The following is a 72089-nucleotide window of genomic DNA, read 5'->3' as shown; positions in this document are numbered from 1 at the left end:
GTTCGAAAACTTTAGTTCAAGGAATACATGGTTACGTAATCTGAACTCTCATTTCAATAATTGAGACATTCTCATAGGACGCTATGTAGCCGTTATTCACAGACCGATTCACGTCAGAGCAATTCTCAAAGTGATTGAAACTTTTCATGACTTTCGTCACTAAGTGAAGATAAACTTGATCAAAGAGAAATGCTTTACCAACACACGATTTCGAGATAAAAGATAAGCAATGAATGCTCAACTCGAAATGTCAAGTGTGTATGATCTAGTCTATATAGCATACGCCTTTTGTCTCATAAGAAGTAGGAGATAGAATAGATATACTTTTGAGTGATAGATAAGTTCAAGTCTCCACATACCTTTTTGTTGATTAAGTTCCACGGTTCCTTGTGTAAATCTTCGTCGTTGTCGTTGAATCACCACGAAGTTCTTGAGCTCAGCTACACTTTTCCTATCCTAGTCCGAGACTTATCTATGTAGGATAGAAATCAAGAGTCGTAGTTTTGATCACTAACATTGACAAACATGCTTGAGACAGCAACGCATGCGAGGTTGACCGAGCTATGCTCTAACAGTCTCCCCCTTTATCAATTTTAGTGACAAAACTATTAATACATATGGAATACAAAAAAGATAAACTTTAGTGGCTTCTATTCCATAGTCTAATCTTCAACGTTTCATGAAATCTTCGTCCTTCCAAGTAATCCAATGATCCCAAAGGTTTTAATTTTAGCATCACTTTTGTTGAAGATCCGTAGCTATAACAATGAGAGAAATCGAGATTCTCGATCATTATTATACAGTGTCATAGTATTATTATGAAACATCAAAGTCCAATTGTATCACGACTTTAACAATTATACTACGATGATATATATCACTCCCCCTTAGTCAATACTCCATCTCGATCATGGAAACCACTCCCCCTTACACATTGATCCGAGAACCATATGTATTTGTAGTGTGAACTACAATATTTCTCCCCCTTTTTGTCAATAAAATTGGCAAAGGTACAAGAACGGGATCATAATGAAATTTCCAAAAGAGACATTTCAAGACTAAAAGAATCATACATACCAAATTAATTTAGATGCAATCATAAAGCCGAAGTTAAATGCATTCGTCAAGGAGTTTTAAGATACAAGATAACCCCTATAAAAATCCACAACCGCACTTTTCCGCAAGATATTACCATTAAGCACAAGTTCAAAAGAACTCTCCCACATTTGATGTCATTCCCGAGAGAACAACAAAAGCGACCTTAATTTCGAAAGAAAAGAAGGATTTTTACTTTGGACACCAAAAACCATAAGAATGATTTTCTATATCCAAAACTCAACCAAATTAATCACAAGTAAACCCATGATTAATTAAATTGGAATACATGATGAGTGCCAAATATTGTATATATTTATCCCTTTTGTTGGCATTTTAACTCATCTTTTATGCATTAATTCTACATTTTATCCCATATTCTGTATTTTCATTGTTTTCAAGAATAAATATTTTTATTAATTAATTTTGCATTTTTAGGTAATAAATAAAGTTCGGATGAGTCGCGGAGCGAAAAGAGCAGAAAAGTAGTGAAAAGCCGGAAGAAATTACGCAAGGAAGCCGCGAAGAATGGTGCGCACAACCTCATTTTCTACACACAAAAGCGCCTCCGTTCTCAGCCATCAGATCATTTCTCAGAAGCATCCGACGGTCGCTCCTTCATAGAGCATCAAAATCTGAAGTCTCTGCCGAGCACCACAGCGCTGAAATTCCAAGCCTTCAGATTAGATGGTAGTTGAATCCAACGGTCGCTCCCTTGCTGTGCATCAAAGTTTGATATCTCCCCCTAACACTACAGTACCTAACTCCATCAAGTACCGTTCATTTTGTTGTATCATATAATCCAACGGTCGCTCATCGCTTACCTTCGCATCACCGTCCGATCTACCTACCAGCTTCGCATCTCGCAGCTCAGAGTCACAGAACATCATGACTCGATGCATTCGCCTTACACCCTAGTACCCGAGCCCATCCACCTAACCCAAACACACCCCCTACCCCAAACACAGTCGAGCCATACCCTCTCCACCATCTTCTCCACAGAACCGCCGTACACCACCACCTTCTCCACCTGCTCTGACTCCATCACCAACTCCTCTACCAACACCACACCTCCACCATCATCACCCCTACCTTCCTACAACTATTACCCATCTTTATAGCCCCCTAATTCGTCAATTTCTCCCCTGCCGAAACCCTAGGTGAATGGTTAACGAATTAGTGAAGCTAGAAAGAGAAATTGAAGGCATGGAGTGATACAGGGGAGTCAGAGAAGGGATGGGTCGGCATCAATTGGACTTTTAGGTGAGCTAATTTTAACTGTTGTAATTTGGGGAAGAACAAACCCTAATTTTGGGGGAATTAGGTAATTTAGGGAATTTGGGTCTGTGACTATAAATAGCACCATGGGTTGTGTGTGTAATTTTCATGTTGGGACTAGCCCACATCCAGAACTGCCAAGTCTTCTTGTTAATTGTTAAATTTTAAGTTTCTTGTTCAAATTCAGTTCATCTGTATGCTTATGTTCTCTCATGTTAATTGTTTATTATCTGTTGATGTTTTGTTATTATTTCACTGTTTTTAATATCATGTGTTAGTTTTAATTGCTAGGGCCTGTTGTTAGTTAAGTTCATTGTTGTTATCATGTTAGTTCATTGTTTTGTTGTCAAGTTAGTTAACTGTGTTGCTCACTGTTAGTATAAAAGCTCATTGTCATGTTTTAAATTTTCTGTCAGTTACATGATGATGGATACTAGGCTAGATAGATATCTTAAAAGCTTTGTGCTAATTGTGCAATGGCAAGAAATCAGTGCTCATAGCAAGCTGATTTTCTTGCCTTGTTGTATGCTTAGGTTGCACTTTGATTGAGTATTGGGAGAAGCTAGTGCTTATAGCAAGCTAGCTTTCAACCCATTCTATAGGAATGCCTTATTCTTGCCTTAGTATTCTATTCATGTCAGTTTCACCTCATCTTTGCCCTTGGCCTCAGGCCTTGGTTCAATTTGTGTGTTGCCTTTGTGTCATTTCATTTTGCTTTCATTTTGTTTTGTTGCTGTTTTTGCTTTGTTCCATTGTTCTGGTTCTGTATTGATTTTGTTTTGTTTTTGCCTTGCTGTTTCTTCCCTGCCCTGCAACTCTGTTGCTTCTCCTGTTGCATTGTCTTTACTGCTTCAGCAGCTGCAGCTGTTACTGCAACTCTGTTGCTGCTGCACTACTGTGCATTTTCCATTGCTTGCCCCTGCAGCACTTGTGCTGTATTGCTGCTTGTGCACTGCTTGTGCTTCATGCTGTTTCCCCTGCTGCAGCTCTGTTGCACTGCATTGCTGTGCATTTTCTGTGCTGCTGCCACTTCTCCTGGTGTGCTGCTACTGGTGCCTGCTGCACTGCTACTTGCCTCTCTGCAGCTGCTGCTGCAATCATCTTTCTCTGAGCTCTTGCACTTCTGCTGCTGTGCATGCCTCCCTTCCACTGCTGCTGCCTTCCATGGCCAAGCCAAAGACTGCTGCTTCAACTGAGCCCAAAAGCTCAGTTCACTCTCAATCCTTTGAATTCCATAGTAAGCCCAAAGCCTAACTCAGTAACCAAGCCCAGAGCATAACTTGGGCTCATCAGCAGACCAAAATCAAAGCCCAGTTGTTTAAGACCAAAGCCCAAACTCATTAAGGCCCAATCCAACTTAACTGTGGGCTTAATCAAAAGCCTAAGTTTAAGGCCAAAGCCCATTTGCACTTCAAAGACAACTGAGCCCATGCTCAGTTCATTTTAACAAGCCCATTAGCACTTTAAGCCCACACTTCCAAAGGGCTTCTAAGCCCAAAGCAAATTTAGGAACCCAATTAGCTAAGACACATTTCCGAAACACACCCGATCTCTGTGGATCGACCCGTACTTGCACGAGCTACAACTGACGACCGTGCACTTGCGGTTATAATTTGTAGGACCTTTTAGATGCCTACCAAGTTTTTGGCGCGTTGCCGGGGATTGGTGCTGTGTTTTATCTGTGTTTTATTAGCTATTTTGTATTTCACTGCATAGCATTTGCATCTGCATCTGCTTCATTTCATTTGCTGTTGGACCTGCTGATTCTGAACCTGTTTTTCCTCTGCTGGGACGCCACCAAGGAAAGAACCAAAACCCAACTGGGTTTTTGCAACAATATCAGAGCAGCTGGGCTGTGCAAAGGTAAGCCTAAACCCATTCATTGAGAGAACCCAACCTGTGGGCTTCCAATTTTTAATTGTGGGCTTGTAATAATTAACCCAATTTTTTTTGGCTTTTTATTTTTCTATTTTGGGTTTGTAATAATATTTGTGGGCTTGTATTTTTTTTGTGGGCTTGTTTAAATTCTTTCATTGGACTTGTATTTTGAACTCTGGGTTTAAACCCAGCTGAGCTTGTAAGCATCATTGGACTTGTATTCCACTCGAAAGTGGACCTCGAAACCAAAGTTTTAAAACAAACGTCGGGCCTTAACCAACTGGGCCAAATTAAACTTTCAAAATTAAAACTTAGTGTTTCGTGGGCCGCAGCCTTCCATCCATTTCATTAGAGGCTTGCACAGTGGGCTTGCTCCCATACAAAAACCAATTTATTTTATTTATTTAAAAAAAAAAAAAAAAAAAAAAAAAACCTTTTGTTCCTTTTGTATATATTTTGCTAATCCAATTTGATCTCGGCTAAAATAGTTGGATTTTTGCCTTGAATAACGAGTGAGTTTAATTCTGCTTTCGCCGAAATCGGGTATTCTCTCTCCTTTTACTCTACTCAGCATGTCCCTTTCCATATGTTGCATTTTAATTCTTTCCATATTTTGAAACATTGAGGACAATGTTTAGTTTAGGTTTGGGGGTATAGAGAGTAGATACCATGATAATTTGCCATAATTGAAAACGAACTCCTTCTTTTTGAAAAAAATTGAAAAATTCCAAAAAAATTGAAAAATCAAAATTCTAAAAAATTAAAAAATTGAAAAAAAATCATAAAAATGGAGCTCATTTACCTTGAAATGTTGACTCTTGTGCAAATATGTATTTTATTAGGAGTCTTAGTCAGATTTTAGGCACCCTGATTCTAGCACAATTCACATAGTGATAAGAAATTTGCACGCGCACGATCTACCAATACATGTATGGCCTCGATCTTCAAGGTGTTGGATAGGAAGTTACGATTGCCAATCACTTTAGAATACTGAACGAAACTTGACTAGCTTGTTCTTTGGTTGGTTGGGATAGAAGGTGGAGGTTACATTAAGAAAGACAACCATCGAATTTAACTGGGTGCATCAAAAAGGGCTACCTCTTGCAAAGTGTCATGTAATCTTTTGTTTCTTTTTGTTATGTACCAAAAGTGTTTCCTTGTAAAAAAAAAAAAAAAAAAAAAAAAAAAAAAAAAAAAAAAAAAAAAAAATCGATGTATATATTCAGAAAAAAAAAAAAAAAAAAAAAATATCAGAAAAAATACAAAAAAAATCAAGTATTTATCAATTCCATCCTCTCTTGTTCCAAAAATAAAAGAGAGTAGTCAATGTAATAAGAGTCATGTAAATAGTCATCTTTTGTTGTTTCGTTGTAATAAGCAAGGAGGGTGTATGCCATTGATGTACAACGCGAGAAATTGTGAAATACCTCCAACTCATTCACAATTCTCGTAAAGTCCGGACAGCTAGCTAGATTTCGACCTCAGTTCTTAGCCTGAGAAACTATCTCTTGGTGATTAGTAGTCATGACTTCAGATCTTTCTTTACACATGTGTAGATACACTTTACACTCTTATCACATGTCTTTTTTTGTTATCAGTGCTAGGATTGTGCCTTCGATAGCTAGATTGACATCTCCATTTTGCTGTGAGCTTAACTTGTTTGCACATGTCACGTTTGATGGAATCTGAGCTTATATTTGTCCTTAGGTTTTGTAGGCACACCTCTGGTAAACCTTCACGAGACTTCAACTCGTCCACTAGGGACACTTAGTGGTTTAAAAGGCTTAGTGCATACGCTAAATGCATTCGAGAGACCAGCGACAGTGGTTAGTTAGGATTTCCTTAGTTTTTGTTTTACTTGAGGACAAGTAAAATTCAGGTTTGGGGGTATTTGATGAGTGCCAAATATTGTATATATTTATCCCTTTTGTTGGCATTTTAACTCATCTTTTATGCATTAATTCTACATTTTATCCCATATTCTGTATTTTCATTGTTTTCAAGAATAAATATTTTATTAATTAATTTTGCATTTTTAGGTAATAAATAAAGTTCGGATGAGTCGCGGAGCGAAAAGAGCAGAAAAGTAGTGAAAAGCCGGAAGAAATTACGCAAGGAAGCCGCGAAGAATGGTGCGCACAACCTCATTTTCTACACACAAAGCGCCTCCGTTCTCAGCCATCAGATCATTTCTCAGAAGCATCCGACGGTCGCTCCTTCATAGAGCATCAAAATCTGAAGTCTGCCGAGCACCACAGCGCTGAAATTCCAAGCCTTCAGATTAGATGGTAGTTGAATCCAACGGTCGCTCCCTTGCTGTGCATCAAAGTTTGATATCTCCCCCTAACACTACAGTACCTAACTCCATCAAGTACCGTTCATTTTGTTGTATCATATAATCCAACGGTCGCTCATCGCTTACCTTCGCATCACCGTCCGATCTACCTACCAGCTTCGCATCTCGCAGCTCAGAGTCACAGAACATCATGACTCGATGCATTCGCCTTACACCCTAGTACCCGAGCCCATCCACCTAACCCAAACACACCCCCTACCCCAAACACAGTCGAGCCATACCCTCTCCACCATCTTCTCCACAGAACCGCCGTACACCACCACCTTCTCCACCTGCTCTGACTCCATCACCAACTCCTCTACCAACACCACACCTCCACCATCATCACCCCTACCTTCCTACAACTATTACCCATCTTTATAGCCCCCTAATTCGTCAATTTCTCCCCTGCCGAAACCCTAGGTGAATGGTTAACGAATTAGTGAAGCTAGAAAGAGAAATTGAAGGCATGGAGTGATACAGGGGAGTCAGAGAAGGGATGGGTCGGCATCAATTGGACTTTTAGGTGAGCTAATTTTAACTGTTGTAATTTGGGGAAGAACAAACCCTAATTTTGGGGGAATTAGGTAATTTAGGGAATTTGGGTCTGTGACTATAAATAGCACCATGGGTTGTGTGTAATTTTCATGTTGGGACTAGCCCACATCCAGAACTGCCAAGTTCTGTTAATTGTTAAATTTTCAGTTTCTTGTTCAAATTCAGTTCATCTGTATGCTTATGTTTCTCTCATGTTAATTGTTTATTATCTGTTGATGTTTGTTATTATTCACTGTTAATATCATGTGTTAGTTTTAATTGCTAGGGCCTGTTGTTAGTTAAGTTCATTGTTGTTATCATGTTAGTTCATTGTTTTGTTGTCAAGTTAGTTAACTGTGTTGCTCACTGTTAGTATAAAAGCTCATTGTCATGTTTTAAATTTTCTGTCAGTTACATGATGGAATACTAGGCTAGATATCTTAAAAGCTTTGTGCTAATTGTGCAATGGCAAGAAATCAGTGCTCATAGCAAGCTGATTTTCTTGCCATTCTTGTTGTATGCTTAGGTTGCACTTTGATTGAGTATTGGGAGAAGCTAGTGCTTATAGCAAGCTAGCTTTCAACCCATTCTATAGGAATGCCTGTATTCTTGCCTTAGTATTCTATTCATGTCAGTTTCACCTCATCTTTGCCCTTGGCCTCAGGCCTTGGTTCAATTTTGTGTTGCCTTTGTGTCATTTCATTTTGCTTTCATTTTGTTTTGTTGCTGTTTTGCTTTGTTCCATTGTTCTGGTTCTGTATTGATTTTGTTTTGTTTTTGCCTTGCTGTTTCTTCCCTGCCCTGCAACTCTGTTGCTTCTCCTGTTTGCATTGTCTTTACTGCTTCAGCAGCTGCAGCTGTTACTGCAACTCTGTTGCTGCTGCACTACTGTGCATTTTCCATTGCTTGCCCCTGCAGCACTTGTGCTGTATTGCTCTTGTGCACTGCTTGTGCTTCACTGCTGTTTCCCCTGCTGCAGCTCTGTTGCACTGCATTGCTGTGCATTTTCTGTGCTGCTGCCACTTCTCCTGGTGTGCTGCTACTGGTGCCTGCTGCACTGCTACTTGCCTCTCTGCAGCTGCTGCTGCCAATCATCTTTCTCTGAGCTCTTGCACTTCTGCTGCTGTGCATTGCCTCCCTTCCACTGCTGCTGCCTTCCATGGCCAAGCCAAAGACTGCTGCTTCAACTGAGCCCAAAAGCTCAGTTCACTCTCAATCCTTTGAATTCCATAGTAAGCCCAAAGCCTAACTCAGTAACCAAGCCCAGAGCATAACTTGGGCTCATCAGCAGACCAAAATCAAAGCCCAGTTGTTTAAGACCAAAGCCCAAACTCATTAAGGCCCAATCCAACTTAACTGTGGGCTTAATCAAAAGCCTAAGTTTAAGGCCAAAGCCCATTTGCACTTCAAAGACAAACTGAGCCCATGCTCAGTTCATTTTAACAAGCCCATTAGCACTTTAAGCCCAACACTTCCAAAGGGCTTCTAAGCCCAAAGCAAATTTAGGAACCCAATTAGCTAAGACACATTTCCGAAACACACCCGATCTCTGTGGATCGACCCGTACTTGCACGAGCTACAACTGACGACCGTGCACTTGCGGTTATAATTTGTAGGACCTTTTAGATGCCTACCAATACACAACTAAATCAAACCACAAAAGTGATCAATTTAATTGAAGGTTCTCAACATAAGTAAACTTACGGATATACGACTAAGGTAATCATACGGATATACGACTAACTTAATCGTTCACATACTCAACATAAGGAGAACCTTACGGAATATACGAATATATTAACCAATAGAACATGATTAGTGTAGCCGTTCATATACTCAACACAAGAATTTGTGGAATATATGAAAACTCAACTAGATTAATTACAAGAGAACCTATGATTAATCCAATTGGAATACAAATAACCAAACTAATCATCGAAGTAATCAATTTAATTATTTTGGGCTCAACATAAGAGAACTTATGGAACCTCGACTAATTTCATCATAGAGTATGACAACCTTAACCGTACATGTACTCGACATAAGAAAGAAAACTTATGGAGTACAAACTAAATAACCAAACTAGTTGATTAATTTAGTTTCTAATGCTCGACATATAGCATCTCATGGAACAACTAACCAAATCAATAAAATTGACTTAGTCGTATCGTGCTCAATATAAGACACACAATGGAGCCTTCACGGTAAAACATAAGAAATGGATCAATGAAGATCAATACCGTGGATAACATACAAGGATCTATTCTATTTTCCATCATAACGACATAATAGACTTTATCCTTGTCAAACAAAAGATTTTATCCTATTTTCCATCAAATACATGACTGCATAGGCATAACTTTTGTATATGTCAAAAGTCCATTCGTCCTTTCATCAATACGAATACCAATTCATGAACGACTTTACTTTTGAACGCAATATGGGACCTTCAAGTTCACGGATGCAAACAATACATATCCCATAAAAATATTGCAATATCACAAAATCAAAAGATCAATACTGCAATAACATCATCCTCCAAATATTTTTAGAATTTAATGCTAATAAACATAAGAAGATGAAAACAAAAATAGCTATGTGTAGTCACAATCATCGCTATTCAAAGCACTAGTTATTCTTCCAACTAATCCAAAAAGAAGACATCCTAGGCGACAATGCCTTTGAGAAATTCAGCATCATTCCCGACCTCCTTGTTGTCAACAGCCATTGGAACATACGGTTTGCGAAGATAGGAGTTTATATCAACGAACTGTCTTGGCTGATTTTCGTACCAGGGCACTCTGAATTTCTAAGGACTTTGGCACAAAAGCCTTTATTTCACGAATCTTCTTTCTTACTTCCTTCAAATCATCAAGAACATCGGAAAACTTCTGAGAGTTAGAAGGTACAACCCTTGGTTTTCTTGTCCTTTTTCTTTTCAAGGACTTAGAACCAGTAGATTTCTCTTTTTCCTTGATTGATGGCTTAACAATAATATTGACATCTTTTCTCTCCATAGACACAATGCTTAGAGAACAGTTATACCAACTGATTTTTGTGGATGGAATTCACAACCTCATAAGTAGTCTTGAGATATAAAGGATATCAAGGAGGAAAAAGGAATGTAGGGTTCGAAACCTATAAACAGGGTCGTGGTCGTTTAACTCCAAACCCTATGAAGAGCAGAATTGTCGATAATAACCCTTTCTTTGAAAGATAAAAAACAATAAACCTAAGAAAACACCTCTTTCCTAAATCCTGTACGTTCATGATCTAGTCTCTTTTGAACAGGTACATGAGACAAGATTTTCTAAACAACACAATTAGTTTGTGCTGTGGTGAACAACAATTTGTCCACCATTTTCCGCAAGGGAGGAATCTTCAGACTTCTGTCTCTCAAAGCGATTCGACCATACTTTCTTTTCAAATGGTATTTCTCTATCCCTGAAAACCAACTTCTTAGACGAAGATAAGATCCTACATACCTCAGCGGTCTTCTGAGAAAGTTTCAGCTTTCTTGCTAATCGATCTGCTCTTCATTGGAGTTTGCTGGCGTGCCTTGTTTGGTGCTTGTATTTGTAACACCTTGATAGTTCGTGTCCCTTCATCGAACAAAACGAGCATGTTGAACTTGGATAGTATTCAGGCATCTGAGATGTGCAAGCAGCTAGACATACAGTAGATCCTGAAACATTACTGATAGGGTTTCCAGTTAGAGAATCTTCCAGTTTGATTGGGTTTCCTTATTCGTCGAACCCATTGAGGTTGATATATGTATTGCTACAAGTATCAAAATCGATGTTTTCACCAAGGATCCCTACACTTGGTTTCCTATCTTCATCGGAATCATAGGTTTCAGACATTTCATCAAGTGTTACAGCTAGACCTTTGTTCCCAGCGTATTTTATACGATTTGGGCATTCGTTAGCAAAATGGCCAAAACCTTTACACTTAAAGCACTGAGGCATGTCCTCGTCATCATCCCCGTCAGCATCCCTGGTTTTAGGAGGTACGCGACCGTGTGGTTTGTCTGATGACCTAGGTTTGTCTCTTGAAAACCTTTTACTTCTCTTCAACAGAAGATCCCTAAACTGTCTTGTGATCAAGGAGACCAACTTGTCAAGGTCTTCATCTGAAAAATCATTCTCAGACTGATCATCCTCAGAGACATGAACACTTTTACCTTTGGGAAGTAATTTAGTGCTCTTATGTGCTTTAAAGGCAACATCCTTACCGACTTTGGATGTATGCTCATGATCAAAGATCTTTAGCTTCCCAACCAAGGTGTTCCTGGAAATATTGTTAAGGTTATTTCCTTCAACGATGGCATGCTTCTTAGACTCGTATCTAGATGGCAGCGATCTGAGAATTTTTATCACAATGTAATTTTCAAGAATAGTCTTACCCAATGCAAAAGATGCATTAACAATTTCATACACTCTGTGATTGAACTCATCAAATGTTTCTTCATCTGCCATTCGAAGGTTCTCCCAATCGGAATTAAGGTTTTGAAGCCTAGCTTCCTTTTCACTGGAGTTTCCTTCAAATACGGTTTCTAAGATATCCCAAGCATCTTTAGACCTAGTGCAATTAGACACATGGTGTTGACGAGTTGGGGCAATGGCATGTATGATAGCATTTAACCCTTCAGAATTTTGCTTTGCAGCAAGAATCTCGGCAGCATTATATTCACCAATATTCTTGGGAACAGTTCCGTTTCCAGCTGCAACAACGGGCACATCATAACCATTCAACACATATAACCATGATTGAAAATCACGCGGTTGAAGAAAAGCTCGCATAGCAATTTTCCACCACAAGTAATTGGAGCCATCGAAGACTGGTGGTACGTTAATAGAGATAGCACCACTGTCCATAGAGTCAGATCGCTACAAACACAGACTTTTTAGGTCTTAAACGTGTTTGCCAGCTCTGATACCAATTGAAAAAGCGGGGGTCTAACAACACCACCCAATATTTCGCTAAGCAATCTGTATGGACTAACTCCGAAATACTTTGCTAGAGAATCAACTAGACAGTCAGACTCAATCTAGATAAAAGTATCTCAAGGAGTTAATATCTCTCTCTCTTGTTTTTGATATTACTCGAGCTAATGGAAATCAACGAGTCCTAATCAAAACACAAGGAATACTTGGACGGTACCAAAGACCAATGTCCAAGGATCAATCAATATCAATCAACAACCAAAGGTTGGGTTTCCAATTGATGATCACGAATGCACAACCTGTAATATTTCAATTGTATAAAATATAATGCGGAAAAGAAATAACACAGATACCAGAAATTTTGTTAACGAGGAAACCGCAAATGCAGAAAAACCCCGGGACCTAGTGCAGATTGAATACACACTGTATTAAGCCGCTACATACACTAGCCTACTGCAAACTAACTTCGGACTGGACTATAGTTGAACCCTTATCAATCTCCCACTGATAGAAGGTACAGTTGTAATCCTACGCCTCTGATCCCAGCAGGATACTGCGCACTTGATTCCCTTAGATGATCTCACCCACAACCAAGCGTTGCTGTAACCCAAAATCACAGACTTGATAATAAACAGATCTGTCTCACACAGAAAAGTCTATCAAAGGATAAATCTGTCTCCCACAGATAAACCCTAGGTTTTGTTCCGTCTTAATATATAAAATCAAGGTGAACAGGAACCAATTGATAATCCGGTCTTATATTCCCGAAGAACAACCTAGATTAATCAATCACCTCTCTACAATCCTTCCTGACTACACAAGCGGATTGTCGAGGAATCACAAACAGTGAGACAGAGATGTTTGTGACTTCTTTTTTTCCTACCTATCGGAGAACTCTCACGATCTCAAGCCAATCAATCGATTGTACTCATACGATAGAAGATGCAAGATCAGATCACATAACTACGATAAAGTAATATCGATCTGGCTTCACAATCCCAATGAAGTCTTTAAGTCGTTAACCTGATTTTAGAGAAGAAAATCAAAGGTTAATGGATATCGACTCTAGCGAGCACATTAGTAGCACACAAACTTGTGGGGATTAGGTTTGCACAATGCTAGATGTCTCCTTTATATAGCCTTCAAATCAGGGTTTTGCCTTAGTTACAAAGCAATCCATATTCACTGTTATATGAAAACCTGATTTAGATTCAAGTTAATATTTCTCAACCGTTAGATCGAAAACTTAGCTTGTCACACACACTCGGGTATATGTTTACTGGGTTCTTGAAAACCATGCCCAAACGTGTACGTTCATGTTGGTTCAACATAGTAACCCAAACGGTTAACCATATGAGCATTTCATATTAACCTTGTTCTTATTCACCATAACTAGTTCAATTGACTCAAATGAACTAGTTAAAGAGTTTTCAATTTCTATGAGATCTTATGTAACTACACAAGACACAATTGAAACAAAGATGATTTGATTCGATTCAATCGGCTCATGAACATTATAGCCACGGTTTGCATAAAGCATTCCTTAGTAATTTAATGTTTCTTGTTCATAACACATATTTAGATCATAACCTCTTAAGTTCACAAACAAATTCGCGGACTTAAGTTAATTGGTTGAGTTTTCCAAACTCAGTAGAAATTCTCGGAAAGAGAACTTTCGCCAGTTCGCGGACTGAGTTCGCGGACTTAACACACAAACGAGTTTTCAAAAATCTAGTAGAAATTCTCGGTCGAGAATTTCCGACATTTAATGGGTTCGCGGACTTGGCAAGCCAATTCCACAATCCTCCCGATTTCTCTTGATCAACAAAGTTCGAAAACTTCGGTTCAAGGAATACATGGTTATGTAATCTATACTCTCATTTCAATCATTGAGACATTCTCAGAGGACGCTATGTAGCCATTATTCACAGACCGATTCACGTCAGAGCAAATCTCAAAGTGATTAAAACTTTTCATGACTTTCGTCACTAAATGAAGATAAACTTGATCAAAGCGAAACGCTTTACCAACACATGATTTCGAGATAAAAGATAAGCAATGAATGCTCAGCTCGAAATGTCAAGTGTGTATGATCTAGTCTATATAGCATACGACTTTTGTCTCATAAGAAGTAGGAGATAGAATAGATAGACTTTTGAGTGATAGATAAGTTCAAGTCTCCACATACCTTTTTGTTGATGAAGTTCCACGGTTCCTTGTGTAGATCTTCGTCGTTGTCGTTGAATCGCCATGAAGTTCTTGAGCTCAGCTACACTTTTCCTATCCTAGTCCGAGACTTAGCTATGTAGGCTAGAAATCAAGACTCGTAGTTTTGATCACTAACATTGACAAACATGCTTGAGATAGCAACGCATGCGAGGTTGACCGAGTTATGCTCTAACAATTTCACATAGCCGAAACTAGTGTATTCATCAAGGAGTTTATAAAGACACAAGAAAACTCCTATAATATTCCACAACAGCACTCCCCACAAAGATTTGGCAATCAAGCACAAGTTCAAATAAGAGCTTTCCCCTATAAAATGTCATTCCCGAAAGAACAACAAGAGCGACCTTTCTTTCACAAGAAAAGAAGGATTTCTTCGGATATTTGTACATGAAACTTGAATTTGTATCCAAAATACTCAATTAAATTAACCACAAGAGTACCCATGATTAATTTAATCGGAAATGCTCACATAAGAGAACTTATGGAGCCGCACAGTACTTACACAAAGATGTGGATCAGGGAAAGACCAATACTGCAGAATATTCAAAGATTCAATTTTCATCAATATTTGCATAAAGACGTATAATAGACTTAATATTTGTAGACAAAAGTTCATCTTATCTTCATCAATATTTGCATAATGACATAATAGGCTTAACTTTTGTTGTCAAAAGTTCATTCTATCTTTTATCAAGAAAGTCATTGGTACCTCAGATTTTTACATTGTTTGTTTGATGTGAACAAGTCTACATCCATTTTATAACTGTGGCAGGGTATGTGAAATGGTTTACCGTTAAGATCAGTTGTGACAACACCTGAAATAGCAAGTGTAATGGCTCAAGAAATTCAGTTCAACATGTTTGGTGCAAACCTGTATGTTCAAATGGTGGGCTTTGGCGTTCTCAGAGTCCTCAGTATGGAAAAGTGTGAAGCACATTGTGCTGATGACTGGGTGTCTGGAATCTCTGCATCAGAGATATGAAAGTAAACCTTTGGTAACCTAAGATTGCTTGATTAATCTGTTAAACTCGATTATCACATCATCTATCACTCTCATAGTTCTGATTTATTACCATTTCTTTCTTCTGTATAATTCAAATTGCTCATCCTTTCTTCTTGGTGCAACCTTATGTTTCAAATGGTGGGGTTGCGTTTCTCGATAGTCCTTGGTATGGAAAAGCGTACAGCACATTGTGTTGATGACTGCGCGTTTGGAATCTCTGCAGCAGAATATGAAGTAAGCATCTGGTACCTGAGATTGCTTGATTTCTGTTAAACTCATTACTTCATCTATCACTCTCACAGTTCTAATTTTATTCCATTTCCTTTCTTCTGCAATAATTACAAATTGCTCATCCCTTGATTTACAAAATGGTAATTTCATATGAAAAATTATAGTGTCTGCTGTAATATGAGAGTGACAACGATATGCAAGTGAGCGGTAATTTTTGTGGTCGGTAATGCAGAATAGCTTCAGTGTTTATCAAACGTTAGGGTTATGATTCTCTGAAAGGTGTATTGATCTCTGGGTTTCCGAAACTTGCCACAAGTGATAGTTGCAAAATTGAGATAATCGTACGTGAAGGAGATAAAAGTTGTTTAACCTGGAGAAACCCAGCTCTGCAGATTGATGAAGTTGCTTATACACTGAAGAAGACTAGGTGATCTCCAAACTATCAAGTTGCTTCTATGTGCATTTGTCTGCCAATAAACTTTGTTTTTCTTTCAACAAAATTTTGATCCTCCATAGGTGTCAGGTGTGTAATCATTTTTTTTTTTCGGTCTGCGAGTTATAACCCCTAAGGTGTCACTCTATCCATCCACAAAAAACCCATGAAAACAAAAGTAACACAAAAACCCCAAAAAAAACAAAAGTACACAAAAACCAAAATAAAATTTGATGAAACCAATATTAAAATTTGGGGTTTTTGTATCAGTTTTTTTAAAATTGGGTTTTTGTTCTCAATTTATTTACGATGGAGTTTTAATGGATCCCAACATTTGAGTGGGGTTTTTATAGCACAAGTTTGGTCACCTTGGGTTTTTAAGATTAATTTTGTTTTTTTTATAGAATTGTCTGATGAAATTTGTAGAATCGACCCAGGGGGTTTGTTCAATAATTAATACCATCAAATAATTGTAATGCTTCCAAAAAAAAATAAAGGACAGCAGCCACAGTGAACGGACAGCAGCGAACAGGGGCCAGCAATCAACAATTCCCATCTTATCCAATGTGCAGCAGAGGCCCCGCCACAGCAAACTGAGCCCCACTGAACTGGGTGTGCCAGAAATCAAAGAGTTCCCCGGTCCCAGCATGCAGCAGCGTCCCGCCACAGCGACCGGACCAGGAGGGCAGAAGAGCCCGAACCTTGTTTCGATGAGAGGCTCTTGGTTACAATTGCATTATCCTTTCGAAATTTTCTTCCTCACGATCAGGCGGTACTGGAAACCTGACAAACTCCTTTGTGTCTCGGTTGCAATAATAAAAACAATTCGAGTTTTCCGGTTGCACGAAGATTAAATTTGTTCCTCTAAGAACTTGAATGGATGCATCTCCTTTGTAGTTCCACGTCGCTTCATGAGGTATATCGAACTTCTCTTCAACCCACTCGACACTACCATCTGTATCTTCAATAAGTACCCATAGGGAAATGTCACCTTCCGTTTCATCATGTTCTACTACACAGCCAGACATCCATCCACTTCTGTCAATTGAATAGGTTGTCTGAATTTAGTTTTCTCAACGACAGCTTCCGGGATTCGATTAACTCTGAACAATGCAATTTCGAATTCAAGACGGTATCTGATTTCTTCAACTACAGCTTTGGGGATAGGAATAACTCTGAATTTTTCAGTCTCAAAATCGAAACCCATGACTACTTCACCTCCGTTTTTAGCATACCGGAATCGCCAATACATAGAACCATTTACATAACAAGGCCTTTCCACATCCTCACCACTATCACTTCCTACGCAATAGGGTGGGACTGCATCAATTCTTCTCCATGTATTTTCACCAACCGTCAAGATTTCGACAATTTGGTCTTCTGCTCCAACTTGCTGATCCTTTTCATTCCGGTACTCAGGTGCATCAAATTTTTTATATATACCACTTGATATGCAGATGACTTTATGTTGATGGCTTTTTGGACAAAATCCGAGCTCATGGAGTCGACCACGCGTCTATTCTTCTTTTTATTTTTTTTTTTCGCCAACCACAGTAGTTTCAATCCAGGCAGACCTTTCTCTAGTGATAGGATTATAAATAAGAAATGTGTTCGGGTGCTAATACATACCAAGCCATTCACGGTTTGCCACGGTAATGTATAGTGAATAGTACCACCTGGGTAATCTTATGTTGTTGATACTTGTTAATCCTGTTTCAGGTGAAGCAATTTTGAATTCCACACCGCGACGTGTATACTGCATAGATAGTAATTGTGGATGATTGCGAGTGTCCATTCCTACAACATTTAGTAAATCTCGCAGATATGTCCATCTTGCTTCTAAGTCTCTGCGCTGCTCTTTTTTCATTCTTTTCCAACCATTGATCCAACTCAGATTCGACCAAATCGGTCCACGCCGATAACGGAGTAGCAGCAGCTGTTTTCCAGAACTCGAAGCTCCACCGATCCCTGCACACCATATCTATGTCCGCATACCTCCACTCCATCTCCGGATTCATTGTCCCCCAAAGTTTTCCCTCTTTCAATTTTACCACCATCTTCTCTTGGTTGTTATTACTTTTGACATCTGATTCTAACCCATCACCAAGGTGACAAGGAGGAGGAATCCTTCGTAGAAATCCTCCTTCAATGAAGCGAATTTTAGGAGAGATGATGTTCTTCCAAATTGCTCTCATTCCCCGATCTCTCGTCTCACACACCTAAAAGAGCCCTAACCCTATGTCTGATGTCACCCCGTATATATATAACTAGGATATGAGTATGACCCGTAACTTTCCCGGTATACGGTTTAGGGATTCCAAACCCGTAAATATGGGTTATACCCTACCGTTACGTAGAGGATATCAACATCATGTTGGGCTAATTTGAGAGGTGAAATCTTCTACTTTCGTATTAGTGTTAGTGTTTTTGATGTCCCTAAGCAGAAATGAAATGGAGCGGAGAATGCAAACACAAGAAGTTAATCTACAGACTCAGATAACGAATTCGTTTGTCATTTTCTGTGTTGATGAAAAATCTCAAACAAATAGTAATGCAGACTTTGTATTGACATACCTTAATATCTAGTACTAGTAATAAAGAAGAAAGAAAAACTTTCACTGTGTTGTTTGATAGGAATTTGTGTGTTTCTTTTGCAGATTAAAACCGCCAGTCAATCTTCATAAGCTTGGGAACTGATGCCTACCGCTCAAGGAGCTTCGACCAAAACCGCAACAAGTTTTGTAAGGTATGTTTTCAATTCCAATTCCGAATTTCCTAATTTGAATTGGAAATAAGAAAAATCCATGCAATGAATTAAGCTTTCTATTTGAAAGAGTGATCGATCCGAATTCACTGGTAATTAATCGCCTAAGTGTATGGCATAGGTTACAATCTTATACTTGACATAGTCATGCATACTTGTGAGCGAGTTATCTATGAGTACTCATGTGAGTTAGTATGTTAGTCCAAATCTTTCCTCTATTTCAGGATCACAGAAGCCCCTGTAGTAGTTTTGTTCTTAGTCATGTCACAGCACATACGTCTTCTTTGAAGATGAAAAGGATATTGTGTTTGAAAGGCAGTCGGCCAGACCGTATATCGAAGTTATACGGATAAAACCTTGTGTATCCCAGGAACACAAAGCAGATGCGCACAGTGCGTTGTCAATTGCCTTGCCTTTTACTGGTTAGATATTCCTTAATCTCGTGGAGAATGAAATAAGTCCAATCAGTTCTACGTGCCTCTTGGTTGCTTATTAAGGTCAAGAGCTAGTGTAGAAGGTGATATAAGAAGGTGAAATTTCAATTCAAGAAGCTGGATCTAAAGACTACTTTTGGAATCCAGCATTCTGAACTGAAATTATAACTTTCTCATACCCATCTAATTACCTTATACGTTAGCTCGACCATGATTTGGTTGTTCTCCATTCTCAGTGCTTTGTTCTATTTTCATTTGGAAATGCCATATTTGTTTAAACGATACAAATTTGTGCACATGATTTTGAACACACCTACTAGATGAATTAGAAGCTTCTCCTATTCTCATTTTCGATCTGATTTCATAATACCCTGGGTTCGTGTGGTGTGTTTTCAAGTAATGTCAGTTTAGCAGCTCTATTGGGTTTATAATGAAAGCAAACCTTCCTATTTTGTTGAATGATTTAGAGGGGTTATGTGGTGACCATCATACTCTGAGCCACAATCTAGATTAGTCCGTGCATTTCCTGGAGAAGTTGCATTTGGCATATCCCAAGTGCGACTGGGCCACAGGGGGAGGGGTTTGACAGCTTTAGTAAAAGCTGCCGCTTACACAGACTTCCCATATCTGGGATTTACACAAATGGAAGCACCCGCAGACCAGTAAAATGATCTCTTTCGAGATGATTAATAAATTTTTTGATACTTATTAATTAGTTGTGTGGACTGTTACTTCAGTTAGCTAGGTAGCTAGGAAATTTCGATTAACCCCAGTTAGATAAGAGTGAATAACATCTAGTCATGTGAAAATACATGATTTCAAATGGTTGTTGTTGTCGTCTTCTTCGAATGTCAGTTGCAGTTATGAAATATAACAAACATCTGACTAGTTTAGATGTTTGGACGAATTATTGAAGGAGTGATATTATATTTGCATTTTAGCTATTTTTTGTTTGATCATGTCCTGTGCCAAGCCTTGAACCCATGATTAGAAGTGAAATTCTGTACCACCAAGACCAACGAGGCTATATTCATTGATTGACAAATTGGCTGATGGAATTTGGTGGAGGATTGCACATTAGATACTAAGTCAATCAGTGAGATTTAGAATGTGAAGTTTTTGAAATTTTATCAGATAATGTTGCATTGTGGGAGTTTACCTGAAAGGTTTTGTTCGACCTGAAAGGTGCATATCTGGGAAAGATATTGGACTTTCAAATTATGTAGAATATAAGCAGCATGAACTATTCATATATTTAATACGCCAGGATGCTTACAGCCTTTCAGATTTAGAAATCAGATTAGACCTAGATAAAGCGGCCATTCCTAACAACTGGTCATAGTATATAACCTTGTTAGTTATTAGTTCCATGATTCATCCCTTAGTTACCGGAGGCAAAGAATGCTTCTGGAGGGCCAAACTTATCGTTGAGAGTTTTCCCTGTATAAAGATCCAAATGTGTACGGCTGGTCTGCGTGATAAGAGCGAACCATTCTTGTTTCAGTTAGAAGTTTTGCTCCATGTTTTTCAGTCTCGAGGAAAGACTGAGGAGTTGAAAATGAAACAGAGATGCCCTAAGCCAGAAGTTTGCTCCAAGATTGTTTGAATTGCCATATGGTGAACTGAATACAGATTTAGTGGTAAATACAACAACACCGGGAATTAAGCAGTGGATATCTTGACATTGCATCAAATGAAGTCAACCGGTGGCAATATGATAATGCGGCAAAAGAGGAGATTCTTTTAAATCTCTTTTGTTGCATGGTCGCCACCAAATATTGCTAGTTTAGGACCTTAGGTGCAGCCAGCAGAAAACTAACGCGTTAGAAATCAAATTTGAAAATTTCGGTAGGTGCATAATGTAATACTTCATCATTAAGCGAGGTGCTAAATTTTCGTTTTATCAGGGCTCCAGCTTATGCTGTGTGATGGACGAAGCATATAATGCATCATGTTACGCTTTGTAACACCTCAACGACATTACACCATTTTTTCCAAGTTTGAGCATCTTCATTTCCAAAACTCAGTTACAAACTTTGACGCACCACCCTACCACCAATTTTAAGAACCTTAAGTTTCTTTTTTCTTTCTTCTTCATGAATTACTGTGGTGATTATTTCAAAATTCGCTGAATTTCACATTATTTGATGCCAAGTAGAAAACCCAAAACATCAAAAGCTGATCTTGACTTTTATTTTTGAGTCTATTTTTGGAATTTTAGGTGTTTGGGGGATTTAGGGTTTGACCCCATTCACTAGACATTTTGCTGAACAAATTACTATGAACTTCTTCTCAGGTTCCCGGTGGTAATGACGCATTCTGGTTTTGGTGGACTTTTTCCTAATGAAGTGAGTAATACTCTTCACAATGAATTGGAACTTCTTTATTTCACTTTTGCAGTTGATTCTTTATCTTTTTTAAGATGGTCAGAACCCTCATAAGGATGCTGCTATGAGTAGTTTTATGTATGACACTGATACACTGATGCAACCACATTATTGAGAAGTTTCAGATTTGATACTGATCACTAGTAGTAAATTCAGGTTTCTAATTCAACTATGGTTTCTTGTTCTGTTTCAAATAGATATAATATGAGTGCGCTTCAACCATTGGTTTGAAGAGGGGGTGTAAAATTAATTAAGGATGCCAGTGTTTGTAATCATGTCATGCCAGAAGCATTAAAGATTGCTACTACTTACCAGTCTCACAATGAAAGATACAGCTGCAAGGTATCAACTCTGACAATGAAAGATCAACTTATTTCGAGCTTAAGAGAAGACTAGGCACACGACCACCTTAACTGGAGACGTGAAGTTCTCTTTCTCCATCTAATCTTGATTTGATGTAAACAGACGATAGTCTCAATTGGCTTATTCGATGCGAACTCTCTTCATTTTTGAGTTAACCCGATCAGAGGAAGGCTCAATCAGTTGGTTTGGTAGCTGTACGAGTGAAACTGCGCATTGTTCGGACACCGAACTTCTGCACTATTAACTGGTTCGTGCGAATTACTAATTAGGCTATGAGTCAAAAGCATATATAGATTTTTAACAATTAGTTATTTTCCAACATATTTGATCCTCTTTTGAATTTTCATATATATCACCAGGGAATATTAGGATATACTATCTTTGTTATGTTCAAACACTACACATTAATATGTTCTTCATAGTTGTCTCAACCTCACTCGGGACTCAGGAGCCTAGGATACTTGATTTTGATTTTTATCATGTTAAAGTATTTAAAACCAATTTTTATTTTCTTTTGAAAAATTGCCAATAATATGCATTGTTAATCGTTCTTTTTTGGGAAAACCATCACACCACTTGATAGTTCTCATGCTCCCTTCCAACTGCGAAGGTCGGGATTCGCTAAAAAGTAGTCTAGTGGCCACTGTAATAAGCTATTAAAGGGAAAAAAAATGTTCATTGTGGTAGAATAAAGGGAAAAAATCCTTCTTTGCGGCATTAAAAGTACTTGTTTGTGCAACTTAAGCACGTCTTTCTGACAACTATGGAGAAGAACATAGATGTTTCAATGATTAACTAAAGATTATGTGACCCAGAGATCAACAAGAAAGAAAAAAACGCGACCAGCCATCACCGAAGATTTCTACTGACGTATGAGACGTTTCATCTCGTTATTGGTTGGCATTTGGCAAGAAACAAAGAGACAAAGATGCTCGAAGACCATATTATAAATAAATGACGATTTACAATTATATGTTTGGAGACGTGAGACTGAGTCCAATATATTTTTTAAATTTTTTCTACTGATTAGAAGTTTCGTATTTTATGTTAGAGGGAAAAACATAGAGAAAATCAATGATACGAGAAACGGTAACAGAGATTCTATTGATAGGCAGCAACCATATTACATAGCAGAGTATGCTTTATATACAACCAAGGGAAAACCCTAACTACCTAGTTGGGTCGCACATCAATGGGCCATAGGCCCTACAACACTCCCCTTGTGCGGTCCATTGGAATTTCATACGTAGTGCTTCATATATAGTGTTTCAAATGTAATTCTTCAAATGTCGTCCTCTCCTTAATGACTTGTGCCGAAATCAATTGCCTCATTAAAACTTTGACAAGGAAAAAACCTAGTGGGATAAAACCTTGGTACAACTCTTCACATGTAGTACTTCACATGTTGTCTCTTACTTTACATGTAGTTCATCACATGCAATACCATCTTCACATATCGATGAGTCTAAGTTAATTGCCTCGTTAAAACTTCGTCAGGGAAACCCAGAGGGACAAAACCTGAACTAAAGAAAAAGAGTACAATATTAAGCAAACTTAGAATGTAGTTGGACTCGAATATGTTGCTTCATTAAAACCTTGACAAGGAAAACCCAGTGGGATAAAATCTTGACGAAGGGATAAGAGTACAACGTAACAGATGCAAGTAAAGGTGATCAGTTGCAGATGATCACTTTGCTCTGTTGGAGTTGACTAGTTTCTTCACAACTCCTAAGGAAGAAAATCCTTGGAAAAGACGTACAATAGCCTTAGTTGGGAAATTATATTCCCGGTGTTCGTTGTTGTCTCATTAAAAACCTTGCCGAGTAACAAAACCATGTAGGAAAAAGTAACCTCGGTGAAGGAAAAGAGTTCAACACACCATTAGATGCTCCCCCTGATGTCAGACAATCTTCATTAGTCTAATGCAGTCAAACGGAGTTTATCACACTTTACTTTAGTGACTTGGATGTTTATGGAACCATGTTGTTGATTCTGGAAGTTACGTTGCATAACGGACTATCGTGTTTCATTTCTTTGATTCAGATATTTCAATAATATCAACGCGATCTTTATGTCTTCAACGTTTAACATACCTGATGCTTTTAGTATTGTCTCGCTAAAAACCTTGTCGAGTAACAAAACCCATTGGGAAAAAATATTCTCGATCGAAGGAAAAAAGAGTACAACACAGCTTCAATTTCGAAGTAAATTATGTCGACATCATATCCTTGGATCCTCCCCCTAATGTCGGCATCTCCCCATAATTACTTTCAGAGTTGTTCCAGACAGTCCCTTTAGTCATGTATTTTTCGAAACTGAATATCGGTAATGACTTAGAAAATAGTCTACCATATCTCCCCCTGATTGCTTTCGTTGGAGAAGATATTATTGTTCCTTCATAATCAACAATCTTTGGATTGCAGTTCCTTTAACATTCCTTTTTTTTATATCTTTGCAGGGATAAAGCAAACTCATGTCAATGGTTACTATTAAGTATATGATTACATTAACTATACCATTCCAATGACCTTGCGTTCGCGCTAAGATATATCTAGCTAACAAGTTCATTGAGGATGTAACATTTGGTCGAGTATATTATGCTAAGTACAATAATGCGTCTATTATACTTAGATAAGGAAATTTCATCTCCCGACCCAACTTCGTCATCTTCCTTTAGACGAATTAGTCATTTATGTACATTTGAAACTCGACTAATCATGGGGAGTGCTAGAAGCATGCACGACCTTGTTAAATTGCCTGACAGCTTTAGACTAATGCAAACTGGTGGAATAGTATACCACAAGCTCAGTATTCGTTCGAGCTTTTCCTAGACTTTTCATCTCAAATTCGGATATCAAATAGATTTTAAGGTCCCTTATTACATCAAGAGTACCCATCATGTTTGTACCATCGACATAAATAACTACAATTCCAAATCAATAACTTTCTTGTGAATACACAATGAAAATAACTTACTTGTCTATCCCCTCCAAATCAAATAGTCACTTAGACGGGTATACCACATCCGCATGATTGCTTGAATCTATAAGTGAGCGTTCTATCTAACTGTAAACTCTGTGGTTTAGAGTCATTTGATTTGGGAAACAAAAGTATATCAAGTACTTTTGTAAATATCTTCTATCTCTTGATTCTTTCAGAGATACGTAACAGCCACATACATATGGTGCATTTAAAGTCCTTTTGAAATTACCAAGCTAACTAAGTAGCGGAACTCTATAACGTTCATTACAAGAGAACAATTCCAGGGCTTTGCAGAAACCTCGCGCCACAAGGCGAGTCTTTGTACTTTAAGACTACTTTAGTCTCACTATGCTTTATGACAAATTAATTATGTATGTCCAATAGGCTTTACACTTGGTTGGTTAGCATTACCACACCAAATACCTGTATATTTGTCAAAGAAACAAGTTCTACCTGGATTGTATAGGTCAAATATGCTATTTATTTGAAATTAATCAAAATAAAGCATGGTTCGATCTCATTGTGCTCTACTTCTGGAACAACTATTTATGGATTATATCATCACCGTGCACGCATGATCCTTCCATTGACTCATGTGCATTCTCATAATCCGTCAGGATTTCATTGTTCTCTAGAATCATTTAAAACTTCGGAGCGTCTTCCAGTATTGATTCATGGACATTGTCAGAGACAATCAAATGAGATGATTTTATTAATGATATAAATTAGGTTGTGCCTTACTCATTTACTTCCTTTCTAGGTGAGCATTGATTGAACCTGGTGGTCTCTCCATATTCCTTTATGGAACCACGGCCTCAACTACACTTCCACTAAGTGTAGTTGCAACACCTTAGTCTATGATGTACCCCATACTAAGGATTTATAACCTTGCAGGAATATTTGCAACTGGTATGTGTGATCTTGTCACTTTAGCGACATCAGTGTACATTCTGAATATTGATTATTCTTTGTCACTTCACATTTACATTTGTGGAGTACAATAATCAATATGAGACACAGTGGGAACACACCACGAAAATTCATGTCGTTCCCTTAGGAAATACTTTTTCTTATCTTCCCCTAACGACGGGAAGACTGTCTCATTAAAGTGATAACCTGCAAATCTAGCAGTAAAAGACCCCCTGCCAAAGGTTTTAAAATGCGGATAATTGTTGAGAGTGAATATCCAACAAAATTACTTAATCATTTTCGTGACCCATCATAGTACGATGTGGACTCGTAATGGCACATATATAGTGCAACCAAAAATGCGTAAGAACACAAATGTCAGGCTTAAATTCAGTTACCAACTGGTACGCAGAAAAGGTTGACTAATATTGGGTTCCAAAACGAATTAAGTAAAAATGCGCGTAATATTGCATATCCCCAAAGCAATAAAAGGTAGGTTGGTAGGCATAACCTATTCCTTAGACACCATCTGTAACCTTTGATGGTAGCCTCTGCGAGACCATTGGGTATAAGATGCTCTATATTGATCCTATTAAACATGCAATATTCATCAAGTCCTTTTGATGTAAATTCTCTAGCATTAACAAGGGTGGTTAGCCTTTGCATTTTGCATTGTGTAATATGTGCTAGAAGTTTTCAAACGCAAATTTCTTGGGAACTATAACTAGTCCAAAAGGTCAAAACATTCACCAGATCCATCAGTCACTTTAATGGTCCGCATTCTGCATGAATATTTTTCTAAATTTCACCTTGTTTTCTTTGTAATATGGAAATTTTACCATTTACATCTTAGGATGGTCTCGATCCTGTTTTACTGAAGACTTTGTAAAAATGAGTGATATGCTTTCTTACCTAAAAGCATAATGGGAAAGGGGGTTGTGCATTTAGTAATTTAGAAAACACTTATTGAGAGATATGCCGTCACTTTGCATTCTGTCAATCTTTTTCCCATTTTTTTCCACTCAAATAAAGTGATATTTGTACGAGTTCTTTCAAAACAATCATCATGTCATGACCAATGTTTCTTCATGGTTATGCCCAAAGCCTGTATGATTCAGTATCCAACATTCCATCGTCGGAGTCAATATGGATTCAATAATACAAATATTATAGTGAATTACATTGCACTAGATTGACTCATTAGTTTCTCTAAAATATATTTCCTTCCAAATATATTAGAGACTATAAAAGATGCAATCAGTTACATTCTCATCATTTTGATGTTCCACATGATATCCATTTGCACGGTTTACTTGGAAATCTAACAAGGTGTGATTATCTCTTGGTACATCTAGAGATTTTGCGACGTCTTTGTTCTATCTTGAAAAAATAAATGAGCAGGGTCGCGCTCGATAAGATAGGGAATTGGCCAGGAAAATTTCTTGTTGCCATTAAAGTTGATGTGAAAATTGGTTGTTACTATGATACACATACACATTACATTGTATATACCAACACGTATGACCAGGTGCATTTCCAACTCTTTTATTATGATGGGAGCTAGAATTTCATTTTAGATGATCCCATGTTCAATTGATACCTATACTTTGGTTTCATTACTCCTGGGAAAAAAAATATTTCTGTCTCATAAATATTATGTCCCATTTCACATGCTTTATATGAGTCGGTACGTCTAACCCTCATTACTTTGGGGTTCTTTCCATTTTCAGTTTTGCCACATTTATCTTAATTTGAGAAATTTCTTTATATCAATAGGCCAAGAGAATCTCACTACACATGTCAACCACTTACTTTAGATTGAATATATTATTAAAGATAATTCTCTTGTTGTCATACTTCAACATATACCGGTTCGTTAGTATTATGGATGAAGTAGAGAAATGAAAATTTTATGACTCATATCATCTTTTGTGAGTTCTTCCACAAAAATTGGAATACATGTGATTTTATTTGAACGTATGTTTTGAAACTACTGAAAGATTATTAGTCGAGCAAGTGGATACATTCCACGGAACATTCAATTTTTTTTTGGGAAAATATCAAGTATCCAATAGTGGTGCTCAAGTCCTTCTAAGCCCCAAATGAATACATTGGAATTGAGTTGGTGCAACCAATTGAACAAAAAATAAACATCACTCAACTATAGCCAACATCATATTCAAGAGAACAAACAACATTAAGGCCGAAATTCTTAATGATTGAGATCAATAAAAATAATTTAAATTGATTTTTTATATGCTGATAACTTATTTTAAGACAAAAATAAACAAAACTAGGCATATTCTAAAAACAAATAAATAAGCCTAGTGAGTAAATACGCCTAGCATATAAAAACTGGCGTTATAGTTACATACCTCAAAATTTGGTTCCCACAGTATATACACAAATCCATAACGGGCTTAGTCGCGCACATCCAAAAACCAGAACAGGAAAAGGGAACACAGCTGAAACGGTCCGGAATAAGATAGGACAGGTTGGTCCGAAACAGAATAGGACAGGTCGGTCCGGAACAGGACAGATTGGACCGGGTTGAGCCGGGACGGGTCGGGTTAGGCTGGGACAGACCGGGTAGGGATGGATCGGACCATCTTTGGTTGGGTCAGACCTGGTTAGCCTGGACCGAACCGAGTTCGCCTGAGCTGGATCGGGTTGGCTTTTCCTTCTCCTGTTTCGCCCGATCGGGACTTTTCCTTCACCTCTTTTCAGAGGATTACAACGCCGGAAATAACCAACCGACGGACAACACAAAATTGAAATTGTGATCAGAATCCAATAAGTTTCACGCCCAACCAAACATATGAATATATTATTTTAATCTTATGATACGAATAAGAATAAATTATAAACTAAAATATAATCCCTCCATCAATCATGACATATAACAGATTGCAATGAATTTCATTTCATAATGTGATAATCGGAAAAATTAACATATCAATCATCAATTAAATATGAATGATAAAAAATTTACATCATTTACCAAAAGTAGGTTAATCCTCATGGCACATTGGTTGACGAGAGAAAAACAAAGGACAGAAGAGATCATCATCATCAACACATATATACAAACATTACATGTGCAATAAATATAGCATATAGCATTATAAGGCGTGCAATCAGACAAATTATATCGTGAATCAATGGAGAGTAAAGATTTGGAATTTAGAGTATCATACATTTTCAACGTCTTTGGAAGATAAAAAAATGAAATAAAATAAAGAAGAGAAATACCGACTAAGATCCCAAAAACGTGTTCTGATAGCTTGATGTCTGATCGATTAAGAAAAATAATTAAAGAATTGAACGTAGTAAGATCCAGACTTCCGAGATGGCACCATGAACGGATGATTGAAGAAAAAAAATCAACAAGGTAGAGCTCTTGACTGATAACGTGTTCGAGGGAAAAATTGAGAGAAAATCAAGGATATGAGAAACTGCAAGAGAGATTCTATTGATGGGAGGAAACCATATTACATAGCATAGTATGCTTTATATACAACCAAGGTAAAACCCTAACTACCTAGTTGGGCCCCACATCTATGGGCCATAGGCCCTACAACATTTTAACCTTTTTACTGAACAAAAGTTTCATTTTACTGAACAAAATTCTCACTGATCGAAGAAACGGAAAAATGGGGTCTGGCGGTTTGTCACCCAATGGTCATTGGGGTTAGCCCCACTCTAAACCCATCCCTACCAAACCACCGGGTTGGAAAGGGGGATCATCCCAACATCTCTTGCGGAACACACCGCAGGAACCAATATACAACCCGAAATACATCCTGTTAAAGAGAAAATGACCGTAGATTTCCCTTCAAGAGATATTGTAAAATGGATTTGTAACTATAACATTTTTTTTTGAGAAAGGGCAAAGTTTTATTAAGGGCATAGCTTCATCAAAGTGATGAAGATACCAAAACCGAAGAGATAGCTAAAGCTACCTGTTAATTACAACATTCCAATTACAAATTAAGGTACTCAAAGAGAAACCATGAAACAAATCTGAATTTAAAGACCAACTAAACAAAGAACATTTTGAAGAAACAATCATCTAGTCTAGATTCCTTCTCTGTTTTCTGTAACTTCTTCCATTCCGTTCATTCCAAATTGTCTACTAGATTGCAAATGGCAGTAAACTCCAAAGTTGTCACCTAAAAGTTCTGTTTTTGTATCTTTTCCATTCCCACACATTGCCTTTGACAGTATCGGAAAAGACCCAACTTACCTGAAAGCTATCCAAGTAATAATGCCACAGCTTCCTAGTTTCCACACAATGCAAGAATAAATGCTCCTGAGTTTCCGGCTCTGCTCCACAAAGAACAGAAAGATTAGACTGCACTCTCTCAGCCCTGTAAAGCATATTAAGAGTTGGTACACCCTCATGACACAGAGTCCACACTAAGAAAGAGACCTTTAGAGATACTTTAGGATTCCAAACTTGCTTATGAGGGAAAAACAGTAAACCATCTACATCAAGAGCTGCATAGCAATTTGCGACAGTAAAATCACCACCAAAACCCTATTTTCTTCCATCCTTATCATTAGCATTGGGTACAAAATCTCCTAAAATCTGTAACATATCCGCTACTTGCCATATTTCCTGATCATTCAGACTTCTCTTGAAATTAAAATTCCAAGCTCCATCGTCAGTCATCATATCCTTTACAGTTGCAGCTTTTGTAGATGAAATTTTGAATAGAAATTGAAATCTTTCTTTCAATGTTAACTGACCTACCCAAGTATCACACCATAAACTAATTCACTTACCATTTTTGAGTACAATATTGGTGTTATCTTTGACAAACTGTCTGCATCTTAGAATTCCAGACCAGAGACTCATACCCATGCACTTTTTAGAAACATTTGGATCAAAGGAAGAATAATTACCACCATATTTTTCCAGCACTATTTGCCTCAAGAGAGCCTCCTTTTCTTCACCATACCTCCATATCCATTTACAATGTAAAGCCTTGTTTACAAGTTTTAATTTCTTTATACCAATACCACCTCTCGCTTTTGGCACCATTGCTTTTGACCATGCAACCCAGCTCCTTTTTCTGTTAGTTGACGAAGATTCCCAAAAAATTACGCATAAGCTTTTCCAACGCTTTCACAACTCCAGCAGGTATCTCAAACAATTTCATGTAATAAATTGGCAAACTAGCTATTACACTGTTTATGAGTATCAATCTCTTCCCTTTTGTCAAATAACTCCTTCTCCAAGTGCTCAGCTTTTGTTGACATATCTGAATAATGATCTCCCAAAATTACCTTATTCTTGAACTTACTGCCTAACGGAATGCCTAGATATATCAGTGGAAATGTATCTAATTGACAGCCAAAAGCTATAGCACATTCTGCACCATTATGTTCATCTCCCACTCCCACCACTGCACTTTTTCTATAGTTAACCTTCAACCCTGCAATTACTTCAAAAGCAAACAAAATATTTTTTTAAGTTGTTTACTTGCTCCACCGAGTCATCTAGAAAAACCACAAAATCATCTGCAAATTGTAAATGTGTATGGAAGTGCCATTTTCAGTAACTCTAAAATCTGAAATCAACCACAAAGACTTAGCCTTTTTAATCATATGTGACAATATTTCCACCACCATAATGAACAAGAATGGGGATATAGGATCCCCCTGTCTGACTCCCTTTTGACTTCTAAACATTTTTGTGGCTTCACCATTTATAATAATAGAGAATCTGACACTTGAAACACACCATCTAATCCACTTCCTCCAATTTAAACCAAAGCCAAATCTCTCAATTATTATATCCAAGCAACTCTAGTTTATGTTATCAAAAGCCTTCTCAAAGTCTACCTTGCAAACAATCCCAGATTTATTTGCTCTTAGTCTAGAATCAATGACTTCAGCTGCAATTAAAATCCCATCATTTATTTGTCTACATGTATAAAAGCACCTTGATAATTAACAATGATAGAGGGAAGGACAGTCTTCAACCTATCTGCTGCAAGCTTTGATAATATCTTGTACATACCACTGATTAGGCTTATTGGCCTGAAATTATGAAGGCTCACAACACCATTGACCTTATGGATCAACTTCAAAGAAGTGCAATTTAATCCCCAGTCTAAAAAAATATTGTTTTCAAATTCTTTAATCGCATTCATCAAGTCATCTTTGATAGTTTCCCAAGCTGCTTTGAAGAATTCCATTGTGAATCCGTCTGGCCCTGGTGCTTTGTTTGAACCAAAGTGCCAAATAACATTTTTAACTTCATCTGATGTAAAGGGTTTCTCCAGAGAAATACTGTCAGAAACAGAGATTGTTGGCAATTCCAAATCATCAAAACCTGGTCTTGTCACATGCTCTTCAGAAAAAATAGAAGTATAAAAACTCACAGCTTCCTCAGCAAATTTTGATTTATCATAGGAAATATCCCCATCAATAACCAAACAATTGATATTATTGCAAATGAACTTATAATAGGCTATTTGGTGAAGATATCTTGAATTCTTCTCAGCTTCCTTAGCCCAATTTTCTTTAGCCCTCTGTTCCCACTTCCTAGCTAAATTAAGAGAGATTGCATCATACTTAGACTTTGCATCTTCTCTAGCAACCACATCTGGAATAGATAAAACATTGTTATCTTCTTCCTGCATATCCCAAGAATCTATCATCTCTTCAAGCTGATCCAATTGAGTGTGCAAGTTTCCCAAAGATCTCTTCCAAATCTTTATAAGCTGTTTTAGACCTTGTAATTTTTTTTGCAAAAATATAACTAGGCCTACCATTAAAAACTAAATTCTTCCACCACATCTGCAGGTTTGGTAGAAAGTCTGGATGTAATAAAAGGTAATTGTCTATCCTGAAAGGTGCTTTAAACTGAAGACCAGAATTACAATTTGGCATAATTGGAGTGTGATCCGACACCGGCCTTTTTAGTCTTACTTGCAAAATAGAAGGACATTTTATTTGCCAATCTGTAGTCATTAAGAATCTGTCTAGACTAACTAACAATGAAGGGTATTGAGAGTTAGTCCAAGTGAACTTACCTCTTGTCATAGGCAAATCAACTAGCTCATGCTTATTGACAAACTTCTTGAAAAATCTTCTATTGCTTATGTTACCTCCAGGAAGGTTTCTTTCAGCTTGTGCTAAAATAGCATTCAAATCCCCTCCCAAAAGCCATGGTTCCTCAAAAAGAATTCTAATGTCTGACAACTATTGCCAACATTGCCCATAATCACCTGCATCTGAAGCTGCATATACAGCTGTGAACAACCAAGAAAAATTATCAGAAGAATTTCTAAACTTAATTGACAGAGAAAAAGCACCCATAAGATGATCTTCCATATGCAGAACACCCTCCTTCCACATAATAATAATGCCTCCAGAAGCACCAAATGAAGGTTGATATAGATAGTTACATCTGACATTTCCCCAAAGATCTCTTATCAGATTACCATCAACATTTTCCTTTTTTGATTCTAAAATTGAGAAAAGAGTGATGTTATTCTTCCATATGGCATTCCTGATTGTTGTTATTTTATTCTCCTGCCCTAGCCCTCTAATATTCCAATACATAATTTTATGATCCATGAGAACACACAAAAACCCTAGAACTTCCAATTGGATTAAACCCATCCAAATTTAAAGAATCAGTCTCCCCCAAATCATTCACATCTCCAATTATTTGATTTTCATCAATTTCCTCCGCTGGAACATCATCATCAGTGTCGAACGATCCCAATCCATCTTCATCAGCAACCGACGGAATTTCTAGATTGTTGTCGACTGTATCCCTTTTGACAATTATACTTCTACAAATATTTCTCATATTAGGATGATCACAAGACAAACCCATAAGTTTATTGAACTGTATTTGTGTATCGATTTTCTCTATTAGGTTATCACTTTCCTCAGCTCTCAAAACTTTACTGGTAGAAGCTGGAGAAGAAGTCGATTGAAATAATGGAAGAGAAGTTGAATTTTCCATCGTACGATTGTCATTAATCAGAGGAGAAAATCGATTAGATCTGACCAAAGCAGTACCCGATGAAGAGCCCATCGATTGAGAATTAAACTGCTGTTGATTTGTAGTTTGGGCTGATATACTACGATAGCCCAAAACACGATTTGAATTATCTCCAGAACCCGAGCCTCTTGAAACCGTAACCCATGGGTGAACAGAAATAGAATCATCTGTATTTTGACGAGATTCTGTTGCTTTTATCCAAACCTTATTCAAATCCTTTAATGCCGGTAAATTAGAGGATTTTGAAATCGAATTAGCCCCAGATTCGGAAGAAGAAAAATTGGAGTTTTTTTGCTCAACTGAAAACTGCGACTTATCTGCATCTAAAGGCTGAAGACCAGAATTAAGATCCACAACTATTTACCGGATCTTTGGATGAGTAAGCACCTGAGTATTTTTCATATCTTGCATTCATTCTATACTAAGCCAAACTCCTGCAAATTCCATGACAGCGAGTACCTGTTTAAGATCGCATCGGACCAATACCTTACAACTATTGATCTTAGTAAAATTCATCGTGGAAGGATGAACTTCAATTAGTTATACCCATGCGCTACAAATTTTCGCAAAAGACTGAGTTTCCCAGAAATGAAACAGGATTCCCTTATTTCCAAACCAATGTTTGTCACCAGAATCCATTTTGATATGAGAATCCTCTGGCTTCCATTGATGCAATATGACCATTGATTTACCAATTTTAAATGATACTTCCTTATTGAATAAAATATAATCTTCTTTTGACTTGGCAAGGAAAAAAGCTAGTCTACCACTAAGATTTCTTAAACCTAAATGTCCTTTCCAGTTAAACTTCTTTAATATTCCATTAGTAATACTATTCCAGCCCGAATGATAATGCAAGACTTCCACAACAATTCCCAAAGAGTATGAATCATACATATCCATAGTAATATGTTTAGCCGGAGCAGTTAAACAAGAAAATCCTTAGCTTCAGGAATCTTAATTTGGTTTGAAGATGAAAAATTGGGAGATGAAATTTGAGAAACTGATGACCAAAATGTACTCCAGATAGCACCTTTCGACCCACTTGGAATACAAATAAATCTTTGCCTTGAATCTTTTGAAGTATCATATGTAGATATACGAAGATAATCTCCATGTGAATTTGATAGCATTTCCATAAGGATCACCACCTGATCAAAACGGCGTGACCACTTACGTTTTTCAACTAAAATCAAAGAAACATCCTCCGTTGTTGAAAGATGCACCCAACTGACAGCTTCATGTGGAATAAAAATCCAATTACTGACTCCCTTATACCTTTCAAGGATCTTTAAGCGTTTGGATTTGCCATTATAAATCCAAGAAAGTTCAAAAGACTTGGAAGCCAATAAAATGGTGGTGGAAGATTTCATGATTGAAGAAACGGTCCACAATAACTCCACTAGTCAATAAATCTCGGCCCCAAGGGGAAAGATCAAAGATCCGTCCTTGTACGACGAATAAGTTCAATTAGCACTCTCCTAAACTGAATCAATCCGAATATCAATACGATTAGGAGGCTGAGTTCAAAAATAAAAACAAAAACTTGAAGTAAAAAAGAAATTAAAAATGGCTATAAAAAACTCTGCTACCCAATAAATCCCGACCCCAAGGGGAAGAATCAAAGATCCTTCCTTGGACAACGGAGAAGTTCATAATAGCACACTTCTACGATGAATCAATCACCAGGATCAAAACGAGCGGAAGACTGAGTTCACAAGAAAAAATCACCATTTTCAGAAGCTTCAAAAATTTCTGAGGAGAGAGAAGTATTGAGAATGAATCTTTGTTATTCATGTTCAAGATGTATGCGCCTAACCCCATTCATCATTAAGTTATACAAAGCTTTGTTGCTTTTTGGTTGTTATCGATTGTTCTGCTCGCAGTACGACTCCATTTTTCAATATGGATGCTCAATTTTTAGTGAATTTATGGTTATTAAATTAAGGTAACAATTGTGCTAGACACACCGTGATTTATACAAAGAAATTTCCCGGAATTTTTTTTAAATGATGTTTATCTGTTGTTCTAGTTATGTCGGAAATGAGATCCATGTTTTTGTCTCTGTCAGTGATAATATCCGGATTTCTCCTGAGCTAAACCTAGAATTGTTCTTAGAATAAAATACGTACTAGAGATACATGTATATATGTATGAGCAGTGCTATCCCGCACGACTTTGCGGGATGCCTTCCCGCAAAAGCGGCTTCTAAGCCGTTAGATCGCTATGTCCCACAAGTAAAATCCAAATCTAGCGTCTTGAACCCTTTAGGAAAAATGGTGGGTCCCGAATTGAAAGTGGTGGGTCCTGAACTGATTGCAAATCTAACCGTTTATTTCATCATCCAATGTCTTAGAAGCTTCTTTTGCGGGAAGCCATCCCACAAAGTCGTGTGGGATAGCATTTGTCTATATGTATATGTGCATGCATGTATGAATTAAAAAATTATCTATTAAATTATTTAGTTTTATGAGGACAACATATATTTTTCTTTTCATGAAATGCATCAAACTTAGGGATGTTCATGGTCGGTTTTGGTTTGGTTTCTAGCCAAACCAAAACCTGTATTATCGGTTTCTAAAAATCTAAACCAAACCAATCCATTAACCGTTGGTTCGGTTTCCAAATGGTTCCAGCCGGTTTCAGTTTTTCCCAGTGGTTTTTGGTTAACCAGTAATTATGTCAAACCAAAAAAAAAAAAATACCCAGGATAGTATTGATTTTTTTCCCTTCAAATAATATTGGTTTACAAAAATTTACAGACATAAAATAAATAAAAAGAATATCAAGAATAGTTAAAGCTTATTCTAAATCTAGAGATCAAAAGAAGATATATAATATATCTTAATTTAGTTAATGACAAACAAAAAAGAAGGAATACGGGAAGAAGAAAGTCGAGTAGCAGCAGTGGCTGCTGTAGTTGGGGGTGGAGAAGGGAGGCGACTGAGAGAAGGAGAAAGAGAAAGAGGGAGAGTATCATAATGAAATACTCCATCCTTCCAAGATTAATTGAGCTATTTGTAGTTTGCACAAATTTTAAGGCAAGGAGGAAAGGGGCCATGTTTAAGTATTTTTTTTTTACAATTACGCCCTCATATATAATAACTAGTTAAACTTAGAAATGATTTATCTCCTAAACTGTACCACGGTTTTTCGTAAATTTTATACCGTTGAAAAGCATTTTAAAACACCTACGTAACGAGTATAAACATGCCTATCAAATTATACATATTTCTTATAGTAACAATAATCAATTAAAAGGGTATTTTAGAAATAACCTCTTGATTAGTGAAATAGCTCAATTAATTTTGGACGGAGGGAGTATTAGATTTAGGGTTTCTATTTATCCTCTAAATCAATGGGTAGAATCTAGCACTTGTAAATCAACTGTAGAAACTAAGTTTAAAAATTAATCGGTTTTCCTATGGTTTTTGGTTCGGTTTTAGAGGTCAAACCAAACCAAAACCAACACTATCGGTTTTCCATTTTCTAAAATGGTTCGGTTTGGTTTTTTCCTAATTGGTCTGGTTCGGTCTGGTTCCAGAGAAAAACCGAAACCATGTTCAGCCCTAATCAAACTTTAATTCATACATTTTAATATATTCAAATTCACTCATGTATCGCGACCGTGATATGTAAAAAGGATGTGAAAATATTTGTCCATAGCCGTTCTTTAGAACCTAGTCACAATATTTACTATTACTACAACAACCACCACTCTTATTCAAATTTTAAAGTTCACACATAGAATACAAAATGAAAACAAAAATCAAATTCCACTCAAAAGACTTGAAGATAAGATGGATAATCTTGAATCCAGGATTGACTTAATCGAAGATGAAGTTGATGACTATAGGGAATATGAGAAGAGTCTTCAAAGTAAGTGAAATGTTTTTTGGTTCTTGCTTAAATTTATTTTGTCTAGGAAACTTCTTATGAGAACTTATTCTTGTGTTTTAAGAAGGATAACTAGGGTTTGTAATATCAATTATTGTGAGTACACATAGCTATTTCCAACGATTTTCAACTTGCAATGTTTTTAGATTTATTTATTTAAATTTTAAAGTTTATTTGGGAGATGATGTTGCAGTATTAATCTTTATGGTTTTATATATTGCAACTTGTTATGGGATATGTGTGTTTGCGTCCGTGAACTGTGGTTATCCCATATTTGCTCAAAATTTAAGTCTATCATAGGATTTCCATCCGAGGATGAATCACGCTTATCTTGACACATCTCATTATCAGAAGAACCAAAACCAACTTTCTTAGAGGGAAAGAGAACGGTCCATATATCATCCTCTTTACTGGAAAGACTTGAAGAGGACATGATAGAGACGGTAAATAAAATGCTTGCTTAAGGGAAATAAATTTCTTTAAAAATAAGAAGAGATGAGATAAATTCCCAAAAATCCCTTTGACAAAAACCCGAACAGAAACTTAAAAGCGATCAGAAAAACATCCAAGTGTTCAAAATGGTTCTTGGCTATACACGAACAAGTCAGCAGAAGTCCTTTCACATCCCTCTTGGAGATTATTGTTCTTGTCCAAGGGAAAATAAACAAGAACAATCTCAAAAAATACAAAGAGTAATTTCTCCCACCTAAAGAAGGATCGGGAGGTTTCACAAGAGAGGAGAATGAATTTGCTAAACCTTGTTTCAGATTCCTCTTTGTGGAGTCAGAATCCGAAGTAGATATTTTTCTTCCCTTTATTTTTCTGAACAGACTGTTCATCGATTTTTTCATATTATGAATGGTTCTGAAAATCTCTTTAGAAAGTGACATAGATTTGTTATGAGATTTCTTTTTCTTCTTCTGAAGTCATGATTTAGAAGAGGTTTTTTTAAGAACCTTTGTGCAATCCGTTTATGGGTAATCCTGATTTTTATTCAAGGTATACTCACGATATGCTGTGAAGTTAACCATGTCTTTTTCATCATGAGAGAGATTAGAGCACGACAAACTTACATGAGTAATATGCTGATTTGATTTGCTAGAACTTACCGAAGAGTATCGATCTTTCTTTTTAACATCAGAATTGCAAGAAGTCGCATTTTCTTGTCTTAATGTTTTCAGTTGACATTCCAGATTTTCAATCCTTTTAATCCAGACTTCCTTTTCCAGTTGAAAATTTCTCTTAACCAAGTAGAGATGTTTGGTCAAGCGATCGAACTTTTCTTATGGAGAAGTTTGATTGTTTATCATGGAATAATCAGAGCTTTCGGAAGAACAAGAGAGATTATCTGCAAAATAAGTGAGAGAGCTTTCACAGACTTCTTCCTCCAGAAAGTAGTCAAGAGTTGACATCCATGCTTTTGTTATCTCATTCATTTCCTTATCAGGGATACCAGAAATGTGATGATCACATTTGTAACACAAGGAAAAAGTTCCATTGTTGTAGTTTTTCTGAACTTTCTTATCCATTTCATTGATTGAGGAAGATTTTTTACGAGACCTTCTTTTTCTTCTCCTAAGAGTTTTCTTTAACTGTTGTACACATAGTGAAAGAGTAGAGTTAAAGCAATTCTCATCCTTTAAATCAATCAATTTTGGACACAGAGAACTTACATCAGAAGTAGCAATGGAATTGCAACTCATTCGAAGTTTTTCTCTTTAAATAAGTCAAGATAAAAAATCTTTAAATTTCCTACCAGACAATTTCTGGATAGAGTATCAAGGTTATTTCCTTCAACGATGGCATGTTTCTTAGAATCGTATTTGGATGGCAATGATATGAGAATTTTCATCACAATGTCCTTTTCAGGAATAATCTTACCTAATGCAAAGGATGCATTAACAATTTCGACACTTTGTGATTAAACTCATCAAATGAGTCTTCATTAGCCATACGAAGGTTTTCCCAATCATAATTTAGGTTTTGAATCCTAGCTTCCTTTTCAGAGGTATTCCCTTCGAATACAGTTTTTAAGATATCCCACGCATCTTTAGACCGAGTGCAAGTAGTCACATGGTGCTTTAGATTTGGAGTAATGGCATGTAAGATATCATTTAAACCGTTAGAATTTTACTTTGCAGCGAGGATCTCATTAGGTTCATATCTACCAATATCCTTTGAAATAGAAACACCGTATATTGTAACCATTGGAGGATTATACCCATTAACAACATAAACCCATGATTGAAAATCATGCGCTTGAAGAAAAGCACGCATAACAATTTTCCACCATAAGTAATTCGAGCCATTGAAGACTGGCGGTACGTTTATAGAGATAGCACTGCTGTCCATAGAGTCAGATCGCTACAAACACAGACTTATAAGGTCATAAACGTGTTTGCCTGTTCGGATACCAATTGAAAAATCGGGGGTCTAACAACCACACCCAATATTTCGCTTAGCAATTTGTATGGACTAAATCCAATATACTTTCAAGAGAATCAACTAGAAATTTTAGACTCAATCTTAAGAAAAATATATCAAAGAGTTATATCTCAATTTCTCAATTCAATCTGCAATCAAACAAATAGGAATTTGCGAGCCCGATTGAATATAAGAAATAACTTGGACGGTATCAAAAACCAATACCCAAGTGTGAATCGATTTAATCAACAACCAAAGGTTGGATTCACAATTGATTGAACTTACGCACAACCTGTGATATTTCAATTATATAAACAAATATAATGCGAAAAAAATTATTTATATTCCCTACTTTTATATATCCCTACCAATTTTAGGAATTTAAATACGGAATTATTAGATTACTGAAATGCCCCCTATATATTTCACTTTATACTAGATCGGACACAATAACTACTCATTGTTAGTTACGGTGTCTATCACTTACTAATGCTTCTCTCTTCATCGTTTCCATCGCTCCCACTTTCAGAGATCTGAAAACTGAAAACCAGAAGAAAAAAGAAACTGAAATTGATGAATAAATTCACTAGCCGTTGCTCATAATCAACCATTAATACACTAGCCGTTACTTAAAATTAACAAGTTGAATAAATCCAGTACTCTCTGATGAAGAACAGAAACTGAAAGTTAACCTAGTTCCATTATTTTATTTCATCAACAACAGAAAGCAGGCGTATACATTTCGTTTTATCAACAACTGAAAGTTAACCTAGTTTCATTTTGTTTCACTGAAGATTTCAATTTGAACAGGTAAAAAGCTTTTGATTTTGGTCTTGTTTTGTTAGTTTTCATTTTTGGTTAGAGTTCTTGAGGTTTTTGTTAGATTTCGTCAAATCTGATATTCTGTGTGTGACTAAAACAAGCATGATTTGGTAATTTTGAATGTTTTACTTCAAATCTTTGCTTGAAATTGTTGTTTTGGATTTTTCTAGGTTGAATATGCTATGTTGATTTTGAATGTTTTGCTTAGATGCTGAAAAATGTGAGAAGTTGAAAATGGTATTTTTCTAGGTTGAATATGCTAGTGATCTTGTATGCAGATTTGTTCAACTGGTAAATGTTTGAAAAATGTGATTCTTGATGTTTGGTTGGTTTAGATATTTGACACGTCAGTTTTCAATTTAGGGGATCAACAACAATAGTTGATCCAAACAAAAATTGGATCAATAATAGGAGTTGATCCAATTTAGGGGATAAACAATGGCAGTGGATCCAAATAAAAATAGGATAAACAATACAAGTTGATCCACTGTATGCAAATTTTTTGTACTGTTAATGGGTGAAAGTGTGTTTCTGAAGGATTCTTAGATATTTTTGTATCAACAGCAGTAGTTGATCCAAATGAAAGGGATCAACAATAGATGTTGATCCAATTTAGGGGATAAACAATAAAAGTTGATCCATTGTATGAAAATTTGTTATACTGGTAATGTGTTTCTGAAGGATTCTTAGATATTTTTGTATAAACAACAGTAGTTGATCCAAATAAAAAAGGGATCAATAGTAGAAGTTGATCCAATTTAGGGGATAAACAATAGTAGTTGATCCATAAAACTGAAATGTTTGCTAGTTATGTTGTTTTCTAATATGAAAATATGAAGGCTAACTATAATATTGTTGAACTCAGGTTGAGAAGACATAATGCATAGGAGATCATCAAGGATAATAAAGAAGAATCAAGATGAGAAGGTCACGCAAGAGATTAAGCAAGCTAAAGAACCAAAACGAAATGCGAAGAGCAATAAGATAATTGAAGAAGAAGCAACAAGAAAGAGGAAGAACATGAATACAAATGAAGAACAACAATGAAAGTTGAAACAAAAGAAGAAAATTGAGGAAGAACCGGAACAATCAGATGCAAAATCCGAAGAAGAAGAAGGGCAAGAAGAATCAGATAATCAAAATCGGAAAAAGAGGAAGATAAATCTGAAAAAGAAGCAGAAAAGGGAAAATCGAAGAAAGTCGTCAAAGGTAAAAACATAGATTGTAATATTTGTGCTGGTATATCTAACTATGTTGTTTAAAATATTGAAAAAAAAATTGAAAATGACTGAGTTTCATGTATACAGGCGGGTCAAGGGCGAAAGCAAAACCACAACAAAGGGTGAAAAACAAGAAGGTAGTTGAGGAAGAATCAGAAGAATCGAAATCAGAGTCCGATGAAGAAGAGCAAGAACAATCAGATGAAGAGAATCAAGGATCAAGAAAATTAACTTGAATACTTGTGCTATTATATGAAATATGTTGTTTAGAAATCGAAAATGAAAATGAGAATGATTTGACTTTCATGTATGCAGGCAAGTCAAGAGCAAAAGAAAAGAAATTCAAAGGAGGTCTCCAACCATTGGTTGAAATGGGGAATTTTTTATGCAAAATATTTGAAGTAGAAGATGAAAATAACAAGAAGAAACCGAAACTTGCACAAGCACTGAAGGAATCTCCATTCTGGGACATAATCAGCCCATTTTACGTAATAGACATAACTGTTATGAGTGGTAAATGGTTGAAGAAGATTAATCTTGAAATGCAGCTGTTGATGAGTGCATTTAATAAAGGAAGAAAAAAGTTCAAATTTGGAGAATATGAAGAGTGCTCTCTAGAAGCAAGAGATTTCTCTTTGATATTCAAGATGAGAAGACTGATAGAGAGTGAAGATTTGAAGAAGCAACTGCAACCGAAGAAAGGACTTGACTACAACGAATTTTTAAATAAAAAGTTCAGACCAGAAAGACCAGCAGATTGTCCAGACGCAATATTGAAGAATGAGTTTGTAAGCAAACTGAAAAAGGCATCCGAAGATGAGTCTGATCCGGTGCATTTTGTGAGACTTTTCGCTATGTGGTTATGTACAGTTTTCTTATTCCCAAATGCTGGAATGACAAGCATCCCAAAGAAATTGTTGCCTCATATCTTACTGGTGGACAAAGTGTCATGGCCGTATCACGTTCTGGAACATTTGATTTCAAACTTAAAAAAACAAAGCGGACCAATTAACTATCGCTGGATGCACAACTCTCCTAGTGGTAAGAAAAACGTTAATTTTGCGAAAGTAAAATGTGTATTGTTGTAGAGAGTGAAATGTATACTATTGGATAAAACTAACATTGTTGTTTATATCATGCAATGTTGGTTCTGCGAACATACATATAAGTACATCGACAAAAGGGAGAATTTTGAGAATGCAACTCCGAGAATCCTATGATAGAACCAGCACGCATTGTGCAAGAAGCTTGTAACTAATTTTGACAACAAAATCAAAAAGAAGCAAATCGATATGAGTTGGTTCGACCATCAGGTAATTTATTTTACTATATTTATCTTTACTATTACAAACGTACCATTTTTTTGTGGATCAACAATGGAAGTTGATCCAAGTGAATGGAGTCAACAACTAATGTTGATCCAGTTTTAGTATCAGTTTTTTGTGGATCAACAATGGAAGTTGATCAATGTGAATGGGATCAACAACCAATGTTGATCCAGTTTTAGTGTCTACACTATTTTGATTTCCTCTAATTATTAGTTTTTTGTGGATCAACAATGGAAGTTGATCCATGTGAACGGGATCAACAACGAAAGTTGATCCATGTGAATGGGATCAACAACCAATGTTGATCCAGTTTTAGTATCAGTTTTTTGTGGATCAACAATGGAAGTTGATCCATGTGAATGGGGTCAACAACCAATGTTGATCCAGTTTTAGTATTTACACTATTTTGATTTGTGTTGATCATGCTTCGCAGTTTCATCAAGACTTTGTTGATCCAGTGTCTGCTGAGGAGAACTATTTAATTGACATATCGACACTTGCAAGAAAACTGGAAGAAGAGAGGCATAAGATAAAAAAAACTAGAGGAAGAAAACATCCTTCTTGAATGTGACAAGCATGAGATTCATTACATGGGGAAGGCTCAAATTAAAATGTTTGTCCACAACACGATATTATTGAGAGAGTTGTATGAGAGGAACAAAGACAAACTAGAGTTGCAAGCTGGAGAACCTGAGCGACTTGCTGATATTGACAAGAACATAAAGGAATGGCAGGAAGAGGAAAGGGTTTTTCAGGAATCACTGAATAGAAATAAGCAGTGTATACAAGAAAGGAATTTGAAGGTTTGGAAGTGGAAGATTTGTTCACACAGTAACAACGAGGAAAATCATCTGGAAAAGGAAAATAACATGAATGAACTTTGCGACGAATGATCAACCAACAGATGGGAATAAAACGAGAGTAAACATGAAAGTCTAAGATTCAATGGCTATGAACAACGAAGACACTCAAGAAATGAACGATTCCTTGGGAACTGAAAATGGAATTCCAAGTACATTGGGACCTCAAGATAAGTGTTGGCAGAAGGGTTTTGAAACTGGAATGAAGTATTCCGAAAAACCAACATCTGTGGAGAGTTGGAAGGACGGATTTGATGCAGGAAGAAAACTAAGGCAAGCTGATGACTTAGAGCTCAATACTGTGGTCGAAAACAATGCAGAGCTCGATTCGGTGGTCGAAAACATTGCAATATCTGTTGGAATAGTAGAAGAGAAAGATGACATACAAATGGAAGAGAAGAATCTGTCTGTTGAGAAGAAGAATGATGACATACAAATGGAAGTGGTTGTGTTTGACACTCCTCCAATTACAATAATAAAACCAGATGAAATTTCTGGGTATGTGCATACATGTACTACACCGAGTTTCGGTGCAATAATGGATGAGTTAACGCGTAAGGCAACACAAGAAACATAAGAGGTTGAAGAGAAAACTGAAGATGTTGACACTACATTAGGAGATGCAATGCGCGAAGGGTTGAAGAAATTGTTTTAATTTTGATGCAGTTGAGGAGCAAACTGAGAGGAAACCGAATCATAGGAACAATCCGATGATGCAAAAGCATCATAAAAACAGCAGGTTAGTTCTCTTGTGAAACGGGTGAAGAAGGGAGAAAGGGCGAAGATAAAGACGTATAAACTTCGAAGTCAAACACCTCCTCGTAAGCGTAAAATGGGACAAAGGAAAGATGGAAAAGGAATAAAGAAGAAGCAGGAGGAGGAGCAAATTGAAATAATTGACTTCGACAGTCAAATTGATGTCACACCAGCGGAACCAAAAAAACTGATAAAGCCACAAAAACGAAAATTGTGGAAAAAATGCAATGAGAACGAAAAGAAAATCATCCAGCCATTCTTTGAGAATGCAACTGAATGGTATGTACACCTCAGATCACATAGTTTTTTTTTTTGGTTTATGCTAGTTCTTTTTAATAACATATTCATTTGTTGTTGTTTTTGTTGTTGAAAATACAACGAAAGAGCTTTGTAGGATCATAATCTCGCAGCGATAATATCTCAGCGAAATTGTCAGCAACATAACACAACAGCGTCACAGAATAATTTCAGAAATGACATAATAAACAACATCAGATAAAATCATGAGAAAGATGTGATAGTCCTGCGAAAGATAGAGAGTTTGCGAGATTAACATTTGTAAGGTTGCGAGAATGTCGCAAGCCATATCCGAAAATAAAGGACAGATTAGATGTCATCCACTATGTAATTTCCTATAAATAGTGGTTCAGTTGTAAAGGAAAGGGAGAGATCTTTTACTGAGTGAAAAGCAAGTAAATAGGAGAGAGAAAATCGAGAGCAGTGGTTATTCTTGATTCCTTTATCTTTTCTTGTAAGATTGTTCAAAGATTCATCAATAAAGTTTAGATTGTTCATCTAAAATGAGTTGAATTTTAATGAAATCTTGTGAGGGGTGTAGTGTAGGATTTCCTGCAACTACATAATGGCGCTAGAAACAGGGAGATGAAGATCGAAAGTTGAAGATTGTTGTTGAAATTGTTCAAATCAAGAAAGTGATTAAATAAATCAGTGAACCAGTTAAAAGAAAAATGATTAGAGTCGATGAAAATGACAAAAGATTGGAGTGTAATATGATAACAAAAACAATGATTAATGAATTCCATGAAAACATCAAAGGAAGAATACATAAACGAAATTTTGAAGGAAGGAAGTTTATGGCAGTAGAAAAGACATCACCCTTGAAAGATTGGGAAAAGCAAAAAATCACATTCATGGCGGCAGAAATACCAAAAGAAAATTTGAACCACACATCTCCGTTGGTTATTACAGTGCCTATTATGCGAAAAGAGAAGGGGACAACAACAAAATCCACGGAAGAATGGATATTGAACAAAATTTTAGTCGATACAGGAAGTTCAGTGGATATAATATTCTATCATGCGTTCAGGGGAATGGGATTTAAAGATGAAGAAATGTCCAATTCAACATATCTAGTTCATGGCTTTGGAAAATCCACAACAAAACCTAAAGGAGAAATAGTAGTACAAATTCCACTAGGAGAGATCGAAACACACGTGACACTATGCGTGGTGGATATGGAATCGCCATATAATATGTTGTTAGGAAGACCATGGATACATGCGATAAAAGTTGTAGTATCAACATTGCATCAATGTATTAAATTCCCCACACCAAATGGAATAGGTGAAATCAGAGGAGATGTTGACAATGCGAAATTATGTCATCAAATTGAAGTAAAGCATTATGAAGGACAAGCAAAAAGGAAACAATTTCGCAGAAAGTTGTAAAATGAGGCAAAGAAAGAAGAAGAATTTAAAGTATACATGATAAGGGCAAAAGAAGGCAGGGGAATACCCAGCGAAATTTCGGAAGATGGAGAAGGACCTGTGAAAACAATAAAACAACCAACACCAATGGGAGAATCCAAGTCCAGTTACACTGCCGCAAAACCAACAAAAGAAATAAACGTTGGGACTATAAAAGAACCTCTAATATTGAGAATTGGAACCAAGATGGATGTAGAAGAAGAAAGAACTGTTAACCTTTTGCGAGAATATAAAGACGTTTCCGCAGGAAGCATGGATGAGATACCAGGAATAGATCCATCAATTGCATGTCACAAGTTGGAGATTAACAAGAATGTGAGACCATTTAAACAAAGAATAAGAAAAATTGCAACAGCTTACCATTCCCAAATAGAAGAAGAACTACAGAAAATGCTCGATGCAGGAATCATAAGAGAGCTAAATACCCAGAATGGATAGCGAATATGGTCATTGTCCCAAAGAAAAACAAAGGAATAAGGATTTGCATAGATTTCACTGATTTAAACAAAGCTTGTCCTAAAGATAGTTTTCCATTACCAGATATTCCTCAAATGGTGGAATCCGCAGCGGTAAATGATAGGGTATCGTCTTTAGATGGGTACAAAGGATATAACCAAATCCCTCTCGCTGAAGAAGATCAAGAACATACTGCTTTCTTCGCCCCAAGAGGTTTATATTGTTACACAAAAATGCCATTTGTTTTGCGAAATGCAGGAGCAACATATCAAAGAATGGTAGAGAAGGTGTTCACGAAATGGGTACACAAAACATTGAAGTATAGGTGGATGACATGTTAGTAAAGAGTAAAGAAGCCAAAGACCATGTACAGGACCTGAGGGAGATTTTTGAACAAATGCGGCAGTATAACATTAAACTGAATCCTGAGAAGTGTACTATTGGAGTTGCATCGGGAAATTTTTTAGGCTACATTGTATAAAAGGAAGGAATACAGGTTGATCCAGAAAAAGTGCAAGCAGTTCGTGACATGCCAACACCCGCAACAATAAAAGATGTACAGAAGTTGAATGGACTTTTAGCTTCGTTGGGGAGATTCATTTCGCGATCATCAGACAAATGCAAATATTTTTTCGATATACTCAAGAAGGGGGCGAAATTCAAATGGACTGATGAATGCGAAAAAGCTTTTCAAGGGATCAAAGAACATCTTATGAATACAACTATTTTACAAAAGGCAGAACCAGGAGAAGAATTATTGATCTATCTTGCGACGACGTCGCATGCATTAAGTGTTGTGTTATTGCGAATAGACGCAGGAGTGGAGAAACCCATCTATTACATTAGCAAAACTTTTAATACTGCCGAGAAGAATTACTCAAAGATTGAGAAGTTAATCTTAGTATTAGTTTATGCATCATTTAAGCTCCGCATATATTTTCAAGCGCACAAGATAAAGGTATTAACAAAAGTACCAATTGAATCAGTGATGAAGAATTCTAAAAGATCGGGAAGAGTGGAGATATGGAATGCACAAGTAGGCCACTTTGATATTAAATATGAAATTTTGTCTTCACCAAAATCACAAGTTGGTGCAGATTTCTTGGCAGAATTTCCTTTAGAAGAAGATGAAGCAGTAGAAGAAATGATGGATATAGAAGAAGAACACGGAGATCCAAAAGATTTATTAACAGAACCAAATAGATGGGAGATATTGGTAGATGGATCATCAAATGGAGAAGGCAATGGAGTTGGAATTGTTTTAATTTCGCCATAAGGAGTGAAGATAGCTTTTTCATTCAAATTGGAATTCACATCCACTAATAATGAAACGGAATATGAAGCTGTGATACATGCCTTAAAATTCGCAATAGAAATGAAACTAGAAAATGTCAGGATCACTAGTGATTCGCAGCTAGTTATTCGCCAAATAAAGGGAGAGTACACTACAAATGAACCATCCTTGAAGAAATATAAGAAGCTCGTTGAAGAGTTGTCAGCGAAAATCTCAAAAATAAAATGGAGGCACATTTCAAGGAAGGATAACAGACTCGCAGACGCTTTTGCTTTCATCTCAAGCATGATGACAAATCCAACTGCGAGATGCATGAAAATACAAACACTTCTGTCACCATCAATCAATAAAGAAGAAGAAGAAGTGGACGTGATGATAATAGACGGTGAAGAAGAAGAACAAACGAACAATATCGCAGATTGGAGAACAGAACTTCATGCATATTTGGCGAAAGGAGAAACACCAAGAAATAGATTGGAAATACACAAGTTAAAAAGCCGCGCAACGAATTATGAATTAAGAGATGGGATGCTATACCGAAAATCCTTTAATGGACCATCATTCAGATGTTTGACACGAGAGGAAGGAGAAAAAGTGCTAAAAATGTTACATAGTGGGGATGCTGGAAATCATAGCGGGGAAGATCTTTGGCACATAGAGCAAAAATGCAAGGCTATTACTGGCCATACATGCACGAAGATGCAAAAAAAATATCAAAACGTTGCGAAGATTGTCAACGGCATGGAAAGAAAATGCATGCACCTGGAGCACCATTGTCATCTTCAACCAGTGTGTGGCCTTTTGGAAAATGGGGCTTAGATATAGTGGCGCCATTTTTACCAGGTTCTGGACAAAGAAGACTTAATAGTCGCAACAGATTATTTCACAAAATGGACATAAGTGAAGGAAGTACAGCATATTCGTGACAAAGATATCTTTACATTCATATTCGAAAATATCATTTGCAGATTCGGAATTCCTTCGCAGTTGGTATCTGATAATGGGAAACAGTTTGAAGGACAGAACATAGAAATGTTACTTAATGCATTTAAGATAAAATGTGGAAAGTCTACTCCTTTGTATCCACAATCTAATGGGCAGGTAGAGGCAACAAACAAAACAATTGCAGATATATTAAAGAAGAAATTGGAAAGACATCATAGAACATGGTGCGAACAAGTACATAATGCAGTATGGGTTAATAATACAACTAGAAGAGAAGCTACTGGAATGTCACCTTTTTGTTTAACATACGGAGTTGAAGCGGTGTTACCAACAGAAGTTGTTATTCCGACAACAAAGAGAGAAGCTTGGGAGAAAAATCTTAGTGCGGGTTTGATCTTAAACAAACTTGATGAATTAGAAGAAAAAAGAGAAAGAGGTTTACAACATATGGAGAATTATCAGCGAAGATTAGCCCGAGAATATAATAAACGTGTCAAAGTACGCGAATTCCAACCAGGAGATTTAGTTCTGCGAGAGACACCAATATATCAACGAGAAAATGGTGGAAAATTAGCCAAAAAATGGGATGGACCTTACATCATTAAGGAGACAGTTGGAACAAGAGCTTATAAATTAATGGATCCAGAAGGTAGAGATGTTGGTCATAGACTTGACAAGCCATGGAACATGTTGTACTTAAAAAGATATTATCCGTAAGAAGCTTTGAGAAGTTATGCATTATGAAACAATAATTGCGAGATTATTCATATCAAAATAAGATCATGATGTGCGAAACTTTCGCAGAGATAATCATAGAACAATGACATAAAAGAAAGAGGCGAACCTTTATGGCGTACACCCTAGTTCGCGAATAAAATTTTGCAAGAGGCAAATGTAAGACCTAAAGTACGTCATATAAGGGGGTACCTGTTGCATGGCTCAGGGAAAGGCTACACCGCTACCGGAACCTGAGTCATGGAGATTTGGGGTAAATAAAGCCCATCCGAGAGAGGCACCTTGGATTCTCAGCTTAAGCATATGACTTAGGTTGGGCGACTAAGGTAATAAGGACTCTCCCAAGGAGTGCCGAATCTGATCAAAGCGCCGAGGTACACGGTTGAGTCAAGAGTGCCAGGGGCGTTTGAAGCGTACCTTGCCATTCTTGACAAGTCTTGGCTTATACTGCACTCGGCCCGAAGAAAACCCCACTTAGGGTGCAGTCTCGTAACCATAAGCCTTATAGGTAAAACGGATAAGAGGCTGCGAAAACAACTGGTTGTTGTTAAGACCGGATGGGAGGAGCTAACCTTGTATGGTAGAAGTACGCCTCCTTGAAGGGGCAACGAGGGGGGAGATAAGGGCGGCACCCTCCATTAGGGAGATGATAAGTGTCTTAAGACGCAAATGTCATGAGGATTTTTATTCGCAAGGGTATTAAGGCTTGTCATATTTGTGCAACAATCCTGAAGAGGCAATAATACAAAAGAAAAAGATAAGACGAGATCAATTGGTCTTCGTATGAAAGTGCGAAGACGTCATGCGATTTCGTCGCAAGACGACAATGTCATGGGGCTTTATTTTCACAAGAATATTTAGGCCTGTCATATTGTCGCAACATTCCTGAAGAGGCCATAATACAAAAGAAAAATTTAAGGCAAGATCAATGGGTTCTTGCATGAAAGTGCAAGAACGTCCTGCGATTTTGTCGCAATGACAAGAGGTGGCATAATAAGACCTTTAATTAGGAAGGAAAAATAAGACCACATGACAAAACAAAATATTTATAAGTATTCATAACAGATCATTTTTCGCAAGAAAGATAATGAGAGGCAAGTATGGGAATCAATAAACAAAAGACATTATCTTTCTCGCCAGCAAAATACTAAAAGGGAAAATTGATTCCAAAGTTGGTTGAAGAATATTATTCGCAAAAATTAATAAAGATGAGACAATTCAAGAATATAGAACTAGATAAGAAGCTCATGCTTCAGTATTAATTCCAGTAGAAGGAGATAATAGACGTTCTTCGCCAATGTTCTCATTATCGCTAGCATCTACTTCTTCACTTCGATTCTGATCTTCGCCTTGATTAGCACCTTGATTATCGCCAATAATTACTTCTTTAGAAGAGATTTCTTTTTCATTAACACCAACAGTTGCTTCCTTAGAAGGAATTTCTTCTCCATCTTCCAAAAAACTATCCTTTGCACCACTTTCATAATCATAATCACTGTCAGCATGACGAGGAACTTCATCATTATCTACTTCCAAAGGTTCGATTGATGTAGGAGGAATAGATTTAGACAATAAAATATCATTTACAAGGACTTCAGCCTGGAGATGAACTTGACGAAGAAGTGCTCTCTGATGATTCCTATCTTGAATATCCTAAAAGTAAGCAAAATAATCAAGTCTTCTTTCTGCTCGGTCGCGAGAACCAGTAAGGACAGAGACAAGTAATGCATTTTCTTTGTGAATTTTGGCATATTTAGACTCCAAAACAGAAATGGAGGAATGAAGATTTTTCTCAGACTCTGCGAAAGGTAGAATACAAAATTTCAAAAAGATGAAGAACTCAAAAAGATATGACAAAGAAAAAATAGTAAAGGCAATCAAATTATTATGACTACCTTCCTTTTGCGAAATAAGGTGTTGAATCAAGGTCAGACAACTATTCTCCCAACGGTCCATTGCGTCATCAAATTTATCTCCAACTAAACCTTTAAGTCGAGACTGAAGATTTTTCTCTTTAGAAATAAGAAAGGCATTTTTCTTCGCATTAGAAGAATGAGATTCTTCTAATTTGGAATATTGTTCTTTAAGTTGATTCGCCTTTAAACTTAAAGCTATTCTACCTTGAATGAGTGTATCTCTTTCAGCGATAGATGACTCTGTTACTTATTTAAGTTCATTTCTCAAAGAGCGAAGAGATTGTTCTTGGTCATCACATACTTTCTGAAGAATGCTAAGTTGTTGCGAAGATATCGCCATCTTGTTTAAACAAGTTCACTTCTCTTGAGATAAGGTTTTATTCTCATCTAATAAAGTTTCCATCCCTAAATTAGCTTTAGTTAAAGAGTAATAAAGGCGAGATATTTCATTACTTAATAAGTCTTGCCTCTGAACTAATTGGGTATTTTCATTGGTAAGATTATTTATATGATCAACAGAATATGAATAGAGGTTATCTAATTGGTTATATTGATCCATCAAAATTTCTTTATCAATGCGGGCTTCTTCAACAGCAGATTCAAATTGATATCTCTCCATTATTCGTTTCTGGTTTAAGGCTTAACATGCGAAAGAGGGATTTCAAGGATACTTAAATATGAGAAGGATAAAATCCTTAGAAAGGCAAGTTGAATATACAGATAAGGAAATCATACCTCTTAATTCATCATTCTTCTTGCGAAGATTGTCACGATCCAGCAAAACATTCTGAAGCTTTTGATTTTCGAGACGAAGAGCATTACACTCTTTTTCCAAAGCTGTTTGCGAAGCAGCTCTATCAGAACCGGAATACTTACTCAGAATTTCGCAAATACTAGACTTGACAGGATCAATTGGAGAATTTTTTCCATCATCCAGGACTTCAGACAAAACTTTGAAAGAAATATCTATTCCTTCCACAGTTTCTTTCGAAAAGGGAAGAGGCTCAGGTAGAGAACTGGTAATGATAGAAGGTTGAGAAACATTATAAATAGGGAGAGAAGAATTTTCATTCACAGAAGGATCAATAATGGGGGTTTCAATCATTGAAAGGTCAACTGAAGAAATGAAGTCCGAGGCAGCTTTTTCACGAATTGGAGATAATGGTTTAACTTGCGAAGATGTCGCAGGAGATTTAGAAGGGATAAGTGAGTGAAATGAAACAAAGGTTTCAATAGTTTTAAGGTGGCGAGATTTCTTGAGAGGTTTATTGACATCCTTATCACCCTGCGAATTACAATCCAGATAAGAAACAGAGGCAACAATATTGTTATTAGAGAAGAATAATGTTTCTTACTACCTTCTGATTCACAAACTTTCTTTTGTGTACAACAATCTTATGCTGCGGTTTGGGAATATTAGGGTTCTGAACCGTAAATTTAGTATTAGAGGCGCTTTTGCTGAAATAACAATAGTATGGGAATCACATAAACAACATCAAATAAGGCAGTAAGCAAGATTAATTTCAGCAAAACCCATAAGAAAGAAAAAAGAAAACTAACCTTGATGAATCCATGGAAAACACTAGCAGGAAGATTATTTCGAAGAAAATTACAAATGATGAAGATCTACTGAGGGAACAATATGGAGATGAAGAAGAAGAAAGAAGATTGAAAGAAGAAGAAAGAAGAAAAGTTGCAATAATGGAATTTGCAGAAGAACGATGAAGTTGCAGAGAAAATAAAAAGAGAGAAAAAGAGAGTGAGAAAGAGTACATATAGAGGAAATTTTTTATCGAGAAGATAAACACGATTAATGCGGAAAGATGTAAGCGGTTAGAAAGCAGCAGTTACAAGAGACGTGTCAAGATACGGATGGGAAAAAGGATACGTGTGATAAATGCAGAATATGAAATGATGGATAACTGCGGCATTTCTCACACCATTCTCTACTTCGCAGAGAAGATATGAGAAGAGGCAAGATGTAGGATCATAATCTCGCAGCGATAATATCTCAGCGAAATTTTCAGCAACACAACACAACAGCGTCGCAGAACAATTTCAGAAATGACATAATAAACAACGTCAGCTAAAATCATGAGAAAGATGTGATAGTCCTGCGAAAGATAGAGAGTTTGCGAGATTAACATTTGTAAGGTTGCGAGAATGTCGCAAGCCATATCCGAAAATAAAGGACATATTAGTTGTCATCCACTATGTAATTTCCTATAAATAGCCGTTCAGTTGTAAAGGAAAGGGAAAGATCTTTTCCTAAGTGAAAAGCAAGTAAATAGGAGAGAGAAAATCGAGAGCAGTGGTTATTCTTGATTTCTTTATCTTTTCTTGTAAGATTGTTCAAAGATTCATTAATAAAATTAAGATTATTCATCTAAAATGAGTTGAATGTTAATGAAATCTTGTGAGGGGTGTAGTGTAGGATTTCCTGCAACTACAAGCTTACATTTTTTATTTCTGCAATCATGATATGGAAGTAGTCATCAATGGGAAGCAGATACAGTGTATAGTAAATAATCAAAACATTCACGATGAGATTGTTGATTACTACATCAACATGCTGAAATCAAAGATGAAATCTCCGGATAAACCAGATTACAAGAACCACATTATTCTCTCAACAAATGATTATGTAAGTAACCGAAAAATCTTTGTTTGTTCAAATGCATCGTCCAATTTATTGTAGCTTTTGTTTATAATGTAGATGACCGATAATATGGAAAACTAATATATTTGAAAAAATATTGATACAGCCGATATTGGGGATCGCAATAACCTCGAAAAATATGGCAAAGGTAGAGAGATGTGGGATTCCAGAAAAGCTGAGGAACAGTTACACATGGAATGTTGAAGTACATACCTCATTATACCAATGTGCTTGACTGATAAGGACGGTGTTGGATACCATTGGGTGGTGCTGGCGTTGGTAAAAGGAAAATGGATAGTGCACAACTCTGCAAGGCGCAATCCGGCTTACAATTGGAAATATCTTGTGATGATAGTACCACTGACTAAATGGCTGAATGAAATGGGCCACAGAGATCCAGAGACAGGTGTGATATCGAGATAAGCTTTTCACATTACACCGTACCAGCACAAGACGGATGTGATTGTGCATTGCACACTTGCATGTCCTTAAAGAATTTGGTAAAGCGTGGAAATTGTGAAAACCTATCTGAAATCACTAACTTAGATGAGAAGTTGAACAAGAAGAGAGTGAAGATTGCAGCAAGAATTTTGGCAGAATTGGATTCATGGAAGAAACCGGAACAACTTCCTCATTCAGCTACTGACTCTATTGAAGAAACCGGAACAACTTCCTTAATGAAATTGCAAGACTCAGTTGAACCAGCAGCTGAACCATTATAGTGAGCTTGATCTCATAGTCTGTTCATGGTCTGTAAAGAAAATTTAACTGTAGTTTTAAACATACTTATCTTAGTAAGTAAATCTTATTTATGTAGGTCTGATGATGAATGAATTATTATGAATGAATTATTATGAACCATTATGAATGAATTATTATGGATGTATTTGTGGTCTGATTATGAATGAATGTTACAGGTATGTATAGCTTGAGGAGTTTACTAGAAAATACAGATAAAACCATGCAAATTTTTTGTTTTTTTTGTGTGTCAACAACCATTGTTGATCCAAATAAGTTGGATCAACAACCATTGTTGATCCAATTAAGTTGGTCTGATTATGAATGAATGTTACAGGTATGTATAGCTTGAGGAGTTTACTAGCAAATACAGATAGAAAACCATGCAAAGTTTTTGTTTGTTTTGTGTGTCAACAGCCATTGTTGATCCAAAATAAGTTGGATCAAAAACCATTGTTGATCCAAATAAGTTGGAACCCAGTAACAATGTTTCCACACTATAGTGTAAACAACCATTGTTGATCCATTTGAGTTGGATCAACAATGGAAGTTGATCCACAAAAAAGGGATCAACAAATGCAGTTCATACCATTTATATAAGAATGTTTCCTGTAAAATCAATAAACCTGGAACCTGCCAAATGACATATACTTGAGAAACAAAAGAACAAAATTCATAACAACAGTATGTCATTAAAAAATAACAAGTGCAAACCAAAAAAGCATAAAAAAAGAAAAAGAAACACCCAACTAGTCAGAAACCTAAAACAAGTTGTTTAGAATATGAAAACACCAAAAGAACTTCAGAACAACATCCTCTTCAAGAAGTTGATCATCCTGGAATGAGACTCCTTGCGAAACGTTGGTGCACGAGGAGCTAAAGGAGCTCTGCGACATTTTCGACGGTTGTGAAAGGTGAGCATCCCAAATTGGCCACACTTCCTCTTCTTTCGCACCTTTTCATGACTACCCCTATACCTAACACCTTTAGGCCTTCTACCCTGTTCTCTACTTCCATTGGGAGGCAAAACATACCCCTTTTCATTAATTCCAGGTGGCTTCTCAGAGTCTGGAATAAGATATATGGGTCGAGAGTACAACCTTCTATAGTAGTCAGAAGTATAGTAAGGGCTGATGTAGTTGTACGGTTCATCATTTCCAATCTGCAACATGGCTTTCATTGCATGAGTGCAAGGAAAGCTATGTTTTTGCCACCATTTGCAGCTGCAAGTTCTAGAATCCAAGTCGACAGTATGCTTTCCTGTTGGAGAAATAATCTCAAATACTTTCTCACTTGATCTCCGAAACTTGTATGAACGGCAGTCGGTTATCCTCTTGTTAAATCTTGCTTGCATATGAGGAATAAGCCTTGTAGTATACTTGTTAGACTCCAATAACCTCTTGTAATTCTTCTCCATTACCTTAGCACAAATAACATCGACAAGCTCAAGTGCTGGAAGCGGCTTATCATGCTTAATAACATTGTTAAAACTCTCAGCAATATTAGATGTGTTCTCACCCCACCTTTCTCCTAGAAATGCATGAGCAGCCCAATTATCGAACGAAATATTCATCATCCAAGCAACCAATGAATCCAACTTTAGATTACTCATACTCTTCGCAGCAGCATAAAAATTTTCCTTTGTTAATGCAGTGTAGCACTCTTCGAATAACTTGATTGCATTTTGTCTTCTCTTGCCCTTCGGAACTGGAATATTTCCTTTCATATGGTACAAACAGAAGGAATGGAAAGCATTTGAGAATACTTCAGGCACATGCTTCAAAAGGCCAATTCCACGATCTGATATGATGGTCAGTGGACGATCTTCACGAATAATACCCTTAAAATTGGTTAAGAACCATTGCCAACTCTCACAATTTTCACAAGGAACAATTCCAAATGAAACTGGATAGATCTCTACAAAAACCAAAAAACAAAAATAAGGGACCAGTAACTAGTGTCAACAAACAAAGTTGATCCATTTCAGCTGGATCAACAATGGAAGTTGATCCACTTCAGTTGGATCAACAGAAGAAGTTGATTCAAAAACAAAATATAATTTTTGAATCAACAACCACAGTTAATCCAATAAAATATGTGTAAGCAATCATAGTTTTGGATCAACAGTCACAGTTGATCCAATAAATATGTGTAAGCAATCACAGTTGATCCAATAAATCTGTGTAAAATATCACATTTGATCCAATAAGAGGTAGTTAAAGCATGAATTTCAATGCAAAACCAAAAAAGAAAGCAGTCTAAAGTACCCTAAGTTACATATAGTATTATGTCGCACCTCACTCAGGGGCTACGCCCCCGAGTGAAAGTTAAATTCAATGTAGAATGTGAGAAACCTAAAATAAAAGCTACATTTATCAAAAAAATGAATACATAATGATGGATCAACAGTAAAAAGTTTAAACATACATGGATACAAAATGAAAAAGAGTAAAAGGTTAAAATCATACCTTGGTTACCAGTTTTGCTGCAAGCAACCATAAGACCACCTTTGAACTTCCCAGTGAGAAAGGTACAATCGATAAATAGCATCGGACGACAATAGTTGTTGAAAACAGTTATGGAAGTTTCAAAAGCAACGAAAAACCTTTTGAACCGACGCATCACACTATCATACTCAAAATTGACAACACTTCCAGGATTGTACTGTTTAATGGCTTCTTTATAAAATCTGGATAGGACTTGACATCATCACCCCAAAGAAATTGCTTGGTGAATTGCAAAACCGTGGTATGCCTGACTATACGTGAGGTCAACTCCATATTCCATTCAGAGTAAATCTATAACATCAGCAGCAGGCTTTTTCTTCTTCGATGCTCGTAAATCATCTGATAATATATTCTTCATAAACGATTTTCTCATCCTAACTTTTGATGGATCTGAAGAAGCTAAACTACATGAATGCTCTCAAATATATCTCTTTCATTGAAATACACCATTTGAATTGGCGAGGAGAGAGGTGTGAAACCTCCAGGGACAATTTTCCTTCTTTTTGAACTTGCACTCCACAGTGTATCGTACAAAGTCACTTTTCTTTAATTTGTATTTGCGACCACTACATATTTCATACTTTGTAACAGAGTCCTTAACTTCAACAATACCCCCTTGAAATAGCTGTCCTACTCCAGTTAAGATTTTGACCCAAGCATCAGACTTCTTCGGGACCTTTTTGATCAAACACGCATCATCAATGACGTCTTCCACAACAGCTACCTCATCGCTTGAAATACAACTTGATGATGACGAAGAAGTAGGAGCAGGAGCAGAAGAAGATGATGAAGAAATAGAATCAACACAAGTCCTTAACTGGATTTCAAACTTCACCAAGTCAATCCCTTGTGAGGTGCAGTAGTGAATGGAAAACCTCAAATCCAAATCGGGATTGATGACATTTGAAATCCCTTCTACAGTGTAACCAAAAAGTATGAGGTCTTCAGGAACATAAGGGCACTTTTTTTTCACCACACTTATCATCTCCTTGACAGTAGTTGATCCTGAAACAGGATGCGAGACGGTCTGATTGTAAAATTTCAACTCTGCAACAACCATCTTTGGCCTGAAACAACCATAATATACAGTGGTGTTCAGAAAACTTGGATCAACAGTCACAGTTGATCCAATAAATATGTGCAAGAAATCATAGTTTTGGATCAAGAGTCGCAGTTGATCTAATAAATATGTGTAAACAACCACAGTTGATCCAATAAAATCTGTGTAAGCAATCATAGTTTTGGATCAACAGTCACATTTGATCCAATAAATATGTATAAACAATCACAGTTGATCCAATAAATCTGTGTAAAAGATCACATGTGATCCAATAAGAGGTAGTTAAAGCATGAATTTCAATGCCAAACCAAAAAGAAAGCAGTCTGAAGTACCCTAAGCTACATATAGTATTACGTCGCACCTCACTCGGGGGCTACGCCCCCTCGTGAAAGTTAAGTTCAATGTAGAATGTGAGAAACCTAAAATAAAAGCTACATTATCAACAAAATGAATGCAACTACATTACTTGCAATCTACAAAAGAAATAAAAACATTTTCTGTTCAGAAATTTGGATCAACAACAACAGTTGACACAAATAAACTAAAAATCATCCCAGTTTTTGCATCAACAATCAAGGTTGATCCAAAATAATATCTAAATTTCATCAAAAACATAATCTGTAGTGTCTAAATTTCATCACAAACAAGATTCTTCAACATTTCAACATAAAAACCTAAGTTGATGAGCAGATCTAAGAAAAAAAGGATAAATAACAAATAAAAATTAAAACGTACCTGTCTAAAAGATTGATAAGGATCTCGAGATCAAAAAATATCAATATCAACCAGTCAATCTAACAGAATAATCACGAAAATCAATCTTCCGACATAAATCACGATCTCTGCAACATCAACAAAACACTGAAATCAAAAGTAAGGAGATATAAATCTACGAAATGAACATGCAGTCATCAAAAAAAACTTTATGAATCTTCAAATAAACATCAACATTACCAATTTGTTTCCTGAAAACACATCTAATGGTTTCTGTTGATTAATAATAATTGAAAAACGGATACAAAATCTCTGATTCTGTTGATTAAGATGAAGAATAAGAACGAGAAGATGAAGAATTCCACGATTCTGTTGATTAAGACGAAATCTGTTTGAAGCTCTTGTCGGTTCACATCGAAAAATTCAAAAAAAATTCACGAGTTTCAGCTCCTCTGAAACTCTCTCTCTGTCTTTCAGTTTTAATTCCCGTTTATAACTGAAATTTGATTTTCTAATAGAATATATATAGTAGGGGTATATTTGCAAGTCCCTAATTTGTTATTAGGCCCCTGATGGGATTCTACAAAGAGAGGGATATATTTATTATGTGATAAGGATATTTGTAAAACCCATCAAAAGTAGGGACAAATATTCAATTACCACAAAGAAATAACATATACACCAGAAGTTTTGTTAACGAGGAAACCGCAAATGCAGAAAAACTGCGGGACCTAGTCCAGATTTGAACACCACATTATATTAAGCCGCTACAGACATTAGCCTACTCCAAGTTAACTTCAGACTGGAATGTAGTTGAGCCCTAACAAATCTCACACTGATCAAGGTACATTCGCGTTCCTTATGCCTCTAGAACCACGCCGGATTCTGCGCACTTGATTCCCTTAGCTGATCTCACCCACAACTAAGAGTTGCTACGACCCAAAGTTGAAGACTTGATAAACCAATCTGTCTTACACAGAAAAGTCTATTGAATAGATAAACCTGTCTCCCATAGATAAACCTATGAGTTTTGTTCCGTCTTTTGATAAATCAAGGTGAACATGAACCAATAGATATACCGGACTTATATTCCCAAAGAACAACCTAGAAATATCAATAACCTCACAATAATCTTAATCATATGGTAGTGAAACAAGATATTGTGGAATCACAAACGATGAGACGAAGATGTTTGTGACTACTTCTTATCTTTCCTATCGGAGATCAAAACTCGAGAAAATCTTAGAGAAGATAATACTCAATCAAGATAGAAAACAGCAAGATCAGAACAGGCAACTACAGAGAAAATAGTTGGGCCTGGCTTCACAATCCCAATGAATTCTTCAAGTCTTTAACCTACAGGGTTTTGGAAAAACCTAAGGTTAAAGGAGAATCGACTCTAGTCGCAACTAGCATCACACATGATATGTGGGGATTAGGTTTCCCAGTTGCTAGAATTCTACTTTATATAGTCTTCAAATCAGGGTTTGCAATCAATGTTACCTTGGTAACAAATCATTCAACATTGACCGTTAGACGAAAACCTGATTAGACTAAAGCTAATATCTTTCAACCATTAGATCGAACTTAACTTGTTACATACAAATGAAAAGTGACTTCATTTAGATATGAGTAACCGTACCTAAACGTGTATACCTTTCTTGGCTCAACAATAGTTAACCGATGTGAGATATATGAACAATTTCATATCAACCTCATTCATCTTAACCATATCCAGTTCAAATGACTCAAATGAAACTAGTTCTAGAGTTGTTCAATTGTTTATATTCTCATAGAAGCATACAAGACATAATTGAAGCAAAATCGATTTTGATTCACTCGAATCAAGTCATGAACATTACAGCCACGGTCTGCAAATGATTGCATTCCTTATTATATAAATGTATTAGCTCATGAACATATCGATTTTAGAACATATCCACTCAAGTATGCATACGGGTACGCATACCTTAGTGGTCGGACTAAGTTTGGGTTTGCCAGTATGCGAACGGGTACGCATACCACCAAACTCAGCAGAAATTCCCGGACCTGAACCTTACGCCAGTACGCGTAGCGATATGCGTACAAGGTTCCTGGACTTACACTAAACCAACCAGTACATAAGGGTATGCATACCATGGTTCTCGGACTTGGACTACATATATGCAAGTACGTATACTATGCTTATATCCAATTTTTCTAAACTCTCTATCAACAATTGAAACATTCTTGGAAGACGACAATATATGTCTCACACAAACTATTAGCATCAAAGCAATTTTCAAGTGACCGAATGATCAATGCGAAACATTCCGAGTCTACATCAAATGATTGTCTCACATAAATCATATAAGTTGTTACAAGACAATTTTCACATGATCATCTTTTGACTTCCGTCAAGAACATAAGATGAAATTGGTTAAAGTGAAAGCTTACCAACACATATTTCGAAAAATATGTAAGCGAGTTAAACTCAGCTCGAAATATCAAATGTGCATATTTGAAGTCTATATAGCTATACGACTTTTTTCTCAAATAGGAGATAGAGTAGAAGACTCTTGAGTGATAGATGAGTTCAAGTTTCCACATACCTTTTGTTGATGAAGTTCCACAAGCTCCCCTTAATAGTTCTTCGTCTTCAATCGATGAACGCCGTGAAGTCTAATGCTCAAATATACTTTCTATCCTAATCCGAGACTTATCTATAAGTAAACTAGAAATCAAGACTTATAGTTTTGGCAACTAAACTTAACAAACAAGCTTGAGATAGCAATGCTTGCGAGTTCGGCCGAGCAGTGCTCTAACATTGTGTGTTAGCGTTATTTACTTTACTTCCACAATATATTGTTTATAATTAAAGTATATATATTTGTACGTTAATCAAACTTGGTATGATCTCATAGTTGGTTCTGTTAGAGAATTGCTCGGTCGAACCCACCAACCGTTGGTATCTCAAGTTTGGTTGTCATATTTTAGTGAATAAAAACTCATGTTAAGAGTCACTTGATTATGTACTAGAGTCAACTTCGTATAGGTTAGCTTGAAAGTATTAGGATATGAGACATTACAAGTATTGCGAATTCTTGAAGATGTGAAGAAGCAAGGAGCTACAACGACAACAATCATCCTTCCACTTGAGGTTAGTGATATTTTACTTGAAATGTTTCATTCCCTAACATATCTTTCAAGTCATGCATATTTAAAACATAACTGCGAAGAATATTTGAACTCTAGATAGACATAGTATTAAGGAATACAATACAAGGTTTATTGCTTAACCATTAACTTTGTAGATAAGACATCGCCATAATAATTTGAGTGCTATTGTGATTATGTATGGGTATGAGGTTAGGTTTTCATCCTAAGGAACAAAGTTTGCATGTGTTCTAAGGAAGTAAGTTCATAAACTTGTTTGTGGACCGGAGAGGAAATTGCCAGGTGTTATTGGTTTTGTTATTCATTGCATATCTTATGAACAACCAATATGTGTGATCGAGTATAACCGCTCACAACTTGATGTGTTCTTGGTATAACTATTCACAAAGTCCTGACTTATGTATTGGTATAACTTTTATTAGTAAAACCGATCTTAAGTAATCACCTGTGGTATGATCGGGTTTGTGTGTCTGACCGAATATGGGAAAGGGGAACCGATCCTAGTAAGAGGTGCAGTACATCAAAAGGGGAACCGATCCTTGTATGTGGTGCAACAAGGTTTATAGCAGAAAGGGGAACCGATCATATGGACATGTGCAACACGTTTTTAGGCAAAAGGGAACCGATCCTATGTACATGTGCAACACATATAAGTTAGATACCATATATATTTGGGGAACCGATCCTAGTACCTAGTCAACCGAATTTTGGAAAGCTAGTGTGACTATGCATAATACTCACATGGAGGTAGAATCGAAACTTGTTTTGGTAGAACCGTTAAACCCATGATTGTGATTGAATGTTGGTTTGATCAATCGCATAGTTCTTGAAAGTCAGATGAACCAATTCTAAACTTGTTTGGAAGTGTGGAAAATCGGTTTCAAGGTTGTAAGTGTGAAAGAGAACTTACAAAGTAAGGATTTCGACATACTTTGAACACGTGCTATGAATGTTTATTTCTTTAATTGTTCAAAGATATTCCTTAATGGCTAAGGGAAGAGAATCCCAGGATCGAAACATAAGTAAGTTAAGAATCTTTTAATTAAGGTTATTAATTTCATTTTGTAGGGAAATTCCAGAATTAGTAATGTGCATTTACTAATTAGATTGACCGAGAGATTTCGATCGTTATTTTTGGACAGATCATTTCCAGGAATTATGAAAACTGAATCTGTGCTTCAATGAGTATCTTGAGAATATTTTCGATTTTGGAAATTCCTTGGTGTCCAAAATTCCTTGTCTATAAATACTTGAAGTTTTCCTTTCTAGCAAACTAATCCTTCGTAACAACAAACTTCCTCTTTTGTTGTTGTTACTGGTGTAGCCGCCTATTCGGTGAGCAGAGTAACCTAATTAGGCGAAATATCTTACGGCCGTTCAGTTTAAAGTCTTCTTGATTGAGAAGTTCTAGCGTGTACCGTTGGTGGGAAACTAGATAATTGTGGTTTATCTTTTGTTTTCGATTGATTTGATTGACTAACGGTAATTGAAATCTGATTGCACCTAGTTTGTTTATTCTTGAGAATCTTCTCTTCTGATATAAAATTCACTCAAACTAGTTCAGAGTTTTGACAGGTATCTTTAGACTGTTCTTGATTCTAAAGACGATCTTCTGATAATCCATTGTTAACAGACTCCATTCTATGCGTGATTGATCACAAGAGATTCAAGTGATTGTGTGCAGGTTTTTATTGAAGATTTAAGAAAACTTGAAGACAAAGAAGATATTGAAGATCTGACTTTGGTTTTATAATCTTTGGTGTGCACAATATTTGTTTCGGTAAAAGAGGATCCAATTAATAATCGGTTTATCCTTGTGGTAGATTGTATTGATTAATTGAGTAGATCGTCATCAAAACAGTTCTTCGGATTAAAGTGTTGTTGGCTTAATCTTAAACGATTACTTCGGTAATTGAACATAAGATAGATCTAAGGACCCGGCGAAGGAGTTTATGTTAAGATAAAGAAAAGATCCTTTTTCCGACTCATATCACTTGGTTGAATAGAGTTGATACCAAATAGATTTGTTGTTCCTTTACTGTTTGGAATACGAACCAAAGTAATTGTTCCAAGTATGTGACTTATTTATAAGTTGGAGGCATGGGAATACATACGGAACTAGGTGAACTATATGTTTAGTTACTTGGTCTCAACTACACTTTGTTAGGTGTAATTTTGTGTAGCGGCTTAATCCTGAGAGTATTCAATTCTGAACAAAGTCCCGGGGCTTTTCTGCATTTGCGGTTTCCTCGTTAACAAAATCTTGCCGTGTCATTTACTTTTATTTTCCGCATTATTATTATTTTATTATAATTAAAGTAAATTACACAAACGTTAATTCCTATTTACTTGTTAAGAAATCCTATTGTGTTTGGTTAAGTCCGAACCTTTGTATCAAGTAAACATACTTCGTTGTTGTATTGTCTCGATCTCGTATCCATAGACGATCACACGAAGTGTGAACCGATTAGTTATATTGTCTTGACTCAGTCCAAAGACAATCACTTTCGAAGAAAGGACTTATAGGTAGGAAAAGTTTTAGCTTGAGGTATATTTGGGTACCCTCGCCTTTTCAATTGGTATCAGAGCAGGCAAACACGAAAAGATCTAACAATCTGTGTTTGGTGCGATCCAACCTATGAGAATGAACTCGAGTCCTCATGAATCGAATTCAATTAACGTACCGCCAAGATTTGACGGAACAAACTATCTATGGTGGAAATATGCTATGAGATATTTTCTTCAATCACGAGACATTAATACTTGGCTATTAGTCGTCGATGGTTATATTCGTCCAAAGATAGAAAATTCAGAAACTGAGTTTAAATGATTAGTAGAGTTTTCAAACGAAGAAAAGGAACTTGCAAAGCAGAATTGAGATGGTTTGAATGCTATTATTCATGTTGTAAGTCGTGATTTACAACATCATGTGCCAACATGTCAAACTTCGAAAGAAGCTTGGGATAATCTTCAGATCGTATTAGAAGGAAATTCATCAGTGAAAGAAGCTAGATTTCAAACTCTCACTTCCGAGTGGGAAAACCTTTGAATGGATGACAACGACACTTTTGAAGAGTCTCACATCAAACTCTCTGAGATAATTAATGCTTCTTTATCGTTAGGAAAGACTATTTCTGAAAAGGATATAGTATGCAAGATTCTCAGATCGTTGCCATCTAGATACGATTCTAAGAAGCATGCAATCATAGAAGCGAACGATCTTTCAACTCTCTCACGAAGCACACTCGTTGGTAAGTTAAAGATTTTTGATCATGAATCACAGTCTATTCAAAGTAAAGGAATCGCTTTTAAAGCAAGAGTTCCGAAAGCTCCAATGGAAATGAATAGACAGTTGGATGATTCAGATGAACAGATTGCAGAAAATTCTGATGATGAAATTGAACAGTCATTGTCATTAATTACTAGAAAGTTTCGAGATCTCTTGAAGAAAAGAAACAAGAGATTCGTTAAGGATACTTATCGATCTTCTCGACCGCATGATCGAGTTTTTGTCAAAAAGGATCATGAAGAAGATGATGAATATCAGCCGTAGTGCTTCAAGTGTAAAGGGTTTGGTCATATTGCTAAAGACTGTCCCAATCTTAAGAAATACACTGGAAGCAAGGCATTGGATGTAACTCTTGATGAGATCTCTGATTCATACGATTCTGAAGAAGAGGAAACAACTAACATTGCATTAGTTGTCAATCTTATTTCTTCCTCCTCCATTAGTGATTTACGCATTTTAAGAATGGACATGTCTTCCGATGTTATTAAATCACCTAATGGTAAAGGGAGAAATAAGACAAGATGCAAATATTGTCTTAAAAACATAATTGCTAATTGTTGCGCATGCAATTCCAGTCTATCCCAAGATACTTCGTTAGTTCGAGGTAACGAAAGGAGTTATTTTCATACTATACTAGATCAAGAACACTCTGGTTGTTAAAAATTCCATAATGAGAGAAAATCTCATACTACCACTTGATCGGTATTAGAATTCTTTCCTCACCACGTGTGCCAAATCGTTGAGTGAGGAAGAAGAAAATTCAAGGCACTTTTGTGTAGATTATGGAAATAATATCTAGTATTTGAAGATATTTGATATATTTGTATTTTTAGGAATATTATATTTTTGGTAGTATGAAAAATATAAAAAGATTCTTCTCCTATTTTGATCATTCCTTGTCCGAACTATGGGTCTGGATCAAATGGTTTCTCTGGAGAAGATGCAAGATCAGAAAGATCATCTTAAAACTAAGTCCGGATTATCCCTTGATATTAAGGATAAAATCATAAAGGGAGATTGGCTTAGCAAGAAGGAAAAAGAGAATACTCTGAAGAAAGATCAGTGTATAGAGGCATTGACACACTTTTGTGTTTAATCGAAGACAGAATTACATGCTCTGGCAAAATCCTTCACGAAAATTTCTTATCTGCAAGATATTCTGGTCAAGCAACAAGGTTTTCTACTTGAAGAAATTCAAAATCTGAAAAGTAGTAATCCACCTTCATTCAGTTCTGACATGAAGGACTAGGTTGCAAAGAAAAATAGACATCAATTGTTGATTTCTTTCATTGATTGTATTGGTCTATTATGAATAAAACTATTATGAATAAAATTATTTGATTGGTGATTTTTCTTATGATAGTTTTCGGTTTACATAGCATGTGCTTGAATGCTTTCATCTTATTGCTATTTATGTTTATGGGATGTTTGATTTCGGTTTTACTACCTTAATAATCGATCTCATATATTGTGAACCCTTATGGTTTGGGTGACTTTTTGATTTATCAGGATTAAGTTCTAGCCCATGTTGGTAGGCTTTATCAAAGGATCATGAGGGGTTCTGGTAGAAATAATATCTGAAAAAGTCACAATATGTTGAATCGGTTTTGGTTTAGCATAAAAGCATATGTGTTTCGACGGTTTTCAACGTTTGCTTGCAATTGTTAAAACCAATTTTCAACCTTTCTCTGGTAAAGGTTGAGGGTTGTTGTTATTCTTTTGTTTATGCATAAGGATGACAACGTGATGATATTTCGATATCAATTCTCCCTGGACGAAGATGCAATCATATTGGAGAAGTGGATGTGAAATTTGAGGTAACAATCTTGTTAGTTAATTGTTTTCCTATTTAAGAAAACCTGAGTTTATATCATATATATTTGTTGCTTTTGCTTAACAAAATTCGGTTCAATTGATGTTTATTCCATGATGTGTGTGTGGATGTGTGATTCAATTGGCTCCGGTTAAGAAAAACTATTGTTATCTTTCTTTATTGTGTGGTATCAATTGTTTAGGCTTACAAAATTTCGGTACAATTGATGTTGTGTGTGATTCAATTGGTCCCGGTTAAGAAAAACTATTGTTATCTTGCTTTTGTATGGTAATTGTTTAGGCTTATAAAATTTCGGTGCAATTGCGGTGCTTTTAATGTCTATGTTGTTTCAATTGCTTCCGGTTGAGGTGAATAATTATGCAAGTAGATTTATTTTGGTTTGTATGAATTATTTATGGCTTAACGAAATAAAAAGTGTACGGGATGAGTTGTTTAGTCCAATTCGATTCCGTATAAGAGAAACTAAGTTAATTCTGATCTTAGTTAGACTTATCAGAGTGAGGTTTCGGTTATTCAAGTCTAATCGAATGCCTTAACAAGAAAAGCTATTTAACTAACCTAGTACTTGTCTTGTTTAAAATTGAAAGGTCTAAGTTTATGGATAATTATAACCTGATGAGAAAAATAGAGTTTATCTTTATTTTGGTCATATCGAATTAAGCGGTTGTTTTTGAACAATCGGTTTAGCAAAGTGACTAAGGTGCTTAGTTGTTTTTGTGGTTTGCTAAACTAAATTGTAAAAATTGTTTCGGAAAATTGTTTCCTTGGTAACATATTAAAATAAAACTACTTGTAGTTTCGGTTTTGATATTGGTTATCAGAACATGATGTGTGGAACCCTCGTGCCTAACTCTACAGGTTTGCAAGTCTATTATGAGATTTTTAAAATTCTTTTCATTTTGTCCTTTATTTTTCGTTTCTTTGTCATTTTTGTGACAAAAGGGGGGATAAATATATGGCGTAAACAGGTGATACTGGCATTGATTTTATATTGATTGGTATCTCTAAGGAAAAGAACAATGGTGCTTGAACGTTTATCTAACGAAAGAGTGAAAGCACAAACTATCTACCTATCTTCCTTAGGGGGAGTAACATGTCATATGAATTGGTATAACAAAGACGTGCGGATTGAATATCTACCTATCTTCCTTAGGGGGGGTAATAACTTTGTTATTATAATGTCAACAACGACATTTTCAAGGATTGAATGTAAGCAGTTTTACTGTGCTGTTGAATCGGGAATCAAGCGGATGCATAATGAATTCTTGTAAATTTTTTATCCATATGATGTAAGAGTTTTGTCACTAAAATTGACAAAGGTGGATATTATTAGAGCATTGCTCGGTTGAACCCGCCAAGCGTTGGTATGTCAAGTTTGGTTGTCATATTTTAGTGAATCAAAACTCATGTTAAGAGTCGCTTGATTATGTACTAGAGTCAACTTAGTATAGGTTATCTTGAAAGTATTAGGATATGAGACATTACAAGTATTGCGAAGTCTTGAATATGTGAAGAAACAAGGAGCTACAACGACAACAATCAACCTTACACTTGAGGTTAGTGATATTTGACTTGAACTGTTTCATTCCCTAACGTATCTTTCAAGTCGTGCATATTGAAAACATAATTGCGAAGCATATTTGAACTCTAGATAGACATAGTATTAAGGAATACAATACGAGGTTTATTGCTTAACCATTAAACTTTATAGATAAGACATCGCCATAATCATTTGAATGCTATTGTGATTATGTATGAGTATGAGGTGAGGATTTCATCCTAGGGAACAATGTTTACATGTGTTCTAAAGAAGTAAGTTCATAAACTTGTTTGTGGACCGAAAAGGAAATTTCCAGGTGTTATTGGTTTTGTCATTCATTGCGTATCTTATGAAAAAACAATATGTGTGATTGAGTATAACCGCTCACAACTTGTTGTATTCTTGGTATAACTATTCACAAAGGCCTGACTTATGTATTGGTATAACTTTTGTTAGTAAAAACGATCTTAAGTAATCACATGTGGTATGATCGGGTTTGTGTGTCTGACCGAATATGGGAAAGGGGGACTGATCCTTGTATGGGGTGCAACAAGGTTTATAGAAGAAAGGGGAACCGATCCTATGGACATGTACAACACATTTATAGGCAAAGGGGAACCGATCCTATGGACATGTGCAACACATATAAGTTAGATACCATATATATGTGGGGAACCGATCCTAGTACCTAGTCAACCGAATTTTGGAAAGCTAGTGTGACTATGCACAGTACTCACATGGAGGTAGAACCGAAACTTGTTTTGGTAGAACCGTTAAACCCATGATTGTGATTGAATGTTGGTTTGATCAATCGCATAGTTCTTGAAAGTCAGATGAACCAATTCTAAACTTGTTTGGAAGTGTGGAAAATCGGTTTCAAGGTTGTAAGTGTGAAAGAGAACTTACAAAGTAAGGATTTCGACATACTTTGAACACATGCTCCGAATGTTTATTTCTTTAATTGTTCAAAGATAGTCCTTAACGTCTAAGGGAAGAGAATCCCAGGATCGAAACATAAGTAAGTTAAGAATCTTTTAATTAAGGTTATTAATTTCATTTTGTAGGGAAATTACAGAATTAGTAATGTGCATTTACTAATTAGATTTTCCAAGAGATTTCGATCGTTATTTTTGGACAGAGCATTTCCAGGAATTATGAAAACCGAATATGTGCTTTAATGAGTATCTTGAGAATATTTTCGGTTTTAGAAATTCCTTGGTGTCCAAACTTCCTTGTCTATAAATACTTGAAGTTTGCCTTTCTAGCAAACTAATCCTTCGTAACAACATACTTCTTCTTTTGTTGTTGTTACTGGTGTAGCCGCCTATTCGGAGAGGAGAGTAACCTAATTAGGCGAAATCTCTTACGGCCGCTCATTTTAAAGTCTTCTTTGGGATTGAGAATCTCTAGCGTGTACTGTTGGTGGGAAACTAGATAATTGTGGTTTATCTTTTGTTTTCGATTGATTTGATTGACTAACGGTGGTTGAAATCTGATTGCACCTAGTTTGTTTATTCTTGAGAATCTTCTTTTCTGATATAAGATTCACTCAAACTAGTTCAGAGTTTCGACATGGATCTTTAAACCGTTGTTAGTTCTAAAGACGATCTTGTGATAATCCATTGTTAACAGACTCTGTTCTGTGCGTGATTTATCACAAGAGATTCAAGTGATTGTGTGCAGGTTTTTATTGAAGATTTAAGAAGATTTGAAGACAAAGAAGATATTGAAGATCTGACCTGGGTTTTATAATATTTGGTGTGCACAATACTTGTTTTGGTAAAAGAGGATCCAATTAATAATCGGTTTATCCTTGTGGTAGATTGGATTGATTTATTGAGTAAATCGGCATCAACACAGTTCTTCGGATTAAAGGTGTTGTTGGCTTAATCTTAAACGATTACTTCGGTAATTGAAAATAAGATAGATCTAAGGACCTGACGAAGGAGTTTATGTTAAGATAAACGGAAGAGCCTTTGTACGACTCATATCACTTGGTTGAATAAAGTTGACACCAAACATATTTGCTGTTCATTTACTGTTTGGAATACGAACCAAAGGAATTGTTCCAAGTATGTGACTTATTTATAAGTTGGAAGCGTGGGAATACAGACGGAACTAGGTGAACTATAGGGTTAGTTACTTGGTCTCAACTATACGAAGTTAGGTATAATTTTGTGTAGCGGCTTAATCCTGAGAGTATTCAATTCTGAACAAGGTCCCGGTGGTTTTCTGCATTTGTAGTTTCCTCGTTAACAAAATCTTGCCGTGTCATTTACTTTTATTTTCCGTATTATAATTGTTTTATTATAATTAAACTAAATTACACAAACGTTAATTCCTATTTACTTGATAAGAAATCCTGTTGTGTTTGGTTAA

General features: G+C 36.4%; 1 protein-coding gene and 1 long non-coding RNA gene across 4 annotated transcripts; one reads left to right on the top strand and one right to left on the bottom strand.

Annotated features, from left to right (window-relative positions):
• The first annotated feature begins 18026 nt into the window (after positions 1 to 18026).
• On the top strand, positions 18027 to 22363 carry LOC113331632. 3 transcript variants are annotated; one of them, XR_003351085.1, is made up of 4 exons: positions 18027 to 18356; positions 18623 to 18711; positions 21460 to 21511; positions 21748 to 22363. It is a non-coding gene; the product is annotated as an uncharacterized LOC113331632 (long non-coding RNA). The 3 variants fall into 3 exon arrangements; XR_003351084.1 differs by lacking the exon at positions 18027 to 18356 and adding an exon at positions 18402 to 18513; XR_003351083.1 differs by lacking the exon at positions 18027 to 18356 and having other exon boundaries at positions 18428 to 18711.
• Positions 22364 to 30985: 8622 nt separating this feature from the next.
• LOC113331332 lies at positions 30986 to 33382 on the bottom strand. Its single transcript, XM_026578051.1, has 4 exons — positions 33046 to 33382; positions 32851 to 32952; positions 31755 to 32549; positions 30986 to 31245 (listed from the first exon to the last, which is right to left on the bottom strand). Exons 1-4 carry the CDS (start codon positions 33380 to 33382, stop codon positions 30986 to 30988), a joined length of 1494 nt encoding a protein of 497 aa, XP_026433836.1.
• Positions 33383 to 72089: the final 38707 nt, after the last annotated feature.

The sequence above is a fragment of the Papaver somniferum genome, unplaced genomic scaffold (genome assembly GCF_003573695.1).
Source record: "Papaver somniferum cultivar HN1 unplaced genomic scaffold, ASM357369v1 unplaced-scaffold_125, whole genome shotgun sequence".
In the NCBI taxonomy this organism is placed as follows: Eukaryota; Viridiplantae; Streptophyta; class Magnoliopsida; order Ranunculales; family Papaveraceae; genus Papaver; species Papaver somniferum.
Note: the sequence above shows the minus strand (reverse complement) of the source record. Positions and strands in the feature narration are given on the sequence as shown.

Coding starts and splice junctions, on each gene's coding strand:
- LOC113331332 (XM_026578051.1), bottom strand. CDS start 33,382: ATGTATTGGAATATTAGAGGGCTAGGGCAGGAGAATAAAATAACAACA. Junction 32,953..33,045: donor ATATGCAGCTTCAGATGCAG/GTGATTATGGGC, acceptor ATGCTATTTTAG/CACAAGCTGAAAGAAACCTT. Junction 32,550..32,850: donor TGATTTGCCTATGACAAGAG/GTAAGTTCACTT, acceptor AAAAATTACAAG/GTCTAAAACAGCTTATAAAG.